This window comes from Humulus lupulus, chromosome X (assembly GCF_963169125.1).
Source record: "Humulus lupulus chromosome X, drHumLupu1.1, whole genome shotgun sequence".
Lineage (NCBI taxonomy): Eukaryota > Viridiplantae > Streptophyta > Magnoliopsida > Rosales > Cannabaceae > Humulus > Humulus lupulus.
Window position 1 is genome coordinate 24,595,005 of NC_084802.1, and position 72,089 is coordinate 24,667,093.

At 38.0% G+C, this 72,089-nt stretch overlaps 5 protein-coding genes and 1 pseudogene across 5 annotated transcripts; 3 read left to right on the plus strand and 3 right to left on the minus strand.

The window, feature by feature from the left end:
- Window positions 1-20,311: 20,311 nt before the first annotated feature.
- On the plus strand, window positions 20,312-23,327 carry LOC133807068 (proteasome subunit alpha type-1-A-like). The gene is made up of 2 exons (XM_062245211.1): window positions 20,312-20,763; window positions 22,628-23,327. The coding sequence occupies exons 1-2, from the start codon at window positions 20,413-20,415 to the stop codon at window positions 23,132-23,134; spliced, it is 858 nt and encodes a 285-aa protein (XP_062101195.1). The 5' UTR covers window positions 20,312-20,412; the 3' UTR covers window positions 23,135-23,327.
- Window positions 23,328-24,586: 1,259 nt separating this feature from the next.
- Window positions 24,587-25,256, minus strand: LOC133805632 (uncharacterized; the record flags this gene model as incomplete). Its single annotated transcript, XM_062243804.1, has 1 exon — window positions 24,587-25,256. A coding segment is annotated over one exon (567 nt), but the record flags the coding sequence as incomplete, so codon positions are not given.
- Window positions 25,257-30,230: 4,974 nt separating this feature from the next.
- On the minus strand, window positions 30,231-31,819 carry LOC133805633 (ankyrin repeat-containing protein BDA1-like). Its single transcript, XM_062243806.1, has 2 exons — window positions 31,289-31,819; window positions 30,231-30,521 (listed from the first exon to the last, which is right to left on the minus strand). Exons 1-2 carry the CDS (start codon window positions 31,691-31,693, stop codon window positions 30,231-30,233), a joined length of 696 nt encoding a protein of 231 aa, XP_062099790.1. The 5' UTR covers window positions 31,694-31,819.
- A 1,050-nt stretch (window positions 31,820-32,869) lies between these two features.
- Window positions 32,870-33,841, plus strand: LOC133805634 (uncharacterized). The gene has a single exon (XM_062243807.1). It carries the CDS (start codon window positions 32,870-32,872, stop codon window positions 33,839-33,841), a length of 972 nt encoding a protein of 323 aa, XP_062099791.1.
- A 9,709-nt stretch (window positions 33,842-43,550) lies between these two features.
- Window positions 43,551-44,722, minus strand: LOC133804970 (uncharacterized). Its single transcript, XM_062243067.1, has 2 exons — window positions 44,202-44,722; window positions 43,551-44,113 (listed from the first exon to the last, which is right to left on the minus strand). The coding sequence occupies exons 1-2, from the start codon at window positions 44,507-44,509 to the stop codon at window positions 43,876-43,878; spliced, it is 546 nt and encodes a 181-aa protein (XP_062099051.1). The 5' UTR covers window positions 44,510-44,722; the 3' UTR covers window positions 43,551-43,875.
- Window positions 44,723-53,206: 8,484 nt separating this feature from the next.
- Window positions 53,207-62,605, plus strand: LOC133805635 (inositol transporter 4-like; annotated as a pseudogene).
- The last annotated feature ends 9,484 nt before the right edge of the window (window positions 62,606-72,089 follow it).

The window sequence follows — 72,089 nt, forward strand, 5'->3', positions numbered from 1 at the left end:
TTTACGTAGGAATAATAATATATATATGTCAATGTTAAGTTTATTTTAATATTTATTATTATTATTACCTTAATAATTAGGCTTATATGATTTGGTACCGTTATTCTTTTCATAATTACGGTTATTATTATTCTTTTAATAATTATGATTTGCTTATACAATTACTAGTCATGTTATCACTTTATTACACGTTACCGTATTAGAATTGTATTACCTTATTAGGATTATATGTGCTAATATAAGTGTGAACTTATATATATGTTACGCTTTCAATTAATATTAATATTATCTATATTTTTTTTAGTTCATCTGTTTTTCTTTTATGCTATTAAAGATTCAATTTTATTAGTCAAGAAAGAATTATATGGTACATCACACTTATCACTTTATTTCTTAATAGTCTTTGCAATATAATTTCTCAAATGTTTATTTTTCTAATACTTTGAATATCATTCTATGATAGTTTTCTTCATGGAAAATCTCACAAAACTCGACTTTGTGTCACTTGATATTTCTGGAAGAAATTACTTATCATGGATTCTTGATGCTAAAATCCACTTGGATGCTAAGGGTCTTGGAGACACCATCAAAGATAAAAACGAAGCATCAAGTCAAAATAAGGCCAAGGCTATGATTTTTCTTCGCCACCATCTCCATGAGGGGTTAAAATCTGAATATCTGATGATAAGAGATCCTCTTACTCTCTGGCGAAATTTGAAAGAAAGATATAACCACCAAAAAACTGTCATATTGCCAAATGCTCAATATGAATGGTTGCACCTGAGGTTGCAAGATTTATAAATCAGTAAGTGAGTATAACTATGCAATGTTTAAAATTACATCTAAATTAAAATTGTGCGGAGAAAATATTACTGATAATGACATGTTAGAAAAAAAAATTCTATTTTTCATGCCTTAAATGTGCTCCTGCAGCAACAATACAGAGGACGAGGTTTTAAAAAGTACTAATAATTGATTTCGTGTCTTATAGTAGCAGAACAAAATAATGAACTTTTGATAAAAAATCATGTATCTTGCCCAACTGGGCCTGGCCCATTCTCTGAAGTGAATGCTATAACATCCGACAATTGTGGACGTGGTCGTGGTCGTGACCATAATCAAAGTCATAGTCATGGTCATGGACGTGGACGCAGACATAGTTACTGGCGATGAGAAAGTTCATAATTAGAGTTATTTTATTTGGTCACGTTTGCCATATTTGTCCGTTATTTATTTTGTTTTAATTACTTTAGTTTGATATGTTAATTTTATGGACTTGTGTTTAAATATTTCTATTTAGAACTTATTATGTATTTTTTTTTTTGTTAATAAAGAAATGGACATTTCTCATCCGTTACTTGATTCCAAGAACGATGGTGAAGATATATGTTTAGCGGACAACACAATAACTCATACAATACTTAGAAGTGATAAATATTTTTCAAAGTTAATAAGAATGGAGGCAAATGTTAATACAATATCAGGCAGTGCAAATTTGATTTAAGGTTCTGGAAGAGCCATTATATTGATACCTAGAGGAACAAAAATTATCATAGATGATTCTTTATTATCTGCCAAATCAAAAAGAAATCTATTGAGTTTTAAATATATACGTCATAATGGATATTGTTGACGCGGTTCTTCGGCAACAGGTAATTACGAGAATAAGAGAAAGAGATTAGCACTCAAAGTAGAACCGTCACAGATATGAAATCTTATATAATGAACTAGGTGACTCAATACACGTTTTTAAGTGGTTCAAAGGTTAAAATCCTTCTACTCCACTAGTCAATATTATTCATCCTCTCTGGGTATTTGGTTTACAAAGTATATAGTCCTTCAAAGACTATTTTTTCCAACCCCTATCAACTCCCAGGGTCTCCATATTTATAGGAGAAGGCACCTGGAAGTTGGTAGGGAGGTCATCCCGTGACCTTACCGTATGTCATATCCACTCTGTGGCATTCATGATTAATTCCTAAACCTGATACATAAGTGTGGTCTAATCAGCATGGAAGGATATGATGGGCCGCACGGCCCAACCCATCTGTGGGTGTCTGACACGCACGTTCCTACTACGTGTCCGAGAAGTCAAAGGGGATATCAGACATGTGATGTCAGATATATGCACGTTTATCTTGCGTGCGTTAACTTCATAAAGGCTCAGAGCTTCCTGGGCTCCTCGTGACACGAACAGCTCGTATTACGAGCTGTTCTCCTGGCGTGGCCTTCAGATACCCCTCTCGAGCTGAGAAGATCCGCCCTGGAAATAAGATCTTCGTCCTGTGGGCACCTCGGACTAAATCTGATTAGTTCGAGGCTCGTCCTGCTAATCAGCCCGTGGGAAAATCAGGGCGTACATCTGCCCCCCAAGCTCCTGCTCGTGGTATATGACGTCATGCATAGGAGACCACAGTAGGGGCTTTTAGACTTCCCCCACAACCCTTCGCATTCCATTCTTTTCGCAGGCGTCTGATACGTGGAACGTCGTGGGTGGCGAAGGTACACTCTACGAGAACCGCATTAAATGGCCTAACCTACTGACCAGCCGTCGTTTCACATTTCGAGTAGAGGGTCTTCCAAGAGCCTTTTACACGTGATCCTTCCTTTGTATAAAGAGGGGGTGGCCACCCTACGCACGGGCCACCCTATCATTCAAAATTTCTCAAATTTCCTTCTTCCTTCTCTGTCTTTCCGAAGGACGAAACCCTCATCTCTGCTGCTTTCATCTTCTCCGTTCACGAAGCCTAAGCGTACGAGTTTATTTAAAGCCTTGGAAGCCACTGTACCAACGAAGCTCCTACCAGCGCAGCAATCTCGCTCACTATCCAGCCCTACACTGTAAGTTTTCTGACCCAGTTTATTTTGAAAGCATGCCATTGTAGCTTAGGTAAAAAATTTTACTGTAGCCACATGCAGGGGTTTTCTGGGTTGTGTGGATATGGAGGGTTACAGCCCTTCTTTAGATTAGGGCACGCCTGTTGCAGGAAATCGTTTTAGAATATGGGTTTCAAGGTATTTCTTCAGGGACAATTCTTGGGTAGGACCTTTAGGAATTTTGGGTGCAAAACTGGGTAGCTTAGGGAATACGCCTCAAAAGCAGTTTTGCACGTTTTTCCCATTGAAACTTTCCCCCCAAGGCAAATTTTTACTCTGAGCCCCCTGACACACGAATTCCGAGTAACCTGGGATCTGTTGAGGGCCTAGGCGCGTGTTCATTGAACCGCGTGGTTCCACTCTCCACGGGCTGGGCTTACCCCAGCTCGTGTAATTAACATTTGCCTCAGCCTTCTGCTTGGGTCGCCTTTTCTAAAGTGTTTTCTTTTGTTCGATAGGCGACCAGATGGCCCCGAAGAAGAACCTGCCCCAGAAGAACGTGGGAAGCTCGGCCTCTCAACAAGATAAAGGAAAGGCAGTGATGCCCAGCTCGCCGATTCCCCACTTTGGCCCGGCCGTGGAGAAACAGGCCGAGGTGGCCCCTGACGCATTTTTCGAGGCGGAGAGAATCGTCTCGAAGATAACCGAGCAAGCCAAGATCACCAAACTCTTCATCACCCACAACATTCCCTTGGGGAAAGTCTCAGTGATTGCCCGACCTGCCGCAGAGGGCGAGCGGAGCTGCACGCCGCTCGACGAATCGTTCGCGGCCTGGAGCGGTGAACACTTCAAGGCAGGGGCCTTCCTCCCCCTGGACCAGTACTTCGCCGACTTCCTGAATTATGTGGGGTTGGCCCCATTTCAGCTCCCTCCCAACTCATACCGTCTGCTGGCGGGGTTGAGGTATTTATTTCAAAAGCACGAGTGGGAGGTCCCCACTCCTGCTGATATTCTATACTTCTTTTGCCTCAAAGCCAGCCCGGATCAGCGGGGGCGAGGCGACAGGTTCTATTACTTAACCCGATTCCCTAATACAGCGGCGGTCATCGAGCTGCCGAGCCACCCGAATGACTTCAAGGACCAGTTTTTCATGTCAACTGGGTTCCGCAACTGCGATCATCATTACTTTAATCGCCCTCGTAAGTGATCCTTGACCTTAGCCCGCCTTTTAAGGGTTATCTTATTTTAGCCCCCTCCTTATCCCACTTCTGACTTTAACCAACCTTGCAGCCATCTATGCGAGGACCGAGAAGTCCGTGACCCTCGGGGGTCAATACGACACACTGGCTAGCTTGCCCCCCAATGAGAAAGACTACCGCGCGCTCGTGACCGACGAGACGATGGTATTCTGCAAGCTGATTTCCCCAACTCAGACTTTGAATTTGAAGAGGCCCCGGGGGCCGCCTCCATCTCGCGACAACAGACCGATCCTCGCGGAGATCGCAGACGACGAAGGCGAGGAAGGGAGTGACGAAGTTCCTCTCGTGAGGAGTAGGAAGAGGACCTTGGAGGTCGCCCAGACGATGGTCGAGGAGAGGGCTCAATCCGGAGCAGCCGCGGGTCCCTCCGGCCAAGGTAATCCTTACTTATTTAAGAATGTAGATAGGGCCACTGCAGACCCCCGGCTAGTTAGGTTCAATCCTAGGCAGCTCGTCCATCGTCACCCGAGGAATCCGGACCTGGACACGCTCTTGCTCCATTGTGTTGACCGGCTCGTGCTGGATCACCAAGAGAGTCGGCCTAGGGGTACCGTAGCAGTAGATAACACCTTAGCTTTTAGGTCAATCCTTTTTTAGGAGTATGGGACCAACTTACGCTCGTGGCCGGCGCTCCAGAGGGGCATCTATGCCCCGGGGATTAGGCAGTATGTAGAAGAGTCCAGCCCCGAGTCGGAACCGGACCTAGAACCTGCGCCAGTTCGTGAGATAATCATCTTAGACTCTTCCAGCTCGGGGGGTAGGGCTCCCTTAGTATTCGCTTATTCATTGCCTTTAAACCTTTTGCCTCTATTTCTGCATGATCTCTACCTTGTAATAACCATGTTTTTTTTTTTTTGTTCTTGGCAGAAGAGATGTCTCAGCCCGGAGGTAGTCTGCGGGGCGTGGCCTTCAGTGGGAACCCCCCAGCGGGGCCAAGGTTGAAAAGGCTTCAGGAGTCCAAGAGCTCGGCTGGGACCTCCACCAAATCCCCGGCTAAGGAGAAGGAGAAAGCCCCTCCATCCCAGGTCGTGGAGGCGATCCTTCCTGTTTCCAGGACAGGGCCCATGCCCCCGCCACCCCAACGATCTCCATTAGCCGCCCAGGACGAGGTAATAGAGATCGGGAATCCGGCCGCGGTAGCCCCGGATGTGCGTATCCCGGTCGATCCCCAGGCTCTGGAGAAGATGCCAGAAGCATTCCAGGGTACGGTGTATGAGTCGGCTAGCTATGCCGTCAGCCATTTCTACAATCTCAGGGAGAGGGAGCTCCGGGCCATCGAAACAACGAGCCCAGTCCGAGTTATGGAGTCTTCGATGGACATGACCCTAACGGTAAACTGTCCCATTCTTTTAGAGCTTTAACACTCACACGCCGCCTTTTTTCTTCCAGTTGGTTAATTTATCCTTCCTTTCTTGCAGGGCATTGTTGCCGCATACAGAGGCATTGCTAGGACCAAGGTCCAGCTCGAGGGTTTGGAAGCTGAGCGCCAGACCGCCCTCCAGAAGGCTCAGGAGGCGAGAGACGCGCTGGCGGCCTCTAAAGCCGAGCTAGAGAAGATCTTCTCCGAGAACCGAGAGCTTAAAAACTCCCTGGCCGCATCGCGGACAGATCTCGAGGTAGCCAAGACCGAGGCCCAGGCCGCCATGGAAGCCGAGCGGGCCGTTTCGGATCAGTCCTTGCAGGACCTGTTTTATCACTGCTGGTCCCACAACCCAGATGCGGACTTTTCTTTCATGCCGCCGGACCTCTGGGCGTTCTTGCTGCCGCAGCTCCAAGCCCGCCTAAATAAAGAGGTACCTCCCTCGGAGACTGGAGAGGCCTCTGTCGCGGCGGAGCAGGACGAGACCGCGACCTCCAAAGGTCCAACTGATGGGGCTTAGGATACTTCTCTTTAAGTATTTTGAACTATTTTGTTTTCTATTGTAATTTTTTATGAGGTGTTTCCACCTTGAGACAATTTGCTCAACAACTTTAACATATATACATATATATATTTTTATACCTTTTGCTACAATTCATCTCTTTATTTTTATGAACTTAGTTCGGGTTAACCGTTATTTATATCCCGGGCTTTTAAAGAAGAGCCGCGGTCAATAAATTTTTATTAACTTCTAAGTTTTACGACCTGGTTAAAACCAGGAACTTATTTAGAAAACTTAGTTCGCGTCAACTTTTATTCATATCCTGGGCTCTTTAAAAAAAGAACCGCGGTCAATAAATTTGTCAACTTCTAAGTTTTATGACCCGGTTAAAACCAGGAACTTATTTAGAAAACTTAGTTCGCGTCAACTTTTATTCATATCCCGGACTCTTTAAAGAAGAACCGCGGTCAATAAATTTGTCAACTTCTAAGTTTTATGACCCGGTTAAAACCAGGAACTTATTTAGAAAACTTAGTTCGCGTCAACTTTTATTCGTATCCCGAACTCTTTAAAGAAGAACCGCGGTCAATAATTTTTTGTCAATTTCTAAGTTTTATGACCCGGTTAAAACCAGGATAGGACTTAGTTTGTGATAACTCTTATCCATGGATAAAAATTAACACCTAAGTCGTTAAGGAGACCTGGTTATATCCAGGTACCATATGCCCCCCAAGTAACTAGGAAAGGGTCTTTCGTGGTTACTTTAAAATCACACTTGCAAATAAAGAGAAACATTTGATTTTTATTTATACATGGAAAGTGACCTCCTAGGCCTTACAAGTGGCTCATTGATAGTATTTCTTTAGGTGGATGGCATTCCATGTCTGCGGGACCGCCCCTCCACCAAGCCGAGCTAACTTATAAGTACCCTCTTTGATGACTTCGATGACCTGGTATGGTCCTTCCCAGTTTGGTCCCAAAACCCCATCTTTGGGATCTTTTCCGGCCAGGAAAACTCTCCTTAGGACCAAATCGCCAACGCTAAAGGCACGTCTTTTGACCTTAGTGTTAAAGTAGCGAGTGATCTTCTGTTGATAATGGGCGAGCTGGAGTTGTGAATCTTCTCGCCTTTCATCCACTAAGTCTAGGGAATGGCATAGGAGCTCGTGGTTCCTGTCCTGGTCGTAGTGCTGGACCCTATGTGACAGAACTTTAACCTCCATGGGGAGGACTGCTTCACTCCCAAAGGTTAGGGAGAAAGGCGTGTGACCCGTGGGAGTCCGATGTGAGGTCCGGTATGCCCACAAGACTTGGGGGAGCTGTTCGGGCCAGATCCCCTTTGCCTCATCTAGCCTTTTCTTGAGGCTCTCCTTCAGAGTTTTGTTGACAGCCTCGACCTGGCCGTTCGCCTGGGGATAGGCCACGGATGAGAAGCTTTTCACAATTCCGTGCCTTTCGCAAAATTCGGTGAACAGATCGCTGTCAAATTGAGCGCCGTTATCGGAGACGATCTTCTTAGGTAGGCCAAATCGACATATGATGCTTTTAACCACGAAGTCTAACACCTTTTTCGATGTTATTGTTGCCAACGGCTCTGCCTCGGCCCACTTGGTGAAGTAGTCAATGGCTACTATGGCATAACGGACTCCGCCCTTTCCGGTAGGCAGGGCGCCTACTAGATCTATCCCCCAAACGGCAAATGGCCAAGGAGACGAAATCATTTTTAGCTCGACCGGAGTAGCTCGGGCAACCGCAGCGAATCGCTGACACTTGTCACACCCTTTTACATATGAGATCGAGTCTTTGGACAAAGTCGGCCAGTAATAACCTTGCCTGAGAACCTTAAGAGCCAGGCTTTGCCCCCTCGGTGTGGTCTCCACAGAATCCTTCATGAACTTCTTGCAGGATGGCCCTCGCTTCACTTGGAAGAACGCACCGGAGGAGAGGTAGGGAATGCCCACGTCGGTACAACACCCCTTCGACTAGCGTATATCTCGGAGCTTGATAAAGGACCCGCCGTGCGTCGTTGCGCCCTTCGGGTAATTTGCCCTCAACGAGATACTCAATAATGGGAGTCATCCAGGTCGGCCTGATGTCAATCATTTCAATTTCTGCCTGATCCCCGGCTATGCTAGGACTCTCCAAGAACTCAACTGGCACCAACCCCAGGGTTTCTGTCTCACCCGAGGTGGCGAGCTTGGTGAGAGCATCTACGTTGGCGTTCTGCTCCCGAGGTATCTGTTCGATCGATCCTCGCCCAAACGCAGACAGTTCGGACTTTACTTTTGCCAAATAGGCGGCCATCTTGGGTCCCCGCGCCTGATATTCGCCTAGAACCTGGTTCACCACGAGCTGGGAATCGCTGAAGCATTGGACAGAGCTCGCCTTTAGCTCACTAGTTATCCTAAGTCCAGCCAACAAAGCCTCGTACTCTGCCTCGTTGTTAGACGCCTTGAACCCGAACCTTAACGCCGAGTGGAATCTATGTCCCCCTGGGGATATCAGAATGATTCCGGCCCCGGAGCCATTCTCGTTAGATGAGCCATCAACGAAGATCTTCCACGACGAGTGGGGAGAGGCGACCTGAGGTGAGTCTCCTGATGGAATTTCTTGGAATCCCGCGCATTCCGCCACGAAGTCGGCCAAGGCCTGACTTTTTATGGTAGTTCGGGGAGTATAGAAAATCTCGAACTGACTGAGTTCGACCGCCCACTTTAGCAAGCGTCCCGATGCTTCAGGCTTTTGCAAAACCTGCCTTAAAGGCTGATCGGTCATGACGTGTATAGAGTGGGACTGGAAGTATGGCCTGAGCTTTCGCGAGGCCGTGATTAGGCAGAACGCCATTTTCTCCATCATTGGATATCTTGATTCAGCTCCGAGGAGTCTCTTGCTGATGTAATAGACCGGTTTCTGAGCCTAGTCCTCTTCTCGTACCAGAACGGCACTAGCTGCGTCCTCAGTGACGGCCATGTAGAGGAAAAGAGGTTCTCCTACCTTGGGTTTTGATAGCACAGGCGATTCAGCCAAATGCGCTTTCAGGTCGAGGAATGCGCTTTCGCACTCCACTGTCCATTCGAACTTCTTGTTTCCCCGGAGCAGGTTGTAGAAGGGTAGACACTTATCGGTCGACTTGGAGACGAACCGGTTCAGTGCTGCCACTCTTCCTGTGAGGCCTTGGACGTCTTTCCGTGACCTGGGGGAAGGAAGCTCGAGTAGTGACCTAATCTTGTCGGGGTTTGCCTCGATTCCTCGGGTATTGGCTATGAAACCCAGGAATTTCCCCGATGCAACACCGAAAGTGCACTTCTGAGGGTTGAGCCTCATGCCATATTCTCGCAGTATGTTAAAACATTCTTCCAGGTCGGCGACGTGGTTGCTGGCAGTCTTTGACTTGACAAGCATATCATCGACGTACACTTCCATGTTTTTCCCGATCTAGTCCGCGAACATTCTGTTCACTAGCCTTTGGTAGGTAGCTCCGGCATTCTTCAGACCAAACGGCATGACCTTATAACAATAGACATTAGTTGGGGTCATGAAGCTGGTATGCTCCTGGTCTGCCGGATTCATCACGATCTGGTTGTAGCCTGAGTATGCGTCCATGAAGGACATGAGCTCGTGCCCCGCCGTGGCATCCACCAATTGATCGATCCTTGGCAATGGAAAGCAATCCTTGGGGCAGGCTTTATTCAGGTCGGAGAAGTAAATACAGGTCCGCCACTTCCCGTTGGGCTTTGGAACTAGCACGGGATTGGCGACCCAAATTGGAAATTTGGCTTCACGAATAAAACCACATTTTTTGAGTCGAGCCACCTCTTCCTCGAGGGCTTCGGCTCGGGTTGTTCCCAGACGCCTCTGTTTTTGAGACTTGGCTGGGACGCTTTTATCTAGGTGGAGCGTGTGCATGATGATGCTCGGGCTAATTCCTATCATGTCCTCATGCGACCATGCGAATATGTCTAGGTTCTTTTGCAGAAACGTAGTCAGCTCCGCCTTTTTTATATCGCAGAGGTTCTTTCCGAGCTTAACCGTCCGCGATGGGTTTTGTTTATCGATGCTCACCTCCTCGAGCTCCTCAATAGCTTGTAGCTCGGACCTGTCCTCGCCTACACGGGGGTCAATATCCTCACTTAGGGCGGTCTTTTCATCTTCGGAATTCTGAGGTTTTTCAATCTCAGGAGCCGCCTTTGGTCCCTGAGATTCCTCTTCATCCTGAATGGCCATCGTCACCTGCCCGGGTTTAGATTTTCCCTTCATGGAAATGTTGTAGCATTCCCTGGTAGCGAGCTGATCGCCCTTGATAGTACAAACCCCTGTTGAAGTAGGGAACTTCATGGCGAGGTGCCGGATGGAAGTGATAGCCTCGAAGGCTATGAGCGTAGGTCGGCCCCAGATGGCATTGTAGGCAGCAGAGCAGTCAATGACCACAAATTCGAGTAGTTTGGACACTGTCCGGGACTCCTCTCCTAGGGTGATCACCAGCTCGATTGTTCCTATCGCTGCTGATCCTTCTCCTGAAAAACCATACAGCATCATCGAGGTTGCCCTAAGCTCGGCAACAGTCAGACCCATTTTTTCTAAGGTGGATCGGAACAGGAGGTTCACCGAGCTCCAATTGTCCACCAATACTCTCCTTACTTTCCGGTTAGCGAGCTGGACTGCTACGACCAAGGGATCATTATGAGGGAATTGGACATGGCCTGCGTCTTCCTCCGTGAAAGTTATCGGTTGTTTCTTTAGTCGTTGCTGTTTTGATTGACGCTGTTCCGGGACGAACTCCGCTCTGTTGTGGGCCTTTAATTCATTCACATACCTCTTCTGGGCGCCCCTACTCGTGCCGGCCATGTGTGGTCCTCCAGAGATGGTGGATATCTCTCCCTCGACCACGGGGGGAAGGACGTCCTGATCTGCCTGACGCCCGAGCTGACTGGCTGGGACCTCCGGAACGGGTCGACTTGCCGGGACCCGGTTCCGCGAGTACTGCGCCAATGGTCCTGCTCGGATGAGAGTCTCGATTTCATCTTTGAGGTGCCTGCAGTCGTCGGTATTGTGCCCGACGTCGTTATGAAAACGGCAGAACTTCGAAGCGTCTCTCCTTCCCTTAGGGTGCTTCAATGGCTCCGGCCTCTTCCAGGGGACCCGAGTAGCGTTGGCCAGGAAAATATTTTCCCTGGTCTGGGTGAGCTCGGCATAGGTTGTGAACACGGGCTTGAACTTATCCACAGACTTATTCTTCTTCTGGCCGTGCTGGTTGTTTTCACTATGTCCTTTTCTTTTGCTACCACCGGGCTGGTTATTCTGCGCGACGTCGGGAGTCGCCACTACGATCTCCGTCTCCGTCCCAGCGGTCTTCTCGGGGACCTGGCTGGTCCCCGCGGCCGAAGCTTCAGCTTCTTCCAAGTTTATCCACTCTTGGGCTCTGTTAAGGAATTCGCTAACCGAGCTGACTCCCCTCCTTTGAATATCTTTCCACAGGTCTCCGCCGACTAGGATCCCGGTCCTCATGGCCATTAGTTTGGAACTATCGTCAGCATCCCTTGCTCGAGCAGCGACATTTGCAAATCTTCTCAAGTAGGCTTTCAACGTCTCACCGGGCTTCTGCCTCACGTTAGCTAAAGAGTCGGCCTGGACCCGGGCGGCCTGAGAGGCGCGAAATGCCCTCTTGAAGTCCGCCGAGAAGGTCTTCTAGGAGCTGATTGACTGTCTTTTACTCTGCTTGAACCACTGCCTGGCAGGTCCAATCAGGGTGGAGGGAAAGATCAAGCAACGCAGCTCCGGACCGATGTTATGGGCCATCATTAGGGTGTTGAACATCCCTAAGTGGTCAGACGGGTCTCCATCCCCGTTGAACTTTGACAGGTGGGGCATACGAAAACCAGAAGGGTATGTCGTTGCTGCTATATTGGGGGCGAAGAGTTCCATCTCGTCCCCTGAATCATATTCGTCTTTTTCTTTTTTCGATAGGAGCTTCTTCATCAGCTCCTCCATCTGAGTTAGGCGCTCTAGGGTTTTGTCCTGAGATCCGGGGCTGTTCAACAGCTCCGGTCCTGTTGTACATATTAGGTGGGTTGTTGCCCCTCCTATCTTGAGATAGGTTATTTGGGACATTTCCACCGTTACGTACTTCGGATCGGACCCCCACTGAACGGGCCTGGCTACCATCCCTAACTCGATCCTCTCTGTGAGAATTGAGGCGATCTCGAAGGTCGCCTCCCTGGGTAGTATGGTGACTTTGTGCCGAACTTAATCGCTGGCGCAGGTCTCCTCCCAAGAGATCACTCCGTCCACTACCGGTCCAGTGACTCCTGCTGGACAGGCTCGGGGTGCGTCTTTGGCGGCTATGACCTGCTCCTTCCTTCGGCACCCTGCCGCGCCAGGAGGGTCCAGCTGACGGCGGGCCCCTCCTGCTATTCCCGTAGGTCGGGATGTCTCGGACGGGCTGAGGAGACGGATATCTGATGGGAGAAGGAGGATGCCTAACCGGAGAGGCGATCCTAGTGCCGTCCGGAAGGACTAAATTTGGTGGGGGCCTCTCGGCCCTGCCAGCTTGCTGGCCCCGCGCTGGGCGAGCTGGACGAGGAACTGGATGTCCTTCGGGGATGGCCCGACGTCTCTGGCCCTCCTCGGCCCCTCCTCGGGAATTTCCCCGATCTCTTCTGGGCGCTCTCGAGGGAGGCTGAGAACTAGGGGTCGACGTCCTAACCGAACGGCTGTACTGCAGCTGTCCGGTCCGAGGCATTTCCCTGAGGTTTGCCTCCTGATGGTGTGATGAAGGGGTGGAGTTGGCTGCAGGAAGTCTACCCGAACGGCTATGCCTGGACCGATTACTCCGGCGAGACTTAGGAGCCTCGCCTTGCCTCTCTCCAACGTTACCGTTGGTTGTGAGAGGGGGTAGTCGGCTCAGAATATCCTGGATTTGCTGACCAGCTGCTGCTAACTGGCTCCTCAGCTGAACATTCTCCATCTCCACCGCAGAATAATAACATGGATTCGGATTAGGCGGCCGGGGCGCTGAACTGCCAGTGTCGTCTTGACCCGCCGGCTGCTTTCCCATCCTCTGCTGGACTTCAGGAGCTTGCTCATCAGGGATGGCAACCTTCCTGCCCATCATGCTGTTCTGTCTCGTTACCATGCCTGGAACGAGTGGTCACCATAGTTGGATGTCTGCGGTAGTACTAATCGAACTTGCTCTCAACGAAAGCACCAAACTGTTGACGCGGTTCTTCGGCAACAGGTAATTACGAGAATAAGAGAAAGAGATTAGCACTCAAAGTAGAACCGTCACAGATATGAAATCTTATATAATGAACTAGGTGACTCAATACACGTTTTTAAGTGGTTCAAAGGTTAAAATCCTTCTACTCCACTAGTCAATATTATTCATCCTCTCTGGGTATTTGGTTTACAAAGTATATAGTCCTTCAAAGACTATTTTTTCCAACCCCTATCAACTCCCAGGGTCTCCATATTTATAGGAGAAGGCACCTGGAAGTTGGTAGGGAGGTCATCCCGTGACCTTACCATATGTCATATCCACTCTGTGGCATTCATGATTAATTCCTAAACCTGATACATAAGTTTGGTCTAATCAGCATGGAAGGATATGATGGGCCGCACGGCCCAACCCATCTGTGGGTGTCTGACACGCACGTTCCTACTGCGTGTCCGAGAAGTCAAAGGGGATATCAGACATGTGATGTCAGATATATGCACGTTTATCTTGCGTGCGTTAACTTCATAAAGGCTCAGAGCTTCCTGGGCTCCTCGTGACACGAACAGCTCGTATTACGAGCTGTTCTCCTGGCGTGGCCTTCAGATACCCCTCTCGAGCTGAGAAGATCCGCCCTGGAAATAGGATCTTCATCCTGTGGGCACCTCGGACTAAATCTGATTAGTCCGAGGCTCGTCCTGCTAATCAGCCCGTGGGAAAATCAGGGCGTACAGATATCATATCGAGACAATAGATGAAAATAATATTGAGTATCTATGTATTACATCTATTGCTTTAGGAAAAAAGTGTAAGTTAGAAAAACTGCCTGCTTTGTCCTTAGGTTTGTACGTTACACGAATAAGTGCAATAGAGGCACATGTTACAGAGAACCATAAGTTCATAGATCTAAAATAATCTTTCCTTGTTTGGCATGACCGGTTAGGCCATCCTGGTTCAATCATGATGCGTAGAATGATAGAGAACTCGCATGGTCATCCATTGAAGAACCAGAAGATTCTCTTATTAAATGAGTTCTCATGTGTTGCTTGTTCTCAAGGAAAATTAATTATTAAGCCATCACTAGTAAAAATTGGGATTGAATCTCCTGGATTTCTTGAATGAATTCAGGGTGACATATGTGGGCCTATTAGCCTACCATGTGGACCATTTAGATATTTTATGGTATTATTAGATGCATCAACCAGATGGTCGCATGTTTGTTTATTATCTACTCGTAATGTGGTATTTGCAAGATTGCTTGCCCAAATAATTCGATTATAAGCACAATTTACAGACTATGCAATAAAGACTATTCGTTTAGATAATGCTAGTGAATTTACTACAAAAGCTTTTGATGATTATTGTATGTCAACAGGGATACAAGTTGAATGTAATGACCCAACTACTCTAGACTATGGACCATTAATGAAAACTTAAGCATAGACACTAATCCCTAATAATACTTACAAGTGAAATAATCATACTTTATTAAAAACTTGTAAAAACAAATGTTAAACTTGCATAAACTCAAAGCAGGATATGGGATCCCATTGTTTTAAAAAGTAAAAACATAACTTAATTGTAATAAAAAGGAGATTACATAAATAGGTGCGGAAAAATACACATAACCATAAAACAAAGACTTCATCCTCGAAAAATCGAAACTCTCGACTCCTTGAATCCATTCCATCTCAATACACATTCCCCAAGCATCCACGAACCTTTCCCGCCACTATAGCTATTTTCCTGCACATATAAACATAAAAGGAATGAGCCTAATGCCCAGCAAGGAAAATCTAACATATAGCCATATACATAAAAATTCATAATGCAACATAAAAACATACTATAACACTTATGTCACATACATACTATAATGGCCATTATTACTTGGGGTCCCATAAACTAAACAAGTCATATGCCCATTAGATTAGTGGGGTCTTGCTAGCTAAGCAAGTCATATGCCCATAATCTATTTAGGGCTTGTTAGTTGTATAGGTCATATGCCCAAGTCTACAAACATACTTAACATAGCATTTTTCATAACACACATTCATAAGATAACATATAAAATCATATAGCACATAAATCCTATCATATTTTCCTTACCAAAATAACCGGGATATGAAGACTGATTTGGGACCTTGGAACACTCCTAAAATCCATTTAAAATATGGTGAGTATATTGAAGAAAAGGGATGAAAGTGAAGAAGGAACTATACTATCAAAATATACTTACCAAAAACCTTGTGCTTAAGAACTTGGATTTCCTAACCAAGAATAAGAATAAGGTTAGAATGAGTAAAAGACTATGAGAATTTTTAAAGAACATAATACAGAAATGGACTAGAGTTTGGAAATACCTTGAAGACTTATATGACCAATCTAAACCTTGAACCGAAATGTGAATAAACCTTACTTCCCCAAGTGTTTGATAAGCTTATAATTCCCAACCCAAGTGTTTACACTCTCACACTCACCTAGCAACTTGCAGCCTCTGAACTTAGAGTAATAGATGAATAAATGGCTGGGTACTAGGTCCTATTTATAGAGTTTAGGAATGAAAAGATCTTCATTTAACTTGAATAAAAATAATGGCTTTTTAAGTGAAAATAATTTGAATTATCGTTCAACAGAGGCTGAAGACTCGTTCAGAAAGATGATGGACTTATCAAGAGGTTGAAGGTTTGAATGGAGAACGTTTTTGAAAACTTTCAAAAATATGCTGAAGGAGGCGATATATCGCCCCCTGTAGGCGATATATCGCCTGGGCCAGTATGCCCGAGGCAATCGTGCAACGTTTCGTGTTTTTTGTATCTTTGTGCTGCGATATATCGCCCCCTATAGCTGCGATATATCGGCATACGCTGAATATTTAAACACGAAATTACACATTTTTAGCTTAATTTAAATTGAGTAAACAGCCTTGACTAAGCCTTCTAACGTTTTCAATGCTGCCGACTGACCCTAGGGTATTCAAATTTTAACCTTAATAAATTTAATCCTCAAAATACTTAATCATTAATAAACCTATGCATGGCATGTGCTATTATCTTATTGGTTCATATCTAAACCTTATAGTATAATAAATATTATCCTCAATATCAGTCATATTAATCAAACCTTAGGTTAAAATTAATATTCCTAAACTATAGGTTAAACTTAGAAAATCTACAAGTACTACTATGAGTATCCAAATAAATCCCGGTCTGAACCAAAAATCCACAGTTATAAAGATAATACTATTATTACTATAATACTACTATCTAACTAGCTAAGTAAAGTTCTTGGACTCTACATTGAACATCCTGTTGCTCATGTACATACACAAAATGGCTTAGCAGAATCATTTATTAAAAGCCTCCAGTTAATTGCTAGACCATTACTTATGAGAACAAAACTCCCTATTTCAGCTTGGGGACATGCCATTTTACATGCAGTGGCATTTGTGTGCATTAGGCCAACATCATATCATAAGTTCTCCCCATTACAATTGGCTTTTGGTCAGGAGTCGAATATTTCTCATTTAAGAATTTTTGGTTATGCAGTGTATGCTCCAATTTCTCCACCACAACAAACTAAGATAGGTCCTCAAAGGAGTCTGGGAGTATATGTTGGGTACGAATCTCCTTTTATCATTAAATATCTTGAACCCATGACCGGAGATATATTTACATCACGTTTTGCTGACTATCATTTTAATGAGACAATTTTCCCAGCTTTAGGGGGAGGAGAAAAGAAACAGCTGGAAAAACAAATTACATGGAATGTGCAATTATTATCTCAATTTGATCCTCGTTCGAGTCAATGTGAACTTGAAGTTCAAAGAATAATTCATTTGCAATATATTGCAAATCAATTACCAGATGCATTCATTGACTCAAAGAAAATTACAAAATCACATGTTCCAACTAAAAATGCTCCAATTCGAATTGAAGTCCCGGAAGGATGATATGCTAATGAGTCTAAAGCACGCTTGAAGCGTGGTAGACCAGTCGGTTCCAAAGATAAGAATCCTCGAAAATAAAAAGGAGCAAATAATCAATATGGTCTTAATGAAGAGGCTAATAATTTCGAGGTAGATATTGACATAAACAATCACAAATATCTTGAAGAAATTCAGGTACCTGCAAATATTAAAAATAATGAGATCTTAATTAATTATGTCAATACAGGAAAATAGTGAGACCAACCTGAAGTAGTTGTCGACAATATTTTTGCTTATAATGTAGTGCTAGAAATTGTAAATGAAAATGAGGATCTTGAGCCTAAATCTATTAAAGGGTGTCAAAATAGAAAAGATTGACCAAATTGGAAAGAAACAATTCAATCATAATTGAATTCACTTGCTAAATGCATAGTATTTGGACCTGTAGTCAAAACACCTGAAAGTGTAAAACCTGTTGGATACAAATGGGTGTTTGTGCGAAAAAGAAATGAGAAAAATGAAGTTGTAAGATACAAAACATGACTTGTAGCACAAGGCTTTTCTCAAAGGCCAGGTATTGATTATGAAGAGATATATTCTCCTGTGGTGGATGCAATTACATTGAGATATTTGATTAGCCTAGTTGTTCATGAAAATCTTGACATGCATTTAATGGATGCAGTCACAACCTATTTGTATGGATCACTAGATAAGGATATTTACATGAGAATCGCTGAAGGATTCAAGATGCGTGATGCATATAATTCAAGTCATCGTGAAATGTACTCAATTAAACTACAAAGATCATTATATGGACTAAAACAATCTGGGCGCATGTGGTACAATTGACTTAGTGAATATTTGTTAAAAGAAGGTTATCAAAATGATCCTATTTGCCCCTGTGTTTTCATAAAAAGATCAACATCTGAGTTTGCTATCATAGTTGTCTATGCTAATGACTTAAATATTATTGGAACTCTTGAAAAACTTTCAGAAGCTGTAGAATATCTAAAGAAAGAATTCGAGATGAAATATCTTGGAAAAATAAATTTTTGTCTTGGTTTACAAATAGAGCATTTAAAGGGTGAAATTTTTATTCATCAATCAACATATGCCAGAAAATTTTTGAAACGATTTTATATGGACAAATCACACCCATTGAGTAGTCCAATGGTGGTTAGATCACTTGATGTGAAAAATGATCCATTCCGACCCAGCGAAGAACATGAAGAGCTCCTTGATCCTAAAGTGTCATATCTTAGTGCAATAGGAGTCTTAATGTATCTTGCTAACTGCACAAGCCCTGATATAGCATTTTCTGTAAATTTGTTAGCAAGATATAACCCTGCTCCAACGTATAGATATTGGATAGGGATTAAGCCTATACTATGCTATCCTCATGGTACTATTGATAAATGGTTATTCTATTCAAATAAATGTGGGTCACAACTAGTTGGTTATGCAGACGCAAGATATTTATCTAATCCACATAAAGCTAGATCTTAAACATGTTATTTGCTCACATGCGGTGACACTACAATATCTTGGCATTCAACAAAGCAAACTCTAGCAGCTACTTCTTCAAATCATGCTGAAATACTTGCAATTCATGAAGCAAGTCGAGAATGTGTGTGGTTGAGATCAGTAACACAACATATCTGGGGAACATGTGGGTTAACACCCAATAAAGAAGTACCAACAGTTCTCTACGAAGATAATGATGCATGTATCGCTCAACTAAAAGGAGGGTGCATTAAAGGAGATAGAACAAAATACATTTCACCAAAATTCTTTTTCACACATGACCTTCAAAAGAGTGGCGATATTGATGTTCATCAAATTCGATCAAGTGACAATCTTGCAGACTTATTTACAAAGTCATTACCAACATCAACGTTTGAGACGATGGTACATAAGATCGGAATGCATCGATTAAAGGATTTTCAAGAGTGTCGAAATGATGGGGAGTAAATACACACTGCACTCTTCTTTTCTTGGCTGAGTTTTTGTCCCACTGGGTTTTTCTGGCAAGGTTTTTAATGAGGCAGTTTTCATGGACATCCAAGGGGCAGTGTTATAAATATTATATATATGGATGTCCATAACACTGAAGAATCACTAGGTTACCCAAAGTAAAATATCAACATTAATTATTGATTGTATTCAGAGTAGTTATCTGATTTCCTTATGACATATTTATCTGTATAAATAGGGGTCATTTCCCTATTGAAACGAGACACAAGATTTCACTCTTCTTTTGCATTATTATTTATTTATCTATTTCTCTACTTTTATATTTTAGTTTATTCTCAATACTTTCATAAGATATGTGTATATATATCCTTGTTTTATATATTATTTTAAATTTTCTTTGATTTATTTTTGGTATTTTTATTATTTTTAATTATTAAGTTTTAACCAACATTTTATTGTTATTGTCATTTTTTTTATTTTAAATATAATGTTTAGTTTTTATAATGTAACAATTTGGATTAAGTGAAATTAATAATTTTTTGTCTTTTTTGTAACTCATTATAAAATTATTGTTATTACTTAATTATCTTCATTAATATTAATATTAATATATATTCATTGAATTAATTATTGATGATTAAAAAGAATAATATTCTTTTTTTGAAGTAAAATTTGAAGTATACTAATAATTTGAATGATAAAGGTGATAAAATAAAGTTAGGATTTGAGATGGCTTAAGTATTACTAGTTTATTATAAAACTTCTTAAATATTCCAACACTACATTATGAGCTCAACAGTACAGAGAAAAAAACTTGATCAAGGCATAAGCTTCATATGTACACCTTTGCACATGTATGTATGAATTCAATTTTTGTGAATTTAAACTAAAAATAAATTAGGTAAATATATTTTGTATATTATCGAATTAATACTAAACTTTAGTAAAATGAATGATATGAGACCTAATGACGAACTCTGTCCCCGTTGCCCAATAGAGAAACAAGATGAACGAAGGAGAGAATAATGGAAAATGAGTTGAAAAAGTCAATAAAAATTAGTATAACTTAGAATAATACCATATGAGACCCAGGAGACAAAAACAGGCGGGTTTTCTTTTTTTTTTGAGTGAAGAAGTGTTATTGTAGAAAATTATGGGACTTTTTTTGGTAAATAGAAGGAGTATTATAAAAACTTAGATGACATGGCATGGCATTGCCACGTCAGATTGTGTAAAAATTGGGTGGTATTATGTGGGTGCCCTGTTCTGTTCATTTTTTCAGGGTCTCTCTCTGCGGAACTGAAATCAGAGTGAGTGAGGCATTTGCATTTGCAGTGCGAATCGTGAAACGACGAAGTTAGGATGTTTAGGAATCAGTACGATACGGATGTGACGACATGGAGCCCGGCGGGGCGCTTGTTCCAGGTCGAGTACGCCATGGAAGCTGTCAAGCAAGGTTCTGCCGCCATAGGTCTCCGATCTAAGACCCATGTGGTATTGGCCTGTGTCAACAAGGCTAACTCCGAGCTTTCTTCTCACCAGAAGAAGATCTTCAAGGTCGATGACCACATCGGCCTCGCCATTGCCGGTCTCACCGCCGACGGTCGAGTTCTCTCCCGCTACATGCGATCCGAGTGCATCAACTACAACTACACCTACGAATCGCCGCTCCCCGTCGGCCGACTCGTTGTTCAACTCGCCGATAAGGCCCAGGTTCGTTTTTTATGGAGAACCCTAACTTTCATTCATTCTCTGTGGCTTTTGATCGATGATTATCTGTTTGTTATTGCTATAGGGTTTGTGTTTGATGCTTTTTGAACAATCAGCGGTGGTTTTTAGATCGGGAATTGGGGGCTAGGTTTTAGTAGGAATTAGAAATTGGGGCATTACCCTCTTTATTTTGGGTTTTGTTTTAGAATTAAGGAACAAAAGAATGCGAAAAGTATTTCGTGATGTGTTTTTGGTAGAACGAATGGCTTGCCCTAAAAGAAATGAATGTTTGTATAATTTTTTGAATTTAGGTATCGTGTCTCGTGGGTTCTTCATGACTAATCTACTAAGCTGAAGTTGTACATGTAGGGTTCTTGTGTGCGCTTCAGTGTTTGGATTTTGCTCCCATCCAATGTCGAGTTAAACTTCGGATAAACCTACCCAGAATAGCACTGAACTTTGTTAGCATATATAGATATTACTTTTGGAAGTGAGAGCATAATATTGCAGGTTAGACGAACTCTGTTGTCATATTGTGATTTATGAAACTTAATAATCGATGTTGTTTATATGAAATGTCCATGTCTTTTGCACGAATGCTGTGTGACAAAAGGAACTTTATTTTTAAACTTTATTTTTTATTTCCTTATGCGAACACAAGTCAATGAATTATCTTATTTTTATCTTGTTGTTCTGTTGGTTTGACGGAGCATGTTTCATATTGGTATTGGTTTGGGTTCTTGCTAGGATTTTGGGCATGTTATATCTTACCAGTTTATCTTCTTTGGCATCCTTTTGTGTTGAATGTGAGGTGATCTTCTTTTGGATATGTTATTTATTATTTTGCTCTTAGTTTGTAGTCAATAACCGATCATTCTATCATTTGTGATATCTTATTCTGTTAAAATGAGGTGGTGCTCTCTTAGATATGCACGTACGTGCACTGTGAAAATATATATTTGTTTGGTTCTTAGTTGTTAGCTGTCATATAGAGGGGATGTGGATTTTGTGCATTTACATGCAACATGATTTGGTGAACTTATTGTATGTGTTTATCTATGTTGCTTGTGCTATGTGAACATTTCCTCTGTTGTCCCCAAATCCTTATAGAAAGTGTTTAGCACCGAATTTGTGCTTTCATTGCACCATCTATGAAACATGTATAGCTATCGCTTGCTTAATATTTTGATTTAGCTTGTATATTGTTTAGGTGGTGTTTAACAAATTGACAATTATATTGGTGTATTCATTAAAATGTAACAGTAAATTCAAATTTCAATCACGGGGATGTTGGCATGTTTAGCTTATTTCCGAAGAGTAGTTTAGGTGTCTTCCCTAACATCAGAGTAGTAATGTTAGTGATCTGTCATCCATAAGAATTGAACCTGAAGCGACCTGGATTTATTTTGTTTCTTTGGTTTGGTTTGGAAGATTCAAATATCAATTATCCATTGCTGAGGGGTCTTCATCCTCTTCAATAGGACTAGAGTACTAGTGTTAGTGTTTAGTAATGTTAGTGAGTGACATCTATTTAACTGAGACACTCAGTTGAAGTTGAAGAAGACTGGTTTTATTTGTTCGTTTAATTTGAAGGTTTTTTTATTTCAGGGCTCATTCTTGAGGTGCAATATCGTAATGTAATGTCCATGTAAAAAAAAGGGTTAATGTATTTCAAATCTGTCATATCAATGGAAAGTAGTGTTATTTCTCCTTAAACAAGTAATTATGATTGCTTCCATAAAGGGGAAAGAAAAAAAGCAACTATGGTGGCAATTGTTCACATTTCAGTTCCCTATGATTACAATTAGGTTTTTCATGTACTCTACAAGACACATTGCCTTATTTTAGTCACTTTTGTGTGTGGCAGGTGTGCACTCAACGCTCATGGAAACGACCTTATGGTGTTGGATTGCTAGTTGGTGGGTTGGATGAGTCTGGAGCTCACCTCTATTACAACTGCCCAAGTGGTAACTACTTTGAGTATCAGGCTTTTGCCATAGGGTCTCGTTCACAAGCTGCAAAAACGTATTTGGAACGCAGGTTTGAGAGCTTCAACGACTCATCACGAGAGGATTTGATTAAAGATGCACTCATTGCAACTAGGGAGACCTTGCAAGGAGAAAAGCTGAGGAGTTCCATCTGCACAATTGCTGTGGTAGGAGCTGGGGAGGCATTCCACATATTAGATCAGGACACTGTGCAACAGTTGATTGATGCATTTGAGATTGTGGCAGAGGAAGAGGTTCCTGCCGCTGAACCTGGTACTGGCGCTGATCAGGATGCTGCACCAGCGGAGGGTGCTGCACCAGCAGAGGGTGCCCCTGCCGATCAGGGGGCTGCAGCTGAAGAAGGTGCGGCTCCAATGGATATTTGAGGATGCTATAGATCAATTTCTTTTTCCTTGCTCGGAAATGAGGTTTTCTAGCATGTATTTGTTAGATTACACTGATGGATTACCCTCTACTCTGTCTTTTTCTTTTTTGGGGGTGGTTAATTTATCCTTGCCTCATCTGTGCGAACAGTCAAAATGGTTGCCATTAGTGAACTTAAGTCAAAATTTTCCTCCATACTAGTTATATTACTGAACTTGTTGGATATGCTCGATTTCATTTTGAATGTGCTATACGTTACGCGGGCAGGGGGCTTAAATAGAGTGCAGAGGAAATTCATTTGAATGCAATAATATTTTTTTTTAAATTATTCTTATACGAGGGTAATTTGTTATTACACATAAAAAAAGAGAGCCAGCTTCTTCGTAATGGAAGAATTTAAAATGTGAGCTTGGTTTTCTTGTGTTGTTAGTCGTTACCCAGTAGGGTATCAATTCGATTTTTATTCTCAAGTTTTGATTTTTCATCATTTGGGATCCATTTTAATGGGAACTTCGTGCGATTGTACCAAATACCAATATATATTTTTAGTTATAATCTCTCTTCTAATGATTAATTTCGTCAAACTATTTAAAAGTCTTACTGTGTGTATATATATATATCTATAGTTATATAGTACTGAATTTAGATATAAGAGAATAGAGAGGCATATGATGACCTAAGTGGCAGAGGAGAAAACCAAAGTGATCGATATGCAAAGAACATGGAAAGGAGTCTGGTGTATGGCATAGATGGATCTCCGCCTTCACTGTCTTGCCAAACGCCGCTGGGAGGGTTGGCACTTGCTTGGAAGGTCACAGCGGTGATGAGAGTTGCCACCACCAGAAGAACATTCCGGGCGTTGGTTTGTTTGTCATGTTGTTTGTCGTATTGAAAGCTCTTGAACCATCTCCATGACCCTGCAGTATTTTCCTTTGGTGAATTCGCCATTGTTTTCTTTTTCTTATGATTTGGGTTAAGTTTTATATGTTGAAGAAACACGAGTGAGCTTTTGGTCAACGGGAAAACGAGCAAGGAAGAAGAAGGGGAAGGCACTAGCTAGGGGAGTCATCAAAGACTGGGTCAGCTGCCACCTGTTGTGGAGGAGTCCATCAAAGGGCGAACGCATTTGATATAACTTGTAATATTCTAACGGCAAAGCCTCCATTTAACCTATTAATGTTTTACTTAAAAAATATTATTAAGTAAATAAAAATGATTAGTTTAATTATATGGGAATAATAATCATGAGAAAATTTAAATAGAAAAAGATTTGCTGCTGTCCAAGTTTATTTCTATTTTGGAAGATCTTAAATGATATTAGCTCTACAAATCCACCCTTTCAAATTATTAGATCTGAATAGACTTTCTTGGAACATTTTAAAAGATCTCACTTGTAGCGAGAAAATAGAAAACAGAAGAGAAACAAAATACAGCCAACAAAAAAAAAACAACAAAGAAAAGCCACAACCTAAACCAACAACGAGAAAAACCGAAAGACATAATAACCAGCAACGAAGGCTAAACAGAAGATAAACCAACCGAAAAACACACTTATTTCTAATGAGTTTTACATCGCTTCCAAAATGTTCTTGCCCACCTTGGTAGCCACCTTAGTAAAAAGGGTACACCAAAAGCAATTATCAGAATGCGAATGAGAATACCTTCGTCAGGCTGAATATTTTTCAAAGCCCATCCATAAGCAAACATTATAGAGTATATTGAAATGTGAAGCTCCCTTTGGAAAGGGAATCCTGCTGTGAGATATATTATTATACTTACTGATGTTACAAAACCCAACGAGTTCCCTATCAAGAACATATTTGGTGTACCATCATGAACGCCCAAAAATGCGAGAACTCCACTTAAAAAAAACACAGCTCTTGGCTGTTTATTTACAGCAGGAGGTGGAGCTTCAGCATAAGTGTTTGATGAAATGCTTGTCTCAGATTTTTTTGGTAAGAAACCATCCGAAGGATCCACTCCTGCTTGGAAGGTGACAGAGGCTATGAGTGCAGCCACAACTAGGAGCGCATTTCGTGTGTCACTTGACGAGTCTCTCCTATGCTTATACCTAAAGTATTTGATCCAGTCGGTCTCTACAGCATCCTGCTCTAGAGATGGAATGTGTTTGTAGTGTTAGATCAGTCATTTAAAACATTCCCTTGCTGATGTGTCTTTAGTTCCCTTAATAGCTTTTCTAATCAGCATTAGTAATAGATTGTACTAACTGCTCTACTACTATAAATAGACCTTGTTCTCATTTTTTTTGACATGTTTGAGATTAAGCAAAAACAAGAGAGAGAAAGAGAGATTTACTGAGTGTTTTATGAGGGTTGTAAACGGAATCAAGTGTATCTGATCTTGATTCCCCATTGGTGAGGCATTGTGTAATTCAGAAGCTAGTTCTCTTGTATGACTCTCTCTCTTGTATCGATTTCAATTATCAATAAAGGTCTCATTGCTATTCAATGTTCTGGTAATTCGAATTAGCTTTACTCTCTGTTTTAGTTTGTTATCATTACAGTTCAGATTACAAACTGTTTGTTTAATTTTCTTTGTCTTCCATTGCTGCTATGTTCTTTTGATCTTGTTCTTGAGAGTGATTCTAATCACTACAAGTGGTATCAGAGCCAGGTTGGTTAAAGACATCAAGAACTTGTTCTTTGAAGATCAAGAAACACAGCAATGTCATCTGCACGATTCGAGGTGGACAAGTTCAATGGTGAGAACGATTTTGGTTTGTGGAGAATCAAGATGAAAGCTCTTCTTGTTCATCAAGGAATCTCTGAAGCTCTGAGTGCAGAAGAATTAGACAACATCAAGGATGAAAAGACAAAGAAAGAAACCAAGAGCAAAGCACACAGTGCTATCCTCTTAAGTCTTGGTGATGAAGTCTTAAGGGAAGTGTCACTTGAAGAAACTGTTGCTGCATTGTGGAATAAACTTGCTTCGATCTACCTCAAGAAATCTCTGGCAAACAAGCTTTATCTGAAGAAAAAGTTATACACACTCCAAATGGATGAGACAAAAGAACTCAGGAAGCACTTGGATGATTTCAATAGAATTGTCCTAGAAATGTCTAACATTGGACTGAAGATCGATGAGGAAGACCGAGGTATAATTCTTCTTAGTTCTCTCCCTAAGTCTTATGAGCACTTTTTTGACACTATATTGTATGGAAAAGATACACTAACCATGGCAGAGGTGAAAGCTGCTCTTAACTCTAAAGAAATTCAAAAGAAGTCAGAAGAAAAGGGTGAGACTAGTGGAGAAGGCCTGATGGTTCGAGGCAGAAATGACAAGAAAGATTTCAAGAATTCCAAGAACTCTTATGGTCACAAGAGTAACAGTCATCACAAAGGGAAATCCAAATTCAAACCAGGCAAATTTTGCAATTACTGCAAGAAAGAAGGGCACTACAAATCAGAATGCTATCTTCTCAAGATCAAACAAAGTAAAGAAGGAAAGACAGAAAAAGGAGAAGCAGGATTAGTGTCTAATGGATATGAATCTAGTGATATGCTGGTGGTTTCGAATGAGAAATCAAATGAAGACTGGATATTGGACTCGAGATGCTCATTTCACATGTGTCCAAACAGAGACTTGTTCAGTAGCTTTGAAGAAATCTCAGGAGGGTCTGTTCTTTTGGGAAATAACAAAGCCTACAAAGTACAAGACATTGGTTCTGTGATCATCAAGATGCATGATAGTGTTAATAGGACAATTAAAAATGTTAGGTTTGTACCTGAATTAAGAAGAAACTTGTTGTCTATTGGTGTCCTAGCCTCCAATGGTTGTACCGTGAAAATTGAAGGCAGTCAAATGAATGTGCTCAAAGGTTCTTTGACTGTTATCAAAGGTGAATTCATAAATGGTCTTTACTTCTTGACAGGGAAGTCAGTAGTTGGAACTGCAGCTGTGGCTTCAAGTAAAGAATCAGACTTAACTCAGTTATGGCATCAAAGACTTGGCCACATCAGTGAAAGAGGTATTGCTGAACTGTTGAAACAGGGTGTTCTCAGTGGCAAGCTAGATTTTTGTGAAGAGTGCATCTATGGGAAGCACTGCAGAGTGAAATTTGGCCAAGGTACTCACACTACAACAACTCCATTAGCTTATATTCACTCTGACTTATGGGGACCCTCCAAGGTTCCATCTTTGGGTGGAGCAAACTACTTCATGAGCATTGTTGATGATTACTCAAGGAAAGTTTGGGTAATGCTCTTGAAGTCTAAAGATCAAGCCCTGGAAAGTTTCATTGCTTGGAAAACTCTCACTGAAACCTAAGTTGGGTTGAGAGTCAAGAAACTTAGGACCAATAATGGGCTTGAATTTTGCTCCAAGGAATTTGATAAATTCTGCAGTAGTGTGGGAATTGCAAGGCATAACACTGTTAGAAAAACCCCTCAGGAAAATGGAGTTACTGAGATGATGAACAGAACTCTCTTAGAGAGAGTGAGATGCATGTTAAAGGTTGCAAACCTTGAGAGGAAGTTCTGGGGAGAAGCTGTTACTACAGCCAGCTACTTGATAAACAAGTGTCCCTCAGTAGCTTTGAAATTCAAAACTCCTCAAGAAGCTTGGACTGGGAAGAAACCAAGCTATGAACACTTGAAAGTGTTTGGCTGCACAACATATGCACATATAAGACAAGATAAGCTCGAGCCTAGAGCTATCAAGTGCATATTCATTGGATACCCCAATGGTGTTAAAGGGTACAAACTGTGGTGCCTATAAGAAGGTTATAAGAAGTGCATCATTAGTCGAGATGTGGCTTTTAGAGAAGAAATGATGCCAATGAAGATCAGTAAAGATACTGACAGAAGAATAAATCATGCCACAACTCAAGTGGAAGTTGACAAAGGTGCAAATGCTCAACGAGAAACTGTTGTAGGAGATCAAACTGAAAACACTCAATGAGATGAGACAACAAGTGAGTTGAGTGGTTATCAGTTTGCTAGGGACAGTAAAAGATGGGAGATCAAGGCACCAGAAAGACTTGGATATGCAGACTTCATTGCATATGCCCTGTCTATTGCAAAAGAAGAAATCAGTTCTGATCCCCTGACTGTCCAAGAGGCTCTCAATAGACCTGAAGGTAAAGCCTGGAAGAAGGCTATGGATGATGAAATGGAGTCTCTAAGGAAAATTAGAACATGGATTGTAGTAAACAGACCTGGTCATGCCAGACTTGTAGGCTGCAAATGGATCTTAAAGGTAAAGGAAGGGATACCTGGGGTTGAGCAAGCAAGATTCAAGGCTAGGCTAGTAGCAAAGGGCTTCACTCAGAAGGAGGGGGTTGATTATAATGAAATTTTCTCTCCAGTTGTAAAACAAACATCAATTCGAGTCATGTTAGCCAAAGCAGCCAAAGATCACCTTGAGGTGGACCAAATGGATGTTAAGACAACATTTCTTCATGGTGAGCTTGAAGAAGAAATCTACATGGAACAACCTCAAGGATATGACAATGGTGATCCTAATCAAGTCTGTCTACTCAAGAGGTCCCTATATGGACTAAAATAGGCTCCCAGGCAATGGAATATCAAGTTTGACAGCTTTATCACTAGTATTGGTTTCACTAAGAGTCAGTATGATCCATGTGTGTACATCAATCAACATCTATACTTGCTTCTGTATGTTGATGACATACTGATTGTTGGGAAGAACAAGAGTGAAATCAAGAGAATCAAAGAAAAGCTGAGTGAGGAATTTGAAATGAAAGACCTTAGCAAGGCCAAGAAAATTTTGGGGATGGAGATTGATCAAATTCAGAAAGGGGTGATCAAACTATCACAAGCAAGCTACTTGAAGAAAGTATTAGAAAAGTTTGGTAGGGACAACTCTAAAGCTGTGTCCACACCTCTAGCTCCACACTTCAAACTTTCTCAATCTCAGAATCCTCAAACAGAAGCAGAAAAGAAACTCATGGAGAAAGTTCCTTACACTAGTATTGTGGGAAGCCTAATGTATGCCATGGTCTGTACTAGACCAGACCTGGCACATACTCTAAGTGTTGTGAGCAGATTCATGGCTAACCCTGGAGATGCTCATTGGTCAGCTGTCAAATGGATACTCAGGTACATCAAAGGCTCACTTAACCTGGGGTTAATCTACAATGATAAATCAGAGACAACAAAAGATGTTGTAGGTTATGTTGACAGTGACTATGCTGCAAATATAGACACAAGAAGGTCTCTAACTGGTCTAGTGTTTACTGCATTTGGTGGAGCAGTCAGTTGGAAATCAAACCTGCAGAAAGTTGTTGCCCTCTCCACTACTGAAGCTGAATACATGGTAGCAATTGAAGCTTTCAAAGAAGCTCTTTGGTTAAAGGGTCTAACACATGAACTTGGCTTAAACTCGAGCAATATAATTGTCTACTGTGACAATCAAAGTGCATTGCACTTGATTAAAAATCCTATGCTACATGAGAGGTCTAAGCACATAGACATAAAGTTTCACTTTATTAGAGAAATTGTAGCAAATGGAGAAGTTCAAGCCAAGAAAATCAGCACTGATGAAAATCCAGCTGACATATTGACAAAGAGTGTAAGCTTGACAAAGTTCAAGCACTGTCTAAGTCTACTCAACATCAACAAGTGTTGATACTTCAAACTCATTATCAGGTTCTACAGCACATCAGCTCCATTTCAGTTTAAAATGACTAATCTAAGGTGGATTTGTAGTGTTAGATCAATCATTTAAAACATTCCCTTGCTGATGTGTCTTTAGTTCCCTTAATAGCTTTTCTAATCAGCATTAGTAACAAATTGTACTAACTGCTCTACTACTATAAATAGACCTTGTTCTCATTTTTTTTTGACATGATTGAGATTAGCAAAAACAAGAGAGAGAGAGAGATTTACTGAGTGTTTTATGAGGGTTGTAAACGGAATCAAGTGTATTTGATCTTGATTCCCCATTGGTGAGGCATTGTGTAATTCAGAAGCTAGTTCTCTTGTATGACTCTCTCTCTTGTACTGATTTCAATTATCAATAAAGGTCGCATTGCTATTCAATGTTTTGGTAATTCGAATTAGCTTTACTCTCTGTTTTAGTTTGCTATCATTACAGTTCAGATTACAAACTGTTTGTTTAATTTTCTTTGTCTTCCATTGCTGCTATGTTCTTTTGATCTTGTTCTTGAGAGTGATTCCAATCACTACAGTGTTGAAGTGGTGGTGATGATGATGATATGGTGTTTGTGGTATTGATATCTCGGCCTCTAACAACTCCGGCGAGTCGCAAGATTTCATGGAGTTGAACATCACTTGGATTTTCCATCACTAAATCCATTAATTCCATTGGTGTTAAACCCTTTGAGTTCCTTTCATTCAATTTTAGTGTGCTGAAAATGTTGTTGTTGTTGAGTAGGAATTCTACAATCTGCACATTGTAAAAAATAGTGTCCATCTAATTAGAATTATCATTTCTCATTTATTACATTAAATAAATTACACATCTCATACAAGCCCCTAGCAACTTAATTTTTTTAATTTTAAATTTTAATAATAAAGTAAAACCTCTCTCTATATATATCATTATCAATTTTATTACTCCAGATGTAGCTAAAATTATTGACTTTAACAAGAAAGTATCTTATTGACGAATTGCTACCTTCCGTACTTATAAAGGCAAAGATTTAATAATAATTCTAAATATACTAAATTATTGTCTAGAACAAATTTTAGAAAAAAAATTATTTCATCTTAGATTTTAAAGCAACATACCGTATCATATATATATTTATATTGTGATATTTAGATAATAATTACTACGTGAAGGCAAGTTCTTTAACATGAGAATAAAAAAATTTGTAACTTTTTATATTGTAAAGTTCATTCCTATTTATAATTAACCAAATTGAAACTAGATTTTTTTATGAAAAGTATTCCAATACAGAATACCACCTTATAGAGGTGGTGTCAAAATAATAAACATTAATCTTGTGCCTCACTAAATAGTTAACAATTCAACAATACCCCATAACAATTCATTTTAAAATCTCAAGGTTTAAACCATTAATTTTGTATTTTCTAGAGTTAAACATCAATTTAAAAAATTCGTGCTATGCCATACTTGATAATTTTAAGATTTCAATCATACCAATATTTTTTATCAGATTTATATACAAGCAAAACAATCAAACTTACCCCATGTTGCTTTCTAGAGACAGCAAGGTGGAGAATAGTGTTTCCGTCTCTATCAACCCAATTCACAATCTCCTCTAATCCAAGCTTTTCAAGCCATTCCACCAACTTTTTAAACACCTCAAATCTGTAATATTTGACAGCCAAATGGAGTGTCGTTTCTTCAAAATCTGTCAAATCCTTAACAAATTCAGCTGAGAAAGAAATCACTTCATTCATAACATCAATCTTGTCATGAACAACAGCATAGTGAATACTCGTTCTTCCATCTCTTCCCTTCAAACGACATATCTCAGACCTACTACTTGTTGTCGTATTCCATACCAATAATAGCTCTTTCACTATCTCTACATGTCCTAAACCTGAAGCTATGTCCAATGGTTGAAACCCTTCGTTGTTTTGCTCCATCACCAACTCAGGCTTCAGTCGAATGAGCTCTTTCACGAAGCTCAACTTCCCTGATTTTGTAGCTACGTGAAGTGGAGTTTCGTTTGGAGAGACAAAAGAGTAATCGATGAGAATCAAAGGGTTTTCTTAAAAAAAATTTTGTAATGTTTACACATTGCCTGTAAGAGCAGCTTCGTACAATCTACTCTCCATATTTTCCACGAGTTTCTCTTGTGGTAATTATCAGAGTAGAGATATTTATACAACAAAAACATTATGAAAAGTGTCGTGTTTATTGTTGATATGTAGAGCTGGTCTTGATAAATATACGAAACAGCCAACACGCTTCTCTTCCTTTTTGAGAAGGTAAAGTTTTAGGTCTCTGTAGGAATTTACTTCACTGACCCTACACTAACTCACTCAATAGTCAGTACACGAAGATCAGATCTGACGTTTCACACAATAAAAAAACAAATGGCACACAATTGGACACTACACACATAATAACATAGTAACTCAATTTCTATCATTTGCAGAATTGATCACCTTCTAGTATTCTACAATATTTCAGAAAGAAATTAGGTCAATATAGAATACCACAAACACAAGTGCAGAGAAGAGAGGAAAAGAGAAATAAAAAATTGCCTTATTTTAGTCGCTTACCTTTGTGTGTGGCAGGTGTGTCTCAACGCTCATAGAAACGACCTTATGGTGTTGGATTGCTAGATGGTGGGTCGGATGAGTCTGGAGCTCACCTCTATTACAACTACCCAAGTGGTAACTACTTTGAGTATCAGACATATGCCATACGGTCTTGTTCACAAGCTGCAAAAATGTATTTGGAATGCAGGTTTGAAAGCGAGGATTTGATTAAAGATGCTCTCATTGCAACTAGGGAGACCTTGCATTTTTAGTCTAAAAACTATATTAAGGTCCTTTGTTTTCAGTAGTTATATTTTGTCTTACTTAGCTGTTTTAACTAACTGAGGTTGTTATGTTCAGTTAGTTAAGTATCTCTGCTTTGGTATAAATGATGTTACTTTGTAATTTCTCAATTCATTCAATACAATTACTAGATTTTCTACTCAATTTCTCTCTTGAGTCTTCTCTGGTTTGTTTATACTAATATGGTATCATAGCCTTTGGTGTTCTTGGTTGTTCTTTTTCCCTCCATTTTTTTTTCATTCCTCTGATTTCATGGCTGTCACCCGAAGTGGTCTTGCTACTGATGATTCGACTGAAGCTCAAAATTTTTTGACCGAAGCCACTCGTCCTGTGATGTCTAACCCAAGTTCTTCCTCGTACAAAGATGAAAGCCGTAATCCTTATCATCTCGGTCATGGTGATCATCCGAGTGTCAACTTAGTTCCAAAGATCCTCACTGGGGGTGAAAACTATAGTTCTTGGAGGAGATCGATGATGGTGGCTCTTCTTGCTCGAAACAAGGTTCAGTTTGTGAATGGCAAGCTTCATCAACCCGATCCATCTCATGATGATTATGATTCTTGGTGTAGATGCAACAACACTGTCATTTCTTGGATCTTACATGTTGTATCTACTGAGATAGTTGATAGTATAATGTACCTTGATGATGCCTCCATGATTTGGAGTGACCTCTATGAGCGATTCCATCAAAATAATGGTCCTAGGGTGTTTGAAGTTAAACGGACCATGCAGGCTCTTACTCAGGGCAGTACTACCATACAGACCTACTTCACACGACTCAAAATTCTTTGGGATTCGGTTCGTGAATATCGCCCTCAACTTGTTTGTCATTGTGGCGCAATGAAAACCATCCTTGAATATCAAGAACAAGATAGGGTACTTGAATTTCTAGTGGGTCTCAATGATTCATACTCTGTTGCACAGTCCCAAATTCTTATGCAAGATCCCCTCCCAACCATCAATAAAGTTTACTCTACCCTCATTCAAGAAGAGAGACAGAGAGGCCTTCATTATGCTCCTCCTGAACCCCATGCACCAGTCTCCATAACTCCTCATCATTTTGCTTCCAATGCCCAATTCAATTGGTCCAAAGTGACATGTACTCACTGTGGTCTCTCTGGTCATACTATAGCTAAATGCTATAAACTTCATGGTTACCCCCTGGTCACAAATTCCATGGAAAAGGGCGTTTTACGGGCTCATCCAAACCAACTGCTCATATGACTGAGGCTACTGTCCATACAACAGGAGACAATTGTGATGCTGCCCAGAATTTACTGTATAATCTCTCTTCAACTCAATGTCAGCAGATTATTGCCTTACTTGCCCAGAAAATTCAGGAACCATCTTCTTCTACTACCTCTGACCAGCCTATGGTTTCTAACTTCATTGGTAAGACTTCTTCTGTCCCAAATACTTTTTGGATCACTGACATAGGTGTTACACACCATGTGTGTCATGATCTCAACTTGTTCTCTACCACCACTCATAATAAGTTTTTGTCTTCTATGACCCTACTTACTGGTCACACAACTCAGGTTTCATGTATTGGCACTATTGTTCTTTCTTCTTCTCTCACTCTCTATAATGTTTTATATGTTCTTACTTTTCAGTATAACCTTTTTTCTGTTAGTGCCTTAACTAAATCAGCTACTTGCTCTTTCTCATTTTTTGCCTCTCATTGTGTCATCCAGGACACCACTCAGACTATTCAGATTGGGATGGGTGAGCGGATTGGCAATCTTTACTATTTTTGTCCTTCTACTTGTAATACATTTTCTGTACAACCATCTGTTCTTGCATTTTCTGATTCCAAACCTACAACTGAATCATTGTGGCATTATAGATTGGGCCACCCCTCTTCTGTAAAAAATCATTCTTTGAATAAAGAGATTTCTTTTCAGCATACTTCTTGTTCTGATTTTCACTGTTCTACTTGTCATTATGCTAAGCAAAAACGCCCACCTTTTCTTTCTAATCATGACATTGCTAAAGCTTGTTTTGATCTTATTCACATTGATATTTGGGGTCCTTTTCATACTATGACTGTTGAGGGGTATAGGTATTTCATCACCATTGTTGATGATTGCTCAAGACATACAGGGGTTTTCTTTATTAAACACAAATCAGAGGCTTATTAAGCTATTCCTAAGTTTCTTACTTTTCTCAAAACACAATTTAATATCCAAGTAAAAGCTGTAAGGTCTGATCATGCCAAGGAGCTGCAATTTCCTGATTTATTTTTGTCTTTAGGCATTCTTCATTTTCATTCATGTGTTGAGAGGCCTCAACAAAACTCTGTTGTTGAAAGAAAACATCAACACTTGCTCAATGTAGCTCGAGCACTTTTGTTTCAATCTCATATTCCTCTTCCCTATTGGAGTGATTGCATTTTGACTGCCACTAATTTGATCAATCACATTTGTACTCCTAATCTGAAAAATAAATCTCCTTTTGAAATTCTTCATCATAGGTCTCCCAATTATCAACATCTTAAGGTTTTTGGTTGCTTAGCATATGCTTCCACTCTTCCTAGTTATTGTTCTAAATTTTCTCCTCGTGCTACAACTTGCATTTTTCTTGGCTATCCCATCGGTATGAAGGCCTACAAACTCTTGGATTTAGATTCCATTCGTATCTTTTATTTTCGTGCTGTTGAGTTTCATGAATTTTTGTTTCCCTTTGTTACTGGGCATGACTTACCTGGTCAGTATGCCAATTTATTTTCCGAAACTTTACTGCCTTCTTTTTCTATTATGTTACCTATTACTGTGTCTATCCTCAATACATCTATTTTGAATCCCTCTGTTGTTCCAGCTGCTGTTCCTGCCACCACTCGTTCCAATAGGCCAATCCGCAAGCCTTCCTATCTTGTTGATTATCATTGTAATCTTGCCATTAATTTTTCTTGTCATTCTTCTCAGGTTTCCACTGGTGTCCCTCGGTATCCCATTGATAAATATCTTGATTACTCTCATTTATCCCCAACTTTTCGTGCCACTCTTCTTGCCATTTCTAGCAATATTGAACCTGAGTTTTATCATCAAGCAGTTGGTATAGCTGAGTGGGATTTAGCTATGGCTACTGAACTTGATGCTCTTGAAAGGAACAACCTTGAACTATTGTTAGTATACCTCCAAATCAACACACTGTGGGTAGCAAGTGGGTTTACAGGATCAAACATAATGCTGATGGTTCCATTGAGCGCTACAAAGCTCGTTTAGTGGCAAAGGGGTATGCTCAGCAAGAAGGCATCGATTACACTGATACTTTTGCTCCTGTGGCCAAACTTGTTTCAGTCAAGCTCCTTCTAGCTTTTGCTGCGGTTCATGGCTGGTTTTTACATCAGTTAGACGTCAATAATGGCTTCCTCCATGGAGATTTGCATGAGGAGGTGTTTATGACTTTACCTCAAGGGTATCTTCCTAAGGGGGAGTTACCCATACGACCAGTTTTTAAGTTGCACAAGTCCTTATATGGACTCAAACAAGCCTCTCGGCCATGGTTCGAAAAAATTTCAAGTGCTTTGAAAGAGGAAGGTTTTCTACATTCAGCTACTGACCATTCTCTTTTATTTAAGCAGTCTAATACCAGCTTTATTGCACTTCTTATGTATGTTGATGATGTTATTGTGGCTAGCAATAATTTACAAGAAGTTGAGCGACTTAAAGCAAGCTTGAATGCTCAATTTAAGCTAAAAGACCTGGGTAATTTAAGATATTTTTTGGGCTTAGAAATGGCCAGATCCAAGAAGGGTATCTTCATCTCCCAACGCCCATATGCACTTCAGCTCCTTGAAAGTTTTGGCTATCTTGGTTGTAAGCCCTCTAATACTCCTATGGAGCCAAATTTGAAACTGAGTTCAGATGAAGGAGAACTGATTGTTGATCCTCAAGTATATAGACGTATTGTTGGTAAGTTACAGTACTTAACCATCAAAAGACCTGACTTGTCATACTCAGTAAACAAGCTTAGTCAATTTTTGTCTTCTCCAAGAGTTCCTCACATGAAGGCTGTCCAAAAGGTGCTGCAATATATCAAGAGCAGTCCTGGTCTAAGACTGATGTTCTCGGCCAAATCTGAGCTGGGTTTATGCCGACTCCAATTGGGGCTCTTGCCAAGATACAAGGAGGTCTACATCAGGTTTTTGTGTTTTCCTTGGTAGCTCCTTAATATCTTGGAAAAGTAAAAAGCAACATATTGTTTCAAAGTCCTCTGCTGAAGCTGAATATAGAGCAATGGCTAATGTAACTTGTGAGATAGTTTGGTTGATTTTGGTTCTTAAGGAACTTAATCAAACTCATTGCAAAGCTGTTACTCTTTATTGTGACAATCAAGCGGCCATTCATATTGCAGCAAATCCCATTTTCCATGAGAGAACGAAACACATAGAAATTGATTGCCACTTGGTAAGGGAAAAGATTCCTGCTGGAGTTATCAAGAAAGCCTACATTGCCTCCAAAGACCAAGTAGCAGACATATTTACAAAGGCCTTATTTCCACAACCGTTTCAGTCTTTAAAAGACAAGATGGGATTGCATAACATATACAATCCATCTTGAGGGGGAGTTTTAGTCTAAAAATTGTATTAAGGTCCTTTATTTTCAGTAGTTATATTTTGTCTTACTTAGCTATTTTAACTAACTGAGGTTGTTATATTTAGTTAGTTAAGTATCTCTGTTATGGTATAAATGATGTTGCTTTGTAATTTCTCAATTCATTCAATACAATTACCAGATTTTCTACTCAATTTCTCTCTTGAGTCTTCTCTGGTTTGTTTATACTAATATGCATGGAGAAAAGCTGAGAAGTTCCATTTGCACAATTGTTGTGGTGGGAGCCGGGGAGACATTCCACATATTAGATCAGGACACTGTGCAATAATTGGTTGATGCATTTGAGATTGTGGCAGAGAAATAGGTTCCTGCAGCTGAGCCTGGTACTGACGCTAATCAGGATGCTACACCAGCAGAGGGTGCTCCAGCTGATTAGGGGGCTGCAGGTGAAGAAAGTGCGGCTCTAATGGTTATTTGAGGATGCTATAGATCAATTTGTTTTTCCTTGCTCAGAAATGAGGTTTTCTAGCATGTATTTGTTAGATTACACTGATGGATTACCCTCTATTCTACTCTTCTCTGTCTTTTTCTTTTTTGGGTGGTTAATTTATCCTTACCTCATTTGTGCGAACAGTCAAAATGGATGTCATTAGTGAACTAAAATAGTTTTCGTGCTCGATTTTATTAAAATCATTTTAAATTTTTAATTAAATATTTATTTTATTTTATGAATTCTGAAAATATATTTAAATTATTTAAAAATAATAAAATAATTTAAAATCAAATAAATCGCTAATTTGAGAATATTAAAATTTAAACACATAGGTTGTTGAACTATTTAGTTTTTGAAAACAGAACATATCTATTCATAATTATCAGAAAAAAAAAGTATCAAGTTTGTATTTCTATAAAACATAAATTACTAAATAAGTATTTACTCAATTTTATTTGCAAGTTTCGATATTTCACCATTTGGGATCCATTATAATGTGGAACCCTGTACAATCGTTCAATTCTTTTTGAAGAAAAAAGTTGTTCTTTGATTTATTTATTTTTGGTTAAATAGTTTGTTTGGCTGATGGGTACTCCTTTTGTTTAAGTTAGAATATATAAATATTTATTTGGAGTTTAAATCAGAGTTATGTAAATGTATTGCTCATTGTAAATAATTAAGGTATGTATGTGAACTTATATGTATTTATGCTTAGTTTCTCGGAACATGGGATTTGGTTGGCTAGTGTTTCTGAAATATAAACATTTTTCCTTTTGTTAAAAACAAGAATAAAGTTTGGGAAATTTTACTCTATATGCCCTATAACATAGTTAAATTTTTTTATAATGCCAACATAACTTACTTTCCCAAACATATGTTATTTTTAATTTTTTTGACAAAAACATCTCTAACATTAAACACTCCCATCCTAGCCATATTTTCTCATTTCTCTCTCAGTGAAATTGTCTCTCTGATCACATTCTCATTATCTCTCAGTCGAAACTCTCTCAGGCCACCATCTTCTCCATCGCCACCGTCGTCACCATCTTCTCCATCGCCGACAACAGTAAGTCGGTTTTTGTGTTTTTTTTTTTTAAAAAAATTGAATCATAATGTATAAAATTGATGAAATAGGTTTGATTTTAATCTCTATTTTGCAAAAATGTAGCTTTAAATGAGTTTGATTCTATGTGCATCGTTTTGGAAGATTGTGTTTAAGTTCTGCAAAAAATTTGTGGGTCGATGTTCATTTGATCCCACATCGATGCCATTTCGATGCTTAATCGATGGTAATTCTATGACATTCAATGCATGTGAATATTTTTAAATAATTGAAATATTGTGTCATCGATGCGCAATCGATGGTATTTTGATGGACCATAATAAAGGCGATAGTTAATCGATGCACAATCGATGGTATATTGATGTCATTTCGATGCTTGCATGGTTTTCAGTTTTTTTGTATAAAATCGATGAAATTTCGATGATATGTCGATGCTGATTTCGATGCAATTTCGATTATAGTTTGGTGGTATTTTGATGCTTTCTTGGTTTTAGTTATATTTTGATAAATCTATTAATTTCGATGCTATTTCGATACCATTTTAATGGTTGTTCGAGCACATTAATTTGATGGTGATGCATCGATGGTAATTCGATGCTATGTCGATGCGATGTTGATGAATTTTATATGTTATCTACTTGAAGCAAAATATCCAAAAGAAAAGAGAGAGAATTAGTTGAATTTACAAAAAAAAATACTCAGTTTGTTGTTGTCATTGGAATGCCATTGAATTACCATCGATTTGGCATCGAAGCAAAAGGGAAAAATCAACATATACAAGCATGCATCGAAACAACATCGAAATACTATCGCTATACCATCAAAACTGATTTTACAAATAAACAAACAAACTATCGATATGCCATCGAAATACATTTAACAAATAACAACTGACTAAGCCACACTTGAATCAGCATCGAAATAGCAACGATTATATACAAAATAAAATCTACAAACAATGTATCGATATGCCATTGAAATAGCATTGATTATGCATTGAATATCTTTCAAGTAGATAACATATAAAAGTCATTCAATGCATAATCGATGCTATTTCGATGGCATATCGATACATTGTTCGTTGATTTTATTTTTTATATAATCGTTGCTATTTCGATGCTGATTCGATTGTGGCTTAGTCAGTTGTTATTTGTTAAATGTCATTTCGATGACATATCGATAGTTTGCTTATTTATTTGTAAAATCAGTTTTGATGGTATATCGATAGTATTTCGATGTTGTTTCGATTCATGCTTATATATGTTGATTTTTACTTTTTGCTTCGATACCAAATCGATGGTAATTCAATGGCATTCCAATGACAACAACAAACTGAGTATTTTTTTTTTTTGTAAATTCAACTAATTCTCTCTCTTTTCTTTTGGATATTTTGCAGATGTCACCCAAACGTATCCCACTGCTTGAGATTCCCATAGAGGATTATTATGTCGGTCGTATAACCTATGGGGGTTCCAAGAGGTTAACAAAATTGAAGAAAATGTTTGAGGAGCATGGATTGTTTGGGAGGGTGAATGATTCTGTTTTTGGATCATTCTTCACAGCCCCTGCCTTTTCGTTCTCTGGGGCATTGGTGCACACACTACTTTTGCGGAAGGTGAAGCCTCCGCAAGGCGATGAGGTGCACTTCTTGATGGGCCCAAACTTATGTAAGTTTGCGGTGCAGGAGTTTGCCATTATGACTCTTGTCCACCACTGGCCGCTGACATTCAACCTCACCTTACGTCCTCCCGCCTACTTGATACATATTTCAATGTGGAACCCGAGAAAGACATTAGGTTCAATATTTTGGAATGAGCTTTTAGTATATGCGATGTACCTAATGATTTGAACAAGCTTGGTTTGGTTTACTTCGTGGAGGGGATACTATTAGTCGCTGAGAACGACAATGCTATTTGGCGAGATTTATTGTCGATGGTCGAGGATTTAGATTATTTTGAGAAGTATCCATGGGAATCCCTTTCATTTGAGACAACTGTGAAACAATTCAGTAGATATATGAAAGCGATTGGTGCTATAATACCTGGTAAGAAGGCGAAGAGGACCACTGAGGTGGAGTCTTCTATGGGTGTTCAGGTGGAGGCAAAGTACACCTGCAAGGGGTATCCACCAGCCTTGCAATACTGGGCATACGAGACGATTCTTGATTTGCAGAAGGAATACGCCAAGCCCTATGGATTCAAGTTCCCTAGGATGCTATAGTGGGAGAGCACAGGCCAGCCGAAGCATTTTCATGTGAATGATGTACTTGCGAGGAGATGTGTAAGTTATTTTAAATTTAAATAATTCAAGAACTTTTGAATTATGCTAATCAACTTATGTCTTTTCTAATTTTCTTGTTTTGTTTCCATTACAGTTTTCATGCATTTCTATCATAAGGTCTTTATGGTATTTCGATGCCACATCGATGGTATTTCAATGCCACATCGATGCTTATGGCTAGATGATTAAAGAACAATAAATTCTTCCATTTCGATGCCACATCGATGTCATTTCGATGGCATATCGATGGTAGACCTTCCTTAAAAACTGGATCCTTCCATTTCGATGCCAAATTGATGGTATTTCGATGCCACATCGATGCTTATGGCTAGATGATTAAAGAACAATGAATTCTTCCATTTCGATGCCACATCGATGTCATTTCAATGGCATATCGATGGTAGACCTTCCTTAAAAACTGGATCTTTCCATTTTGATGCCACATCGATGGTATTTAGATGTCACATCGATGCTTATGGCTAGATGATTAACAAATAATATTTGTTGGGGGAAAAAGTTTCATTTTGACCAGGACCTCCCATGCATACACTTGGCCCAGGAGTTGTTTGTGGAACAGCCGTACAGGATTGATTATGATTTTCCATATTAATACTCGCTCTAGGAGATGGATCAAGAAGAGCAATGTTCTTTGTAATCGAACAAACGCATAAAGGAACCCGATGTCTTAAGGACTTCAAATTGTCAAGAATAAGAGCACTAACTCCTTCATCATCCGTGATTTCAATGGGATCTAGGCTAAAATCACTGCACATTTCCAACTTTAAGTCAAACAATGACCTATCCACTTTCAGCTTCGAGTACAACTTCTCAATTAATTCTATGTAACCAACATCAATTGGTATGTGTATTATAGTGTTCAAACCAACTTTGAAATTCAATTTCTCTCCTTTTCGTTCCCAAACACCGTTATAAGAAACAATTATAATAACTTCAGAACCTGCAAATTTATAACAAAAAAAAGCATAAGAAAATTATAAAAATAAATTATAATTGATGATGAATCGATGGTAAATCGATAATGAATCGATGCCTATGTAACACTATCTGTATTGCAGTTCAACATTGATGCCACATCGATGATATTTTGATGCATAATTGATGTTGATGGTCACCATCTGTACGTGATTCCAATTCGATGGTATATCGATGCTGAACCAAATCAACATATATGACATCGATTCAGCATCGATATACCATCGATATTATATCGAAAATAACATCTAAATTATATGTTCGCCTCAGCATCGAAATTCCATTGATGTACCATCGAAATGCAATCAATATATCATTGAAATGTCATTGATTTAGCATCAATTTACCATCGATTTCGAATGGCATCCACATATTTCCATATTCGAAGAACAGATCAAAAAATGCAGAAAAAATACCACACTCAATACCAGAACAGTTCAAATCTAATATCTAACCATGACATTTCATATTCGACAATGATACTTACCCATGATTTTTTCTCTTCAAAAACACAAATAATGACAATTTCTTCACTTGAAATGAAACTTCCAGATCCAAGCAGTCCAATTTCTTCACCGATTTCAGTTTATTCGACAATGCTATTTAGGTTGCTGTGAAAATAGCTGTGAATGATGGAGGAGAGAGAAAGATAGAAAGAGGAATGTGTGAAATGTTAAATTTCCCCTATTTTTAATCAATGAGTGTATTTTTGTCCAAAATAGGGGAGGAGGCACATTAGTCGGAGAAATTTTATGATGACATGTTAAAAAATTTAATTACGATACATATAGTGTAAAATTTCCCTTAAGTAAATACAACATGTATGTTTCCAGCCATATCAGTGTTTACTGATATCTTTATGAATGTAATCTATTTTTAAAACTTTCTGCAGCAAGGTATTTCCATATTGCAAAAAGGAAAAAGGATTATCATGCCAATGATTAATAATCGAAATTAGAAGCATACGGAAAATCAATGTAATTTATATAACATGCATTTTTCGATATCAAGGATTAAAATATTTACAACCAAACTTACATACATGCATCATAACACAGTCATACATATACATAACTATCAATATACAATAATCAACTCATATTTGCCTAAAATAAAGATGTAATATTTTTTAATCTGAATCTAGTATCATCTTTGTTATAGAATTCTAAGTTTGCGATCTCTCGCAGTATCGTTGCTCGAATTCAGGTAAGAAAGTTCTGTAACACAATGTAACTAGTATTATCTGATGTTTGGCTTGCCTGTTTGCTAGTTCAAGAATAGAATGTTAGAAATGTATGTGTGGGAAAAGTGAGTTTTTGGCACCCAAATTTTCCAGGAGGGCAGATTCTCTTCAACCATTTTTCTAACTCCACAGCTTGTAGTTTGTGTTAGTGTACTTTATAGTTTTTTTTTTTTTTTTTGGAATTGTTTGTTGTTTATTTTGCTCCAGGTAATTGAGAAAAGAGTTATTAGAAAGTCTTATTTATTGGAGACGATAAGTTGAGGGAAGTCCAATTGAAAGTGTGCATACTATGAAGATCAGTGACATGAAGCGAAAGGAACGCTTTTTTCAGCTGCAATTTTTATTTTTTATTTTTGTATACAAGTCAAATAAGCTTTTATACATGGCCAATTCGTTTTGTTTACTCAGGATTGCATTCTAATCACCAACAAGATGATCCAAACTCAACCCAGATAATATCCAGCTCGGGCAGAAAATCATTTTTGCTTAAAGTACTCTAATCCAATCAGTACGTACAAACCATACGAGTCACTCACAACTCACAAATGTCAAACACCTCATTCCCACTTCCAAAAAGCACATGGTATGGTAAAGTACCAAAAGTTGACCCAAACGAAGAATCTCTCCACTTCATTCTCTCCCAAAATATGACCTGAAAGTAGTCGCCATCGACCGAAGCAGGCCGAGAAGTTTACGTCCCCATCTGTTGATGGCCTCCCAAAAAAGCCTTACCAGAACAGGCACTGCAGCCGAAAACAGAATGTAACGAAACTTCACTGACTCTTTAGGCGTCACTGCAAATACCGCCGACCCATAAGTGACGATCATGGAGATTGTGGCTAGCCACACCTCGAAATGAAAAGGGAACCTGTAAAATTAACTATAAAATGTAATATTCCAAGAATTAGGCATATACATAAAGAGGATTTATGAGATGGGGTTTATATGTGGTTTACCTGTAAGTGAGGCATATTATGACCAAAATGGCAGAGGAGAGAGCCAAAGTGTTTGATATGAGAAAAACATAGAAAGGAATCTGGTGTGTGGCGTAGATCGATCTTCCGGCTGTGTGACCTCCTTCACTGTCTTGCCAGACGCCGCCGGGAGGGTTGACACCTGCTTGGAAGGTCACGGCGGTGATGAGAGCCGCCACCACCAGAAGAACATTCCGGGCATCGGCTGGTTTGTCTTGCTGTTTGTCGTATTGAAAACTCTTGAACCATCTCCAAGACCCTGCAGTATTTGCCTTTGGTGGATTCGCCATTGATGTCTTTTTCTTATGTTTTTCTCCAAGTTTTATCTAAAAATTTGGTTGGTTACTACAATGCATATGTGTATATATGTACATATATATCATATAATATATAATATGTTGTAGAAACATGAGTGAGTTTTTGGTCAAGGGGAAAACGAGTGAGGAAGGAGCAAGGAAGAAGAAGGGAAAGGTTCATCAAAGACTGGGTCGGCTGCCACCTGTTGTAGGTTAGGTGTATTCTGAAATCTCAGAAAGTATATGTTTGGAAATATTTAAATTGCATTAGAATAAAAAAGTTATGTAAAGATGATAGTAAGAAAAATAAAAGGTTTTCTTTCTATCAAAGTTGATATAGAAGCTGGCATATAATTATTTATAAATTATAACAACACAAGCTTTGTTATCATATAATATATATCAAACCCCAACTATTGCGCCCCACCTCAACTATTTGTTTAACCTTCATCTTTTTTCTTATTTAGGCTATCACTATCATTATTATTAATTTCTTAATTCAAATATAAATAAATAAATAAAATTATTAATAGAATACAAACTTAGCAAGCAATAAGATATTTTTGATAAACCAGACTTTAGGAGGACACGAAACCAAACTAAATAATTTTATATAATACTTAAAAAGGAATTAAATATATAAATGAATAAAAAAATTATTGTCAATAAATGATATTATCTCTTCTATGTAATAAGTGTATAAATAAAATTTTAGTTTTAACAGTCTTTTATATTTTTAATTTTATATTTAACGGTAGATTGTAAATATAATTTAAACTTAAATCATATTAAATAAATAATTAATTAAACAAATTAAAATAGAAAATTTTTGAGATATTTTACAATAACAATATTTAAAATTAATAAAACCATTTATAACTTAAATAAAATTTAATTAAATTTAAACTTAAGCTTCATGTATTATAATAATACCGTACACTACAACAATTAATGTCATTTACGGCGGGTTCAGTCCGCCGCTATTATACAGGCTATTAGCGGCAGACTAGGAGGTCTGCCGCTAAATATGTGTGATTATTTAAAAAATATATAATAATATGTATTAGCGGCGGACTGCCCATTATTAGCGACGGGTAGTCTGCCACTAATACAACAGATGAAATACTTGGGAAACAGAGGGTTATTTTTTTAAGTTTTATTAGCAGCGGATAATCACCTTTATTAGAGGTGGATTATCCGCCGCTAATAGTATTAGCAGCGAATAATCTCATTTATTAGCGGCGGGACCCCGCCGTTAATACATTTACGGTTTAAAATTTCAGAGCCCAATTCCTTCTTCTCTTCCCTTCTCTCTGTCAAAACCCTTCTCCATTTTCTTCACTGATCAGTGTTTACACAACCCATTTTGCGTTCTTTCACTCACGATATCCTCTACTCACACCAAAATTTTCTACTCAAGATTTCTGGTGCCATTGTCTCAGGGCTTTCTCCTTGAATCTTCATGTACTGAGTTCACCTCGTTTGAGGCCTTTCAATTCTAGGTTAGACTCTACCATTTGCTTTAGAGTCTCTTCTCTTCGGCTGCTATATATATACATATATTTATATATATATATATATCACTCTACTAATTGCATATTGATTTTGGGTTTTTCTTTTCTTAACAGTACTTCGATTCGAGCTCAACTTCTTCCTCTCTAATCCTGAATCTTCTCCTCTTTCTCTCTCAGTAAGTTTTTTTAATTCTTCGTTGAGAAGTACTCTAATTTTGCTCTGGTTTAGTTTATGTTTATTTTAGCTTATCATTTTGGAAACTGCTTTAGTGTTCGTGGAGAGATTCAATCTCTGACTGGGCTATTCTCCAATCATTTTCTTTTGGTATCTGTTTACTTTTCAAAATTTTCAACTGTATTGATTTTCTTTACGAACTTTTGTGACGATATAGCTATGTGTTTGAATTGGGCTGATTCGATTTTGTTAGTTTTGTTCATTTTTAGGGTTTGATTTCCATTTTTCTTTTGTTATTTTGGGATTTTTTTTATTGATGAGACAGATATTCGAGTGGTGAGATGATATTTTTGTGGACTGTTTGCATTGTATATTTGAACAATATATAACTTGGTGGAATTGGGCTGTGAAATTTTGGGATCTTGAAGAACAGGTTATAAAGTTTGTATATAATTGTGTACTTGTATATATGGTTGTATGATTTTGTTCTCTCTCTGCTTTTAGTGGAATGAATCGACCAATTTTTTTATGGATCAAGAAGTGTTTATTTATGCTCAGTTATACTATATTTTACTGGGTTTATTTTAATTTTTTTTTTCCATAATTCAATATGCAGATATTGTTTTTGGTAGTTTACTGCTGAAGTGTAGAGCTACTCTAGATTTCCTAGCCCTAAACCCTGTCTCGATATTCAGGTATGAGAAAACTTTGGTAGATTTTATAGTATGGTGAGAAAGTTGTAGATTTTATGGTTTGATTAAGTTTTTTTGAATCAATTGAATTGGTGGTTTTTTATTTATTAGTTTATAATTAAAAAAAACATTAGTATGTTGATTTATGTTTTTTGTGAAATTTAATTAAGTAAAATAGTTTTTTTTTTGTTATATGTTATGTCAACATAATGAGAATTGTAATGAATATTATATAATTTAGTTAATTAGTATTATTATAATTGATTGAAAATTATTAAAAAATTAATTAGTAGTTAATTAGAAGTTAATTTATTTTCTCTGTCCCAGTATGCTTGTGATTGATGGTTGTTGACTACAACCATCAATTATAGGGATATTGTCACAGAAATGATAAGTTTAAAATATTATTAATAAAATAATGAATGATAAAGATTAATAAAATTTATCTAATTATTTAAAAAAAATAAATTAGCCTTAAAGTTAAATAATAATTAATTTGTAAAATTATTATTATTATTACAAATTAAAAAATTATGAATAAATAATAATTTATTTTTTATTAATTTAATTAATTAAATAATAAAAAATAATTAAATAGTTATAAATTACATAAATATAGAAATTGATAATTATATTTCATAAAAGTATAAAAAAATAAGAATAAATAATTATATAAATAATAATTTATTTTTTGATTAATTTTTAATAATTTAATTAATTAAATAATAAAAGTTTGATATAATATTATCTAATTAAATAATTTAATTTAATTTGTTTATTGAATAACATTGTTTAATATAAATTACATGAATATAAAAATTGATAATTATATTTAATAAAATTTTAAAAAATTATGAATAAATAATAAATTAGTTTATGAAAAAAAAAATTGTTTATAAATAACATTATCTAATAAAACATCATAAAATAGCATAAGATATTATAATATTGCATAAGATTTCAAAAATGATAACAAATCTTCTTTGTTATCCATTTCTATTCACATTACTAAAACACACACTCTTATAACACTTTAGATGACGATTGACAAGACTTGGACAACATTGAGAAATTGTGATTGTCAAGAATATTGGAATGGTCTGCAAACTTTTTTGAGGATGGCGTCGAAACATAAAGATTCTGATGGAAGAATTTGGTGCCCGTGTGTGAGATGCAATAATAATAGATTTGAATCTTTAGATGTAGTTCGGGCACACGTATTCGATAGGGGTTTTCATCAAGCTTATGATAAGTGGATTTCTCATGGTGAGGTGGAAGAAATTGTTGCTGATGAGGTGGTTGATGAGAATGAAGACGATGAGATGATTCACGTTGTGGAAGACTTCCTTTTACCGACAACTGAGGAAGTAGAAAGGGATCCCGGTGGGAGTCAGTATTATGACGAGTTATTTGAGGAGATTGAAGTGGAGTTGTATCCTGGATGTGATTGGATTTCATCCCTGAACTTTTTAACAAAGTTATTGCATCTAAAAGTTAGAGGGAAAATGTCTAACAACATATTTGATGAATTGCTGAAGTTGTTAAAGCTTGCATTTCCTAAGGAAAACAAAATCCCCGGATCGTACTACGAGGCGAAAAAGAGATTGAAAAAGTTAGGGTTGGGATACGAGTCCATTCATGTGTGTCAGTATGATTGCTGCTTATTTTACAATGAGCATGCATCTAAAGAGACATGTCCAGTATGCGGAAGTAGTAGATGGATTACTTCCGAAATGATGAAAGGAAAAAAAGTGCCACACAAGGTGATGCGTTACTTTCCGTTGACCCCTCGGTTGAAAAGATTATACAGTTCAAGGATTATAGCAAAACACATGATATGGCATCACGCCGGGAAATCAAAAGATGAAAGGGTGATGTGACACCCGGTGGACGGCTCTGCGTGGAAGGACTTTGATGCCAAGCATCCTGATTTTTCAAGGGATCCCAAAAATGTTCGTCTGGGCTTAGCGGCTGATGGATTTAATCCATTTGGCAACATGAACCTTGCATACAGCATGTGGCCTGTGGTGTTGGCAAACTATAATCTGCCACCTTGGTTGTGCATGAAAGACAATTATTTCAAGTTGACCCTCCTTATTCTTGGGCCAAAATCACCCGGTAAGGACATGGATGTATTTCTGAGACCATTGGTGGATGAGTTGAAGGATCTGTGGGTTAACGGAGTTGATACAAGAGATAGTATGACCAACAGGATGTTCAAGATGCGGGCAACCCTTTTGTGGACAGTGAACGATTTTCCAGCTCGCAGTAGTTTGTCTGGATGGAGTGGTCAGGGATACAAAGCTTGTCCTACGTGTAATGAGGACACAACTTCCATCCGAGTGATTGGTAAGACATCTTACGTTGGTCACAGAAGATTCTTGCCAAGTACTCATCGAATGAGAAGAGACAAAGAGTTCGATGGAGAAGTTGAGAGAAGACGTCCTCTGAGACGGTTTACTTGTGAGGATATACTAGAACAAGTCAATGCTCTTGCAGCGCAAGTTCCAGGAAAACATGTCCAGTTTGGGGGTGTGAAACGTAAAAGAGGAGTAGATGAAGGTAATTGGAGGAAAAAAAAGTATTTTTTACGAGCTTGAGTATTGGTGTACAAAAAAATTAAAACACAATATAGATGTCATGCATGTTGAGAAGAATGTGTGTGATAGTCTCCTTGGCACCATCTTAGACAATGATAAATCTAAGGACACCACTAATGCCAGACATGATTTGAAAAAGATAGGTGTGAGAGAATCATTGTGGATTTATGAAGATAAGAATGGGAAGCTGATGAAGCCGCACGCTCCTTATGTGTTAACTCCGGCGCAGAGGCAACAGTTTTGTCAGTTTATAAAAGGAGTTAGATTTCCAAATGGCTTTTGTTCAAATTTGAAGAAGAAAGTGTCCGAGAATGATACAAATATTCTTGGGTTAAAGTCACACGATTGTCATGTGATAATGCAACAATTACTTTCTCTCAGTGTTCGCAAGTTTCTTCCAAAATCTATATCGACCACTATTGAAGAATTGTGCAATTTCTTCAGGAAAATATGTTCGAGGACTTTAAATGTTAAAAATATGGAGGAAGCAAAAAATGATCTTATTCAGATATTGTGCAAGATGGAGTTGATTTTTCCTCCAGCTTTTTTTGACATAATGATTCATTTGGTATTACATTTGCCAGAAGAAGCAATATTGGGTGGCCCGGTATTTATGAGGTGGATGTATCCTTTTGAAAGGTACATGAAAAAATTAAAGAATTATGTGGGAAATAAAGCTCGCCCTGAAGGGTCGATCGCCGAAGGCTATGTTGCAGATGAGGCTTTGACCTTTTGTTCAATGTATTTCAAAGACATTGAAACAAAATTTAACCGTCTTGATCGAAATGAAGATGCAACTTATATCCCACGAAACCTTACAGTTTTCCAATCTCAATGTCGTCCACTCACAAAGGGAACTTTGAAGCCTCTCAATAATAATACTCGTGAAATAGCTAAGTGGTTCATACTTGAGAATTCTCCTGAAATTGAGCCTTATTTAGAGTAAGTTTATTCTCTTATAAATTAGAACATGTGTGGTTATTATCAGTTTTTTGTTATCAAGAATTGTAACACTATTCTAATTAACAGCGAACACCTACAAGAGATTAAACAAAAATACCCAGATGGTGATCATGATCATTTGCATAGGAAAAATTTTCGTTCGTGGTTTCATAAAAAGGTAGCTTTGAACTTTGAACTTTGAACAGTGATTTTATTAATGATATATTTTGTGAATCTAATATCATTTTATGTATTTAGATATATGACTTGCACAAGCTTGGGTCTTTGGAAAATGGTGATGAACTGTTAGCTTTATCATCTGGGTCAGATCATTTGTCAACCTTTTACCAAGGTTGTATAGTAAATGGTGTTCGATTTATTGCACACGACCGAGACAAAAAGCGCACCACACAGAATAGTGGAGTGTCTGTTGCCGGAACAGAAGGTTTTAATTATTACGGCACGCTTGAAGAAGTAGTGACACTTTCTTTCACTGGTGCATATTCAGTGGCATTATTTCGGTGCAAATGGTTTAATACAAATCCAAGAATGAAAAAAACAATCATTGAAAATAATATCACCAGTATAAACGTCAATGGTGAATGGTACAAAGATGAGCCATACATACTTGCTACTCAAGCTAAGCAAGTTTTCTATCTCGTTGATTTACTTAGAGGTCGTGATTGGAAAGTTGTAGAAGATGTGAATCATCGACAGATTTGGGACATTAAGGACAATTCTGATGAGGTTAATGATGTTATTGATGTTGTACATGAAACAAGTTCATCAAATTTTGTGTTGACTGTGGACCTCAGAGATTTGATTATGCAATCTGATCAACCTGCTGCATATGTTGGAGCTGATGAAGAGGGTGATGACGAAGCTGATATGTTAGAACATGAGGAAGTTGCAGATGCAGAGGATGAATTGTTAGTTGAGCTTTGTGAAGATGAAAATGTGTCTCCGATTACTGATGAAAATGATAGTGATTACTCTGTTTAGTTTTTTCTATTTGTGTAACATAACTATATATTTAAATATAATAAAGTTTTTTTTTTGTAATTATAATATAATATAGTTGAGCTTTGTGAAGATGAAAATGTGTCTCCGATTACTGATGAAAATGATAGTGATTACTCTGTTTAGTTTTTTCTATTTGTGTAACATAACTATATATTTAAATATAATAAAGTTTTTTTTTTGTAATTATAATATAATATAGTTGAGCTTTGTGAAGATGAAAATGTGTCTCCGATTACTGATGGAAATGATAGTGATTACTCTGTTTAGTTTTTTCTATTTGTGTAACAGAACTATATATTTAAATATAATACAGTTTTTTTTTTGTAATTATTATTATTATGAATTCAATGTGATATACTTCTATTTTAATGCTAATTACTAACTAATAAATTTTAAACTGAAGTATAATGCCAGCTGATATAGCTACTTATCACGGTGGAGATGGTGGGGGTCAAGACCCGCCAGATCCTTCTAGGGTACCATCATCTTGCGAGTCAGGTTAAATATTGCATATCAAAATTATTTTTAGAAATTATATTGTTAGATAAATATAACATCAATACTAATACTGATTATTGTCAATAAATTTTAAAGCCCCGCCGACGAGAAGAAAAGGTCATGGCCTTGCTAGTAATAATGTTCTTGAAGAACGAAGGAAAAAAGCTAGGAAACCATTGGATCTAGAGCTTGATCCTGTGACCAACAAAGTGGTTGGGCAGGAGGATCAAGCTTTTATTCGCATGTTGGGCACTCTAGTTACCATTTTGTGTCCGGGACATTATTTGGATTTTGCTGATGTACCTCAACAGTTTAAGGATCAAGTGCTTGATCGTATGAGGGTAAAAAAATTACAAATCTTGTACTTTTCATTATTTAATTCCATTATTTACAAAGTTATCTAAAAAAATTTTCCTTAATGCAGTATTACTATAATATAGACGGTCATCCACAGCGTGAGTCAGTTCTGGCAACTGTCAACAAAGAGATGGGTGAAAGATATCGCGAGAGAAAGAACAATAGACATAGACACTTCAAAAATCATTATGTTGGACCAGAAGAATTGGAGAATGTCCTCTCTAAGCCACCTGACCATTGCACTAAGGAGGGTTGACAGAATATTTGTGAAATGTTTTTGAGTGAAAGATTTTTGGCTCCTTCCGTTAAAAATCAAGCAAACAGAAAAAAAATGAAGTATGTAACAACACAAGGCACAAAGTCGTTGGCAGCTAAGCGTCACCAATATGTAAGTGAAGATGTTAATTTAATTTTATAAAATAACACATTCTGAAACATTTTGTTTACATTTGTATAGGAGAACCCAGACGCGCATGTTGTTGATACTTGGAGGGATGCTCATATGAGAAAATCGACAAAATCTTTTGTCAATGAGGCAGCTCAACAAGATTATGTAAGTGAATAGTATTATTTTCTTGTTTCTAATGTTTCTAATATTTGTTCATAATGTTATCTTTATACAGGAAAAAATGGTGGCAGAGGTTCAGAGGTCACAACTTGAGAGGCAAAGTAAACAGCAGAGTGAGGCATCTCTAAATGTATCTGGCGTTGATTCGTCCCCGGTCGATCAATACGAGATACTAAGTAAAGTACTCGGGGAGAGATCTGACTACCAAAGAGAAGTGGGTTATAGGGCGAAAGGGAAGGCAAAAAAGACATCCTCTAGCTCTACAGATCAAAGTCAGTCCCAAGCAAATACTGCTGCTACGCCTAATGAAGATATGACTACTATGGCTCTGATGATGAAGGCAATTCGTGAGACGTTTCAGTCTGTGGTACCTGAGCATCCCAGTAAACTGTATGACCCAAGGTTTGACAGTTTTCTGGAGAGGTATTTGCCACCACAATCTGAAGGTGGTTCGTCTTCTCAGAGTAACACTGTCAATCCTGACCTTCATACACTGCCACAACAGCAGTACCAGCCTCCTTCACATTATCCGCCATAGCAGCTGTACCAGCCTCACCCAACGTATCCGCCACATGTGTCGTCACAAAAACCTCCTTAGTATCAAAACCAATACATTTTTGGACGCTCTTCCCAGTCTCCTCCACTATATTTCAGCTTTACCGATTTTCAAGGAGGATCGATGCAGCCTCCGCTACCTAATGTTAGATATGGGGAGGTTGGAGGTTCGTCGCAGCAACCATATGTGAGATATGGTGAGTTTGGGGGCGGGTCGCAGTCACAGCCTCGAGATCAGTTTGGGGACCTCACGCTCGGACGATCATCACAGCCACCTTATATTCCTTCACTGCCACAGCCAAACCAAAATGTTGAAGATGAGGACAATTTCAATATTAATCTTAATGATTTAACTTAGTTACTAGTTTATGTATTTAGACTGAATTAATATTGTATTTATTTTTAATGACAATAGCGAAATTTAATAGGTTGATAAATATTAAAACTATTCACATTAATTTTAATGTTAGTTATATTTAAATTAATTAAATATTTATTTTTGTTAAATTATATTATGAATTATTTTTAAAAATAATTAAATTTAATAAATATTAATTTATTTCAAATAAATTTTAAAAAATATTATAAAAACAATATTAGCGGCGTACCCCGCGACTAATGATAATGCCTTTGACAAAGGTATTAGCGGCGGGCTCCGCCGCTAATATTATATTAATAGCGGTGGGTGTATCAGTCCGCCGCTAATAATGATTATTAGCGACAAACAATTGGGCGCGGGGTATTAGCGGCGGAGTCCCACCGCTAATAACCATTAGCGGCGGAGTCCCACCGCTAATAACCATTAGCGGCGGATGTCCCCATTATTAGCGGCGGAGTCCCCCGTCGCTAATACATGAAATTCTTGTAGTGGTATTAAACATATAACATAATATAATCTACTATCCTTAGTATATTATATTACCAACTACATAAACTTCAACAAAAATAAACAAATAAATTAATTAAAAATAAGATATTTTATGATAATTTAAATAATTAAATCATATTTATTTAAAAATAATAAAGTCATACATATCATTCTTTTTAACTTATAAATTTGTGTGATAGTTTATTTTTTACCAAGTGATTGAAGCTTTTTTTCTTCATTAAATTCACCAAAAGACATTGCGAGTTACATCAGAAACTAAAAATAGTTGATGCATGTATACTACTCTACACTATGACTTTTTCTATTCTTATTTTATTCTATTATTAATTTCTTTTTAAATATTATTGTAGTTTATATATATGTTATGTTGTCATGTAAATCAATGTTGTGTTTAGATGTCATATATATAAAGATTATTGATATAAATATTTATATATATATTATAGAATTGTAATTCATTCTATTATATATTCAAGAAAAAAAGTGAATTAGTTTTTATTAAAATTATAGACAATATTTTGCCATAATTTTTTAATACATTTATATCATACATTATATTAAACATATTTTATTTATTTTATGATATATTATTTATTTATTTAAAATTGACATGATAATTAAAAAATAATAAAAATAAATACATGTATGAATAAGCATGTTTATATCTTTAAAACTAAGTAAACGTGAATTACCCCGTTATTTTTACCTAGTATATATATATATATGAATGATAAGATAAAATATAAAAAATTACATGTAATAAATATTAAATGAGACTTCTTTTAATGAGATGTATAAGTAAATTAAAAAAAAATCTTCATTTGTAATTACTCCCATATATTCTCTATATTACGTCTTGATTTGCACACAATTTTACAAAAAATAATTAAAAAAAATACAAAAACTAAAAATAGAATGTATTATCTTATTTATTAAAAGGGTAATTGGTGTCATAAAATACATAAAATTTGTAATTTATTGTAGTTATATACCTAATTTTTTTCTTCGACAAAAATACTCAATGTTACTGAAATAGCAATTTTGTTACTAGTTCTTCTGTTTTCTTCATCTGACGCAGGAGACACTTGTCAGCTTAATATTAGAATTAGCAGAGAGACATGTATCACTAAAGAACTGACATGTGTCCATCGAGTTGGCAATTAAATGAGAAAAATGAAGGAAGTTGTAATGCCCCGAATTCTCCGATGTGGTTTAATGGTGGGAATAGTAGGCCGGGAGGGCCATACTTGCTTAATTATGCCATTAATTGATAGAATGCATGTATATGTGAATTATATTATAATATGATGTTAAATGCATGCATGTGGGTCCACACTTTAATTACAGGGGTGTGATGATAATTTGGCCCGTTGAGGGTATAATTGTATGCATGTCGGTGATATGTTGTGGAGACCACATTATAATGTGGGTTTGTTCGAGCTATTCGGCATGAGACGATCATGAATTATTGATTAGCGGTCTAGTCATAACAGGTTTAAGTTCGGGGCTCGGGATGAGTCTCGGGGTAATTTTAATGATTAGAGCGTTACTGGGAATTAAAGGGGTAACGGGATATGAATTATTGGTGTTTGAGATTATCGAGAATAGCGGGAATTGGAGAGCGTTAATTATGATTAACGAGATAGGTGGAAAATACCAATTTTGCCCTTGGGAACCTTTAGAAACTATTAATTGACCTAGCGGTATTTTGGTCTTTTCACCCCTAGGATAGATATAACCATTTTTGAGCTGAGAAAGAGGTAGAAAAACAAAGTCTACTTGAAGCTTCTCCCATATCATCCTTTCCTTCATTTTTCTTTGGGATTTTTGAATCATTCTTGAGGATTCAAGCTTGGGAAGTAAGCCTTGGGAGTTTGGGAGTGTGTTCCTCCATTGAAGAGCATCATAAGCTGAGCTTTGGGTAAGTTTCTAACCATTGAAAATCCCTGGTTTGCCCTGTTTTAGTTCAGTTTTACAGTTGTGATTTCTAGGTTGAATACTTGGTTTTGTTGGGAGTTTTGGCTAGGGTTCTTATGGTTGTGATGTTTGGGGTGTGTTGGGATGATTTTTGGGTTCATTTGGCATCAAAAATGGGATTTGAAAGCATTGGAATCAGGTTAGAATCAAAGGAGATGAAGAAGGAGGTTTCACGGGGTTCCTGGTCTGGAGGTAGCGCTATAGTGCCCACCTTAGGGCGCTACAGCGCTACTCAGGGGGCATTTGGGCGTATTGGGGGTTCTGAGAATAGCGCTGAGGCGCTAGGGGTCAGCGCTGTAGCACTACTCTGTTCCTTCAAAGTCCCGTTTTGAGTATTTTTAAGGGTTTTTGACTTGGGGTTTCAATCCTTAAGGCCCGGGATCGAATCTACTCACCGTGTGGGCATGTTTCGAGGTCCCGAGAGTGGTGCTTAGGTTAAGACCCTTTCATTGTTGAATTCCATTAATGGAGGTTATAATTGGTTGTGATTAGGTAACTGCTAAGGAATCAAAGGTCGATCGTTCTCAGGAGTCGTTCTTATTATTATTTCTCGCTCGAACCAGAGGTAAGAAAACTGCACCCCATATGTGACATGCATGGTTATTCATGAGACATGTTGAGTGTTTAAATGTGGACATGGATTGATTATTGAATGCTTAGCAAATCTTGCTCACTTGTGGATGGTACTGACTAATTAGTCAGATTTGGCAAAGGTGTCGATATCAACTGTGAAGATGTGACTCATTAGTCGGGTTCGGCAGTGGTACTGGGCACTAGTCACACAGTGCTGACTTATAAGTCAAGATCGCCTTAGCGTGTTCAACGCAAGCCACTAAAGATTAGATCTAATCGACATCTGCATTGGATAACTCAAAGAGCATTAATGCCGAACCGACCTCAAGTTCGATGAATACTATAAGCGCTTGTGTGGCTTACCCATCAGTCACTCATCTGTTAAGTTAGAGACTTACCTATCACTCTCTCATCTGTTTAAGGCTAGTGGCTTACCTAGCAGCCACTCTTCTGTTTAAATTAGTGACTTGCTTGTCAGTCACTCAGTATGGTTTTCTAGAACCTCAAGTGATATTCACTCATCTGTTTAAGAGTTATAAGCTCTGTGTGGTTATAATGATAATCATTTGATAATGTTTATATCCAATACTATGTTTTCTTGCTGGGCTTTGGCTCATGGGTGATATGTGGTGCAGGTAAAGGGAAAGAAAAGCTCACCCAGCCTTGAGTGGAGAGCTTAGGTGGTGATGTGTACATATGCGGCCACTTGACCACCACGGCCAAGGAGTTCTCAGAGGAACTAGGGGGTTTACCCTATTCTTTTGCCACTTAGGTCAACGGGTTTGTAATTTTTGAAACAGTAATGACATTTTTGAGTTGTAAATAACTTGTAAATGTTCGTGTGGGCCCATGAACAGTTTTATGTATTTAATAAAATATAACATTTCCTTTTTATTGATTTTCCACCTTAGCCTGTTAATAACACTTAGAACACGTTTTTAACCAAAGGACTCGGGTAACGGGTCAAATTTCCGATTCACCGTAACTGTTCTGGGGTAACCAGGGCGTTACAGAAGTAATAGAAACATTATTATGGTAACACTTGGTAATTTTGCCACAAAAAAAGGGTTATAACCATAACAACGTGAAAACATTGGATATTTATGCCACCATTTACCCTTATTAAAATTAGGGAGTTAAAGTTTTTTAAAAATAATTTTGAATATTTCTTAATAAAATAAAAAATCATCAATATTTATGTTATACCCAAAATTCAGCACTTCCACGTGCGCGACCTATGAATCGATGACGTGTCAAGACAATGAAACAAGGCACAACAGGCGCTACCAGCTGTCATGAGGAATGACCCTCGCCAATCCCCCAATACTCAAGAAGAGGTAAGACTTGCCAAAGTCGACCTACTTCTCCTATCGCGTGAAGCCAAATGATCCCCAAATAGCCACACCAACATCAATCGTAAGAAGAAAAGGGCCCTGGCAAATTGCCCCAGCTAGACAAACAAGTCAAATCAACACACATCGCAAGTACCAGCTAAGTCGTCATCAGCCATAGCTGGTCGCCAGCTCCAGTCGCTAACCTTAGTCGTCGGTTGCTAGCCTCGCTCGCTGGTTACCTCGGGTGCTTGCTGCTCAACGGTGGCCCTTGCCACCCAAGCCTTCTTCTGCACCAAAGTGCACCTTCAACCTTTAAATGAATAGGACACGTCAAATTACAATTTTTGGTGAGACAAAATCCTGTCTCCACCCAAGTGTATCGAAATTTAGCCTGATTGAGAAACAAGGTGCCACCGTCAGCCAATCTCATCTCTGCGACTATAAATAGTGCAAATTGAAATGTAATAAGGGTAGAGTAGCAAGTCAGCATTTGTTCATTTTTCGGAGAAAGCTCCTACTCTCCATCACTGTAACCGCCCCAAGGACAAGATCAACTTCAACTTGTTCTTGAGGGTTCAAAGTTCATAAATAATACTGACTAAAGTGGACGTATGTCATCTTTTTTTGGTCGAACCACTATAAATCTTCATCTCATTTATTTATTACAACATTTATTTCTCTCTTCTTTGGCTCATTGTTCGTATCATTAAGTTTCATTTTGAGATTTTATACACAAAACAACTATTCATTTCTTTGTGCAAGTTGACAAAAAACAAGTTAACAATTTAGTAAAATTTCAAATATATTTTTATGAAAATATAATTAAAAAATACAATAAATTTACTTTATTTTTATATTACATTTTTTTAATAAGAAAATTGTATTGTTGTGTTGTTATAACAATGAATATAAATAAAATTAAAAAAAAAAATATTTTAGTCATTTTACTAAGAATAAACACAAAATATTAAAATATTTTAAAAATGAAGTGTATTTATAATATTTTGGGGTGAATAGAAGAAGGTAAAATTTTGAGTGAATGGTGTTTTTATTTAATTAGATGTTGAAGTTGATTGGGCAACAAATTAAGATGAAAGTCATTGCAATACAGTTTAATTTATGAGTAATTGGTGAAATTGGCCTATATTTTGGAGTCGTTTTGCACTTTGACTTAGTTTTGATAATTTTTTACAAAATGACATTTGTCTAAAATTTTAACCAGTTGTCTAAAAATTTCGATTAGCTGTCTGAATTTTTCGACCACGTGTCTGAAAAAATTTCGACCACCTGTCTCGAGTGTCAAAATTCATTTTGCAAAAAATTATCAAAATTAGGCAAAAGTATAAAATAATTTTAAAAAATAAAGCATTTTGCCGAAGACTCTTAATTTATACTGTAAAAATACAAAAGTTTTATTTAATAGTCTATCTTAGGATAGTCTTTCTAGACAGTTTCCAATAACTAATGAAGATACTAGGGCTGTACGCGGTGCGGGTGGTGCGGTTTTTGACCATTTTTTCAAACCAACCCGCGCATGCGGTTTTTCTAATTTTCCAAACTGCACCCGCACCGCGAAACTAAAAAATCGCAGAAACCGCACCGCAAAAAAATGGTGCGGTTTGGGTGGTTTGGACTACCGCCAAATAATTAAACTATCATAAATAATCATATTAATATTTCAGCAACACCTAAAGCTTGAAAATAAAAAATAAGAAAACTTTCAACAATACAATAATCTTAATAATGGCTCAACAAAACACCTAAGAAAATACAACAAACTTGAGACTAATAAAGTTACAACAACAACAACTATAAGTCAATAATCTTAATAAAGTTTTAGCAACACACCTAAAACAACATAGAACAAACTTGAGACTAATTAAATTCCAACATCAATATGAAAGATACAACTAAAATACTTTCAGCAATAGAATTAGTGGGCTTTGGGTTGGACTTTAACATATTAGACTTAAATAAATATAAAAAAATAGTATTTTTATAATATGCGGTGCGGTGTGGTTTGAACCGCATTTTAATAATTCAAAACCGCAAACCGCACCGCACCGCACCGCGCGGTTTAGTGAAAATTCAAACCGCGACCGCACCGCGAAGAATTTCAAACCACATTTTTTTTGCGGTGTGGTGCGGTGCGGGCGGTTTGATGAACAGCCCTAGAAGATACTACGAAATGTTACTTCTAAAAGAAATTCTCTTTGGTTAGACAATAAGTTGTTTGGATGGAAACAATCTAGTTTTCTACAATTCATTATATACTCTCTTTCTAGATTCTTTTGGTCGTGGTTTAAAAATCATTAAGAGTGTTGTACGTGTAGGCTATAAATAAAGTCTTCCTTTCTTCAATTTGATATTTTAAACACAATTAGTTGTAATTTATGGAGTCCATCCAATTTATATATATACAAAATTGACACTTTGCACTTCGATTTATACCAAAATTAGTATTTCTTATCTTTAGTTGTAATTTTCGGAGTTGATCCAATTTTTAAAAAAAATTATTTTTTCTAAACAAAGCAAGACTTTTTATTTCCTATTTAACGTTAAATTGTTACTCATTTTCTATTTCAGACTTGGCAGGACTTCCAGCTTTGATACAATTCGTCTTAATGTTGTCTCTTCCAGAATTCCCCAGATGGCTCTACAGACAGGTAACATATATGGTTAATATCATAATGCTTAGGATGGTTGCGAATCATCTACTAGTAGCCAATATTTTTATGCGAACTTTGTCCTAACTTGTGCAAGTTTTCTTTTTATTAGAACAAGATTGATGAGGCTAAGGCTATATTAGAGAAAATCTACCCTCCTGATGAGGTCGAAATAGAGATGCAGTCCTTGCAGGATTCAGTTGAAGCAGAAAAGGATGAGGAAGGAGAACTTGGTGATGGATTTTTACAAAGACTGAAGAGTGCTTTTAAGAACAAAGTAGTTCGAAGAGGACTTCTTGCAGGTATCACTGTTCAAATCGCTCAGCAATTCGTTGGCATAAACACTGTGCTGTACTACAGCCCCACCATTGTTCAGTTTGCTGGATTTGCCTCCAATCAGACAGCTCTAGCACTTTCTCTAGTCACCTCTGGTCTCAACTTTGTGGGTTCCATCATAAGTATGGGATTTGTAGATAAATATGGAAGGAGAAGGTTCATGCTTGTCTCCCTCGTCGGAATCATTGCATGCCTTGTGGCATTGGCAATAGTGTTTTTCCAAGCTGCTGCAACTGCTCCTGCTTCGGTGGAAACAACACATGTCCAGCTTACCTCTCTGCCCCAAATTCTAAATCATGGAATTGTATATCATGTTTGAAGACACCAGATTGCGCCTTTTGCGCCAGCAGTGGAAATAAGGCAAGTCTTATTTTTCAACTCTTTGAATCATTTTGTGCCGAACTTATGTACTTTTTTTTTTTTACGAGAACTATCTCTTAAATTTACCCACCCTTTATGTTTTCTTTGTCATTAACAGCTTCAACCGGGAGCCTGTTTGGTTGTGAGCCCTGATATCAGAAGTTCATGCCGGGTGGAGAAACGAACTTGGTACTCAGAAGGTTGTCCTAGCAAAGTTGGATTCTTGGCCGTAGCATTTTTAGGTCTTTATATTATATGTTATTCACCTGGAATGGGGAGTGTTCCATGGATTGTAAATTCAGAGATATACCCTTTGAAATACAGAGGAATTGGTGGAGGAATTGCTGCGGTGACTAACTGGACATCAAATCTCTTGGTCAGTGAGAGTTTCTTGACCCTTACCAATGCTTTGGGCTCTGCTGGGACTTTTCTTCTGTTTGCTGGATTCTCGTTTGTTAGCTTTATAGCCATCTATTTCGTTGTTCCTGAAACTAAATGTTAGTATGAAGCTCTCTTTGAGACAGAGCAAATCTCCAAGGCAAATTGAATTGCTATTTCATTCCACATATCCCAATTTGTTTTTACAGAAAACAATTTATACTCTATAGCCAAATACAAGCTAACCGAAATTAGTTACATGACCTCATTCATTCTCAACGTTCCAGCATCATCACATAGTCCCTCATCCAGCGTGGCTTCACACGTTCCCTCTTGGTGCACGCTTGGTTCTCCCCTGCTTTGCTGCTGGTTATTACTTCTGCGTTTGGGGTGTTGTTCTCCTCTTCACAGACCAAGGGCACCTCAACATCTTGGGCCGATTCTATCTCCCAGCTCCTCATCTGGTCCTGCATCATTTTGGGTTCTAAAGTTATTGGGCCAACCTCTTGGGTCTCACTAACACTAAAGGACTGTCATTCGAGGAGGTTGAGAAGTTACTCGAGAAGGGATTCAAACCAAAGGCATTTTGTTCCAAGGAAATGGAAGATACGAGCGAGGAGAATCAAGAGTCTTCTTCTTCTTGTTCAGTCTAAAGCTACATATAATTATGTCCCCATAAACAACAATTTTTCATAGTGTGTTTTGGGGAGGCTTTTGTGTTGATATATTTAAAATCTTTGTACATAATAGTTCTTTTAACTTTAATTTGTTACTGGTTTTACTATGGTTTATTTGTAATCATGAAAATGATGAATAATGAGTATGTAGCTTTCGAAAAATATAATAGTAGGTGTAGTCTTCTAAATGTTGCTTGACGTTTTTATTTCTTTAATTGCTTCCATAAAGCCTTTCCAATTAAGTGCATTTAGAAATTAGAGTACCGACTATAGTACACAACACAACACGTGATGTTAATAAGTCATTAAAAGGATTTTAAGAACCAATAAATTGATAATTTGAACACTAAATTTGGTTGAACTCCACCGTCAAAATGCCAAAAATGACTGCTCAAGTTTTAATACTTAATAATGTTAAGTGGTTAAGTTGAGTACTAAACCTGTACTTGTTAGATCAGTGATCAAGACAATGCCACGTCATTTAATGAAGTTAGTTGACTGTTTTTAGAGTCAAAGTTAGTTGGTATTTCCAAATGTATATATAGCCTCTGTTATTCATTTTTTTCTGGTTGTCGAATATTGCTATGTTTCTGTAATAGAGATTCATATGATTGAGTAATAAAGTTTTTCAGATTCATTCAAACACTTTTTCTGTTCTTGCTGTTTATGGTCACTGTTTCATTGAAGATCTTTAGAGTTGGAGTACATAGTCTTGTTAAGTTACTACAAGTGGTACCAGAGAGCCAGGTTCTCGATATAAACAAGATTCAAGACTAAACTACAGAGTTTCAAGAAACACCAAGAAGATGTCCGCTGCCAAGTTTGAGATTGAAAAGTTCAATGGAGCAAACGATTTCGGGTTATGGAGGATCAAGATGAAAGCCCTGCTAGTGCATAATGGCATCTCGGAAGCCATTGATGAGGAGGCTCTTAAGGAGATTGCAGATGATAAGAAGAAGCTAAGGGAGATTGAGACAAAAGCACACAGTGCTATTCTCCTTAGCTTAGGTGATGAGGTTTTGAGAGAAGTATCAAATGAAGAGAAGGCCCTCAAGTTATGGAACAAACTCAGTTCGATCTACATGAAGAAGTCACTGGCGAACAAGCTTTACTTGAAGAAGAAAATGTACACAATGAGAATGGATGAGAGTAAGGATCTGAGAAAACATTTAGATGAATTTAACAAGATCATTCTTGATCTCTGTAACATTGGTGTGAAGATGGAAGAGGAGGACATGGCGATCATACTGCTGAGTTCACTGCCTAGATCATATGAACATTTTGTCGACACTATGTTGTATGGAAAAGAAACACTGACTATGACCGAGGTTAAAGCTGCTTTGAGTTCAAAGGAGATACAGAAGAAGGATGGTGACAAAGGTGAAGACAATGGAGAAGGTCTCTTTGTCAAGAAGAAGTTTCAGAATAAAGATGCCAAGAATCAGAAAGGGAGTTTTAAAGAAAGTCAAAGAACAAGATTCAGTCCAAAATCTGAATCCAGAGGAACAACTGACAAGAAGTGCTATTATTGCAAAAAGGAGGGCCATTTTCGAGATGAATGCTTGGCTTTGAAAGCCAAACTCAAGAGGGAGAACTACAAAGGCAAAGAAAGAGGAAAAGCTGACATAGTAACAGATGGATATGAATCTGCAGAAGTGTTGGTGGCATCAAGCATGGATTCAGGTCATGAATGGGTGTTAGACTCGGGATGCTCATTTCATATGTGTCCCAACAAGGAATTGTTCAGTGAAATAGAAGAAAGAAAGGGGGGAACTGTACTTCTCGGGGACAACAAAGCATGCAATATATATGGATTTGGAACTGTAACTTTCAAACTGCATAATGGAGCAAGGAGGAAGATTCAAGATGTACGGTATGTCCCTGACCTTAAGAGGAATCTGTTATCTATATGAGTGTTGACTGAGAGGGGTTACACCATCAGAATTGATGACAAAGCATTGAAGGTGATGAAAGGACCAGAAATGGTGATGAAGGGAGAATTCAGAAATGGTCTTTATTTTCTAGATGGTGAGACTGTAATTGGTGCTGCAAATTCTGTAACATCACAGATGGAGGATAAAACCAAGCTGTGGCATCTCAGACTTGGTCACATTAGTCAGAGAGGTCTTAAAGAACTCGAGAAACAAGGCATCCTTGAAGGTGAGCTTAGTGGTGAACTGGATTTCTGTGAAGAATGTGTCTATGGGAAGTGCTGCAGATTGAAGTTTGGTACTGGAATTCATAATACAAGTGAACCTTTGGGATATGTTCACTCAGATCTCTGGGGTCCCTCAAAGGTAACCAGCTTGGGAGGAGCTAATTATTTTCTCAGCTTTGTTGATGACTACTCGAGAAAGGTATGGACATACCTACTGAAATCCAAAGATGAAGCTTTTCAGCTGTTTAAAGAATGGAAGAGTTTGGTTGAGAATCAAACTGGAAGAAAACTTAAGACATTGAGGACAGACAATGGGCTGGAATTCTGTTCAAAGGAATTCACAAACTATTGCAAAGAAGCTGGTATTAGAAGACACAGAACTGTTCCAAGAACTCCTCAGCAGAATGGTTTGGCTGAGAGAATGAACAGAACACTCATTGAAAGAGTGAGGTGTATGTTGAAGGGTGCTGCTCTGGACAGGAAATTTTGGGGAGAGGCTGTCAAAACAGCCAGTTATTTGATCAACAGGAGCCCATCGACTGCCATTGATTTCAAAACTCCACAAGAAATGTGGACTGGCCAGGCTCCTAGGCTTGACAATTTGAAGGTGTTCGGGTGCATTGCATATGCACATACTAAACAAGACAAGTTACAACCCAGGGCAGTCAAATGCATGTTTCTAGGCTATCCAGATGGTGTGAAGGGGTATAAACTGTGGTGTTTAGAGGAAGGGTTTAAGAAGTGTATCATCAGCAGGGATGTCATTTTCAATGAGAAGCAAATGGCAATGAAGGATGAGGGTCAACCTGTTCAAACTGATGAAACAGATGCAAGAAGACAGGTTCAAGTGGAGGTACAGCCCAATAGAGAACCTGAAGTTAATGATGAAACAGACACCAGAACTCATAAAGAACCCCTGGACTCATACCAACTTGCTCGAGATAGGATTAGAAGAGAGACTAGAGCTCCTGCTAGATTTGGTTTTGCTGACTTTACTGCTTATGCACTAACAATTGCTAGTGACATTGAAAATACAGAACCAGGTACCTATGAAGAAGCTATTAATGGCAAAGACAAAGATAGGTGGATCAAGGCTATTAATGAAGAAAAGGAGTCCCTGCTGAAGAATCAAACCTGGACAGTAGTCAAGAAGCCTGAAGGATGCAAGTTGGTGAGCTGCAAGTGGATTTTCAGGATAAAAGATGGACAAACAAGGGAGGAGCAGAAAAGATACAAGGCCAGACTAGTGGCCAAGGGATTTACTCAAAGGGAAGGAGTCGACTTTAATGAAATTTTCTCACCTGTTGTCAAGCAGGCTTCAATCCGAGCAATAATGTCAAAGGCTGCATATGAAGATCTGGAAATTGAGCAATTAGATGTCAAGACAGCATTCCTTCATGGAACTTTGGATGAGACAATATACATGAAGATGCCAGAAGGTTTTGATGAAGATGAAGACAAAGTGTGCTTGCTGCAGAAGTCACTTTATGGACTGAGACAGGCCCCGAGGCAGTGGAATCATAAATTTGATGAATTCATGTTGAAAAACAGGTTTACCAAAAGTGCCTATGACCCGTGTGTCTACTTCAACGATTCACTGTTTTTACTCCTATATGTGGATGACATTTTGATAGTTGGAAAGTGCAAATCTGAGATAAATAAGATGAAGAAGGTGCTGAAGTCAGAGTTTGAAATGACTGACTTAGGAGAAGCCAAGAAGATACTAGGTATTGAGATTAAGAGAAAAAGGCCAGAAATGTTGATGCTGAGTCAGGAGGAGTATCTGAGCAAAGTACTTAAACGATTCAACATGGATAAGTCTAAACCAGTGATGACCCCACTGGCTGCTCATTTTAAACTGACCAAGGAACAATCACCAAAATCTGAACAAGAAAGAGAGATGATGGATTCAATACCGTATGCAAGTGGAGTGGGAAGCTTAATGTATGCTATGGTCTGCACAAGGCCAGACATAGCCTACGCAATGAGCATTGTCAGCAGGTTCATTGCTGACCCTGGAGAGGAGCACTGGTATGCTCTTAAGTGGATAATGAGGTACATTGCAGGTTCATTGCATCTGGGATTGACCTACAGCTTTAAGTACAATAGTCAGAAAGAAGTTGTTGGATATGTGGATTCTGACTATGCAGGATGTATGGACTCGAGGAGGTCATTAACTGGCTATATTTTCACTATGCTAGGAGGATGTGTGAGCTGGAAAGCAAATCTTCAGAAGGTAGTCGCTTTATCTTCAACCGAGGCTGAATATATGGCTGCAACAGAGGCTATAAAGGAGGCTATCTGGCTCAAAGGTCTGGCTAAAGAGATGGGATTTAATTCTGAACATATCACAGTTTACTGTGACAATCAAAGTGCCCTGCACTTGATGAAAAACCCCATATTTCATGAAAGGTCAAAGCATATTGACATAAAGATGCACTTTATCAGAGAAGTGATCTCAAACCAGGAAGTTCAAGTCGACAAAATACACACAAACCACAACCCTGCAGACATGCTTACTAAAGCAGTACCTCAAGTAAAATTCAAGCACTGCCTTGAGCTATTAAATTTCAGATGATGTAGTGGATCAACTGCTGTATTGATCTCTATCAGTTGCATGGTCTCGATCAAGGAGGATTTTGTTAGATCAGTGATCAAGACAATGCCACGTCATTTAATGAAGTTAGTTGACTGTTTTTAGAGTCAAAGTTAGTTGGTATTTCCAAATGTATATATAGCCTCTGTTATTCATTTTTTTCTGGTTGTCGAATATTGCTATGTTTCTGTAATAGAGATTCATATGATTGAGTAATAAAGTTTTTCAGATTCATTCAAACACTTTTTCTGTTCTTGCTGTTTATGGTCACTGTTTCATTGAAGATCTTTAGAGTTGGAGTACATAGTCTTGTTAAGTTACTACAGTACTAAACCTAGAATCTTTGGTAGATAATAATGTCGATTAGTATGTTTCTTCTTGAGGTCCAGTAGAGCCAATCAGACCCTAAAAGACAATTACATCTAAATAATTGCTATTTATTCTTGTGAAAATTGCAGGCTATCAAGCAGTGGCTAAAGAAACAGTATTGCATGATTACTAGTACTTGGTAGCTAATTAAATACGTCAAACCCAATTAAAATTCCATGTACCTACCTCACCAGGTCGAAAACGTGCTCCATTGCATTATATCTTAATTAAAAATATATTTTTCATCTTATCTCCTCTTCAGTGTCTTTTCAATATTTTGGTAGCTAATTAATCGATAGTGTTTCGATATAAAATCGATAATGTTTCGATGCAAAATTGATGATGTTTCGATGTTATTGCGATGCAATCATGAAAACATTTTTGTCCAAAACAATGCTTTTTCGATGAAATTTCGATGCAATTTCGATGTTCTGCACTGAAATTTGACGAAAATTTTAGAAGTTTATATTTTTTTTCACTCAAATGTCGGTTTCAGATGATTTTTTGTTAAAATTTTGGTATTTTTTTTAGATCTACAATATTAGAATGTTAGAGAGAATGAGAGAATGAGAGATGTTAGAGAGAGAAAATTTGAATTGAGAGAGAATGAGTGCTTGAATGTTATTGGTATTTTTGTCTAAAAAAAATTAAAATTATCATATATTTGAGATAATAACTTATGTTGACATATTAAAAAAATTTACTAAATTATCATGCATATAACATAAAATTTTTCCTTTTTATAAATAGATGAATGACGAAGAGTAGAGGAAAAATGATTATAGGAAATGAAAAAAATACCGTGGGAAATGAGAAGTGTAAAAAATAATTTGCACACTATTTTAGACCATTTCAGTATTTGAACATCTTATTACATATTGACGTAATGATAAATATTTTCCTTAATTTAAAGAATAATTAAATAATATTTTTCATACTCCTTACAAATAATATAAAAGTGTAAGTCCTCTTTATAGTCTAAGAAGAGATGTATTTAGTTAGGTACACAAGGTATTTTTTTTTTTATTAAAAAAAAAGGTGTGATTAGCATTTGATTTGAATCTAATTGCAAACACTAAAACTATTTGCTTCACATTACGATATTTCTAGAAAATTACCCTCTCCCCAATGTCAGAGCTAGAACAAATAGTTAGGGAGGCTAAATATTTTTTTAGTAAAGATTACATAGATATATTTTTTAAAATTTATATAAAGAAATATTAGAAGTGATAAAAAATTGTCTCTCTCTCTCTTCCAAGAGCTTGCCCTAGAGGCCATTTGTTCCTTTTTCGATCCCTTCTCCTTCTTTGTCTTTATTCTTGAGTCGGTGCAGAGTAATTTTGCTTCAGTTCTAGTTTTCCAATTAGAGTTTCATTTCATAATTGATTTTTGTCACTTTTCTTCGGGGGATTTTCTCTTTGGACCTGCGTGGCGGATTAGCGCAACGGTTTTTCAATAGTTTTTTTGTTTGGATCTTTCTCAAGATTCAAGGGTTGGTTGAGGATGGAATTAGTCGCCGATTTAACAGTAAGTGCAGCACGCTTAAGGGTGAATGATGAAGATGGTTGGGAAACAAACGATCAGTTGAATGTGCTCTTTCAAGAAATTTTTTTATTAGGTTGATTGGTGACTACGAAGATGGTGTCCGAACGACTTCTTAATACTCTACTTGGACGGGTTTGGGGAAGATTCGAGGGATGGACAGTGAAGATTTTATATCAAGAATCAGGGAAGTTGATTATTGGTGTTCGATGCTCTTTCGGTTCAGATTGGGCACGAATTTAGATCATTCTCCTTGGATTTTCAATATAGGATTATTGATTCTAGAGAAATGGCCATTGATTGGGGTCTGAGAAGAGGCGAGGCTAGATGTTTATCACATTTGGGTTTGGTTGATGGGAATTCCTTCAAGATTTGTAACTTATAACAATATTAGCAGGATTACTGGGATCTTGGGTAAAGTGTTCCATATTAAATTTGACAAAGTGGAGGAGATTCTTCTTCAAGGATATGTTCGAATTCAGGTGGAGCTTTCGACTCAGGCAATCTTGTATTCCGGTCATTTTCTTCTGATGGGGGACAATAAAATTTGGATTCCTTTCAAGTATGAGCGGCTTCCATTTATGTGTTTCTATTGTGGAAAGATTCTTCATGAGATGCGGACTTGTAAAGAGCCATTCTTAACTGTTGTTAATGATGATAATATAGACATTCCAGTTATGGGATCGTGGATGAAAGTTGAAAGCTCTATCAGGGATAATTTTGAAGGAAACTTATGGATTTCAGACCTGAATAGGTGTTTCAAGTTAGCAAAGAATTGTGTGGTGGACTCCTCTTGTATTCAGAAGGAGTTGATGGCTCTGTTTGAAGATGCAGATGACAGCGGTGATAGAGTAAGTTATGGGACTGGAGGGATATGTGTTTCGAGTGATTTTATGAAATCCATGGGTACATATGGAGTTAATGACGAGAATGGCACAACAGGTGCACTTGAGGAGAGTCTATTCAATGCTATGGAGAGTGAGGGAAAAAGTACAAGATCGGATTACAAGGTACCGAGTATTTCAAAGTCTATAGTAGATCGGAAACGACCTCAAGAGGAAGAGATAGAGTAGTTACTGTTGGGAAAATTTATACACATCTTAATTATTTTTATTATTTTTATGTAAATCATATATTAAACACATTAATATAAGACATGTTATAACATATTTCTACAATTAAATTTAAACCGACATAATGATAAGAACACTTACATTATATGCAGTGGAATGTATTAATCATTCCTTTAGGTTCTCCAACCTTGTATCATTTCTATAGCAGGGTATCATCAAAAAAATGAATTGATAGACTAGAGTGGACAATTCTAACACATGAGATAGATACATAAAGAAGAAGAATAAAAGAGAATATTGAGGCTTAGAAAAGGAGACTTATACTGTAGAGAGAGTCTAAAACCCTAAAGCATCAAAGCTATATCTTCATATCATCTGTCAGATCATCTTTCTAAAATCTGATTTCATCTGTCATTTAGCATTACTTTTATAGGCTCAATTACATTATTTATTTTAATTAAAAAATTAATAAAATAATAGATAATATCAGCCTAATGGTCAAAATTCATAGCCCCGTGAAATTTATCATTTAATTATAAGCTTATTGGACTTAAAACTTTAAATCAAGACCTGTATTATTTTATATTGATTTAATTAATTAAATAATTATTTAAATCATTTATCAAATTAATTATTTATAATTTAAACCTTGATTTAAACTTATTTATTAATTTAGACACTAATTTGTCTTCATTAATAAATCTAGCCTAAAATCTTTTTTCTTTCTCTAAATTGTATAATTCTGTGAAACTATCCAAAATTGACATAGTCAACTTAGATAATTAAATCAATTAATTGAGATTATCTAGATGATTTTATCCAAGGTATAGTTGTAATGCCTCAAATTTCCTAATAAGGTTTATGACCTTGATTAGGAGGCCGGGAGAGTCATAAGTGTTTTATTATGTTATTAAATGATTATATGCATGTTTAGGTGTATTAAATATGCATGTGAACCCATTTCTGAGTAATTGGGTGATTTTCATATTTTGGTCATTTCGGGCATATTTGACATATATGTGATATGTGCGGTGCTTTATTATTATTTGGTTATGCCAGTGTTACTCAGCATGAGACGATCCTAGGAGGTAAGCTAGTGGGAAAAGTCACAACGAGATTTATTCTTGACTCGGAGTGAGTCACGGGGTATTTAGAGCATTACCGGGTTATTGGGTAATGGGAATAAATATTTGGAGATAAATTGGGAGTTAGTAAGATCAGGGGAAATTCTGGAGGTTTTGACTATTTTGTCCCCAGGGGTGTTTTCGGGACCCCGAGCGTTAGGATTTGGTTGAAGCTACTTAAGCTTGAAGTAACCTTTAAAGAAATAAAAAGAACGTTCTGTACGTTCTCTCTCCCTCAAAGTTCCATTTTCGTCTCTTGATCGCATTTTCAAAGGTAACTTGAGTTCTAGGACTCTGATTCAAGCGAGGATCGAGGCATAGCGATCCCAGGGAAGATTAGAAGCTTATTATCCGGAGGATTTAGTTGGAAACAACTCAATCGGAGGTAATCCAAGTTTTAAGTATTAAGTTTTTTAAAGTTTTTAAGCTTGAATTGGACTTTGTGTTTTGATGAGTTTTTGATTGAATTGAAGCTTGGGATTTATGGGTTTTGGATCATGGGGATGTTTGGGAACTTTGATTTTTGAGTTTGGAGATGTTTGGATATGTTTTTTGGAGGTTTTAAAAGGTTGAAAACGGGGAAAAATGGCTGGTCCGA

Bases quoted from the DNA above. Each gene is read 5' to 3' on its own strand.
- LOC133805634 (XM_062243807.1), top strand. From the start codon at position 32,870: ATGGCTGTCACCCGAAGTGGTCTTGCTACTGATGATTCGACTGAAGCT.
- LOC133805633 (XM_062243806.1), bottom strand. From the start codon at position 31,693: ATGGAGCAAAACAACGAAGGGTTTCAACCATTGGACATAGCTTCAGGT. The intron at 30,522-31,288 runs GTAAGTTTGATT...TACAATGTGCAG, and splicing joins TCTCTAGAAAGCAACATGGG to ATTGTAGAATTCCTACTCAA.
- LOC133804970 (XM_062243067.1), bottom strand. From the start codon at position 44,509: ATGGCGAATCCACCAAAGGCAAATACTGCAGGGTCTTGGAGATGGTTC. The intron at 44,114-44,201 runs GTAAACCACATA...TTAATTTTACAG, and splicing joins ATAATATGCCTCACTTACAG to GTTCCCTTTTCATTTCGAGG.
- LOC133807068 (XM_062245211.1), top strand. From the start codon at position 20,413: ATGTTTAGGAATCAGTACGATACGGATGTGACGACATGGAGCCCGGCG. The intron at 20,764-22,627 runs GTTCGTTTTTTA...TGTGTGTGGCAG, and splicing joins AACTCGCCGATAAGGCCCAG to GTGTGCACTCAACGCTCATG.